General features: G+C 33.7%; 8 protein-coding genes and 1 long non-coding RNA gene across 10 annotated transcripts; 6 read left to right on the top strand and 3 right to left on the bottom strand.

Annotated features, from left to right (window-relative positions):
- Window positions 1–573: 573 nt before the first annotated feature.
- Window positions 574–2748, top strand: ACS7 (1-amino-cyclopropane-1-carboxylate synthase 7). The gene is made up of 3 exons (XM_085706293.1): window positions 574–888; window positions 1003–1274; window positions 1619–2748. The coding sequence occupies exons 1-3, from the start codon at window positions 718–720 to the stop codon at window positions 2481–2483; spliced, it is 1308 nt and encodes a 435-aa protein (XP_085562419.1). The 5' UTR covers window positions 574–717; the 3' UTR covers window positions 2484–2748.
- A 6306-nt stretch (window positions 2749–9054) lies between these two features.
- LOC146934433 (1-aminocyclopropane-1-carboxylate synthase 7-like) lies at window positions 9055–11182 on the top strand. Its single transcript, XM_085706291.1, has 3 exons — window positions 9055–9378; window positions 9497–9768; window positions 10113–11182. Exons 1-3 carry the CDS (start codon window positions 9208–9210, stop codon window positions 10975–10977), a joined length of 1308 nt encoding a protein of 435 aa, XP_085562417.1. The 5' UTR covers window positions 9055–9207; the 3' UTR covers window positions 10978–11182.
- A 7376-nt stretch (window positions 11183–18558) lies between these two features.
- LOC146934432 (Metallopeptidase M24 family protein) lies at window positions 18559–25278 on the top strand. Its single transcript, XM_085706331.1, has 15 exons — window positions 18559–18817; window positions 18897–18957; window positions 19051–19146; window positions 19408–19557; window positions 19983–20114; window positions 20971–21098; window positions 21541–21583; window positions 21972–22055; window positions 22342–22383; window positions 22636–22706; window positions 23461–23514; window positions 23626–23731; window positions 23896–23964; window positions 24417–24560; window positions 24877–25278. The coding sequence occupies exons 1-15, from the start codon at window positions 18636–18638 to the stop codon at window positions 25015–25017; spliced, it is 1503 nt and encodes a 500-aa protein (XP_085562457.1). The 5' UTR covers window positions 18559–18635; the 3' UTR covers window positions 25018–25278.
- A 1429-nt stretch (window positions 25279–26707) lies between these two features.
- On the bottom strand, window positions 26708–31078 carry LOC146934431 (protein NDL1-like). Its single transcript, XM_085706332.1, has 11 exons — window positions 30847–31078; window positions 29673–29772; window positions 29155–29252; window positions 28963–29051; window positions 28805–28865; window positions 28620–28706; window positions 28460–28537; window positions 28322–28378; window positions 28127–28182; window positions 27904–28039; window positions 26708–27266 (listed from the first exon to the last, which is right to left on the bottom strand). Exons 1-11 carry the CDS (start codon window positions 30904–30906, stop codon window positions 27045–27047), a joined length of 1044 nt encoding a protein of 347 aa, XP_085562458.1. The 5' UTR covers window positions 30907–31078; the 3' UTR covers window positions 26708–27044.
- Window positions 31079–49278: 18200 nt separating this feature from the next.
- On the top strand, window positions 49279–52067 carry LOC146934430 (ATP sulfurylase 2-like). 2 transcript variants are annotated; one of them, XM_085706329.1, is made up of 3 exons: window positions 49279–50266; window positions 50790–51047; window positions 51554–52067. In XM_085706329.1, exons 1-3 carry the CDS (start codon window positions 50138–50140, stop codon window positions 51656–51658), a joined length of 492 nt encoding a protein of 163 aa, XP_085562455.1. In that variant the 5' UTR covers window positions 49279–50137; the 3' UTR covers window positions 51659–52067. The 2 variants fall into 2 exon arrangements, with proteins under 2 accessions (XP_085562455.1, XP_085562456.1); XM_085706330.1 differs by having other exon boundaries at window positions 49292–50266; window positions 51471–52067.
- A 566-nt stretch (window positions 52068–52633) lies between these two features.
- LOC146934429 (uncharacterized) lies at window positions 52634–55621 on the bottom strand. The gene is made up of 2 exons (XR_015007761.1): window positions 55116–55621; window positions 52634–53362 (listed from the first exon to the last, which is right to left on the bottom strand). It is a non-coding gene; the product is annotated as an uncharacterized LOC146934429 (long non-coding RNA).
- Window positions 55622–55691: 70 nt separating this feature from the next.
- Window positions 55692–57611, top strand: LOC146934428 (Pyridoxal phosphate phosphatase-related protein). Its single transcript, XM_085706328.1, has 3 exons — window positions 55692–56018; window positions 56106–56310; window positions 57050–57611. The coding sequence occupies exons 1-3, from the start codon at window positions 55753–55755 to the stop codon at window positions 57305–57307; spliced, it is 729 nt and encodes a 242-aa protein (XP_085562454.1). The 5' UTR covers window positions 55692–55752; the 3' UTR covers window positions 57308–57611.
- Window positions 57612–59153: 1542 nt separating this feature from the next.
- LOC146934427 (putative F-box/LRR-repeat/kelch-repeat protein At1g11620) lies at window positions 59154–62123 on the bottom strand. The gene has a single exon (XM_085706327.1). The coding sequence runs from the start codon at window positions 60592–60594 to the stop codon at window positions 59356–59358; it is 1239 nt and encodes a 412-aa protein (XP_085562453.1). The 5' UTR covers window positions 60595–62123; the 3' UTR covers window positions 59154–59355.
- A 3855-nt stretch (window positions 62124–65978) lies between these two features.
- LOC146934426 (inactive protein kinase SELMODRAFT_444075-like) lies at window positions 65979–69934 on the top strand. The gene is made up of 9 exons (XM_085706326.1): window positions 65979–66206; window positions 66425–66579; window positions 66670–66764; window positions 66985–68024; window positions 68125–68285; window positions 68446–68522; window positions 68613–68760; window positions 69096–69245; window positions 69531–69934. The coding sequence occupies exons 1-9, from the start codon at window positions 66026–66028 to the stop codon at window positions 69564–69566; spliced, it is 2043 nt and encodes a 680-aa protein (XP_085562452.1). The 5' UTR covers window positions 65979–66025; the 3' UTR covers window positions 69567–69934.
- The last annotated feature ends 557 nt before the right edge of the window (window positions 69935–70491 follow it).

Raw genomic sequence — 70491 nt, 5'->3', positions numbered from 1 at the left:
AAATCTTGTTCAATCTTTTTAACATATCTTTGTCACCTCATTAAAAATACTTAACTACTCTCCCCAAATCCCCACACGTATTCACATCTTAAATGTGCTAATCATTTGATTCTTATCACAATGGAATTTTTGAAGTTTCTTCTCTAATTAAAGAGATTTGATTAGTCATAGGTTCATAATATGAAAATTCGTTTATTTGGGAGTAGTACTCAACCACTTTAATAAACAACATTATAGACAATAATCACATTTATAACAAATTTGTATATTATAATCAAGAATACATTAAACCGACATTTTAAGTAGCAACTATATTGCAAGAAAAATACACCCCCCTAACAACAACCATATATTTTCCGCGTGATCTGGCAATGTACAGTTGTCACATGCAGTCACGATCAGATAAATCTATATCTGTAAAAACCGGCACAAGATTAAACTCTGATTTCTTATAATAATTAATTAATTTAAGAATATATAAGTATTTGATACGTACTTTTTATTTTTTGTTATGGTATTTTTATGTATACGCTCAAAGTCTATATATAGAGCGGGGTTTTCTTTCACAAACTCATTCAATCAACGGCTCTCTAGCTATCTTCTTTCTCTTCATTCTCTACTTTCTCTTTTCCACATTCCTTCATTCTCTTACTAACAAAAACTTAGTTTGTGCTTCTAGCTTGTACAATTAACTAAAGGCTTAATTAATTAATTAATATGGGTATTGAGATAGAACAACCATGTGTGCAGCTTTCAAACATTGCGATTTCTGACACTCATGGAGAAAACTCACCCTACTTTGCTGGATGGAAAGCATATGATGAAAACCCTTACGATGAGTTAACTAACTCTTCTGGTGTTATACAAATGGGACTGGCCGAAAATCAAGTATGTTTATATATATCTTGAATAAGTCTTTTTATGTCTATATATAATTAGCTCCTAATTAATTAGTTCATTAATGGTTTTGGAACTAACTATATATTAATGTGTATTGTGCAGGTTTCATTTGATTTGGTAGAAAAGTACTTGAAAGAGCACCCTGAGGATTATAATGGTTTCAGAGAGAATGCATTATTTCAAGACTATCATGGACTAAAATCATTCAGAAGTGCAATGGCAAGTTTCATGGAACAAATAAGAGGTGGTAGAGCTAAATTTGATCCAGAAAGAATAGTCATCACCGCAGGAGCAACTGCGGCTAATGAGCTTTTAACCTTCATTCTTGCAAACCCCGGCGATGCCTTGCTTGTTCCTACCCCTTACTATCCAGGGTAAGAATCAAGCACCATACAATCCGGCTATGTTTGGATAAACAACTTAATTAATAAACTATTTTTAAAAATACAAGATAAAATACAATTAAACTATTTTAATATAAGTTATAAATTGTTTTCATCAACTATCCTCAAGAGTTATTCAAAATTAAATAGTTTAAGAACAAGTCATAAATTGTTTCCATAAACACTCTCAAGTAAAATATTTATTGATAAAAACCTTCTAGCTAGCTAGCTTCATTTGTTTTAATTTGTCATTTGAAGCTATAGCATGTAACCATGCTTGCGTAGACTATATATGATGAAATAATCTCATGTATCTTTTGCTTGTACTTTTGTAGGTTTGATAGAGACTTAAGGTGGAGAACTGGTGTAAACATAGTGCCAATTCACTGCAACAGGTCAAACAATTTTCAAATTACACCTCAAGCTTTAGAAGCAGCTTACAAAGAAGCAGAATCAATGAACATGAAAGTGAGTGGAGTACTCATCACAAACCCTTCAAACCCTTTAGGTATAACAGTTCAACACACAGTTCTTGAAGAGATTCTTGACTTTGTGACTAAAAAGAACATCCACCTCATCTCAGACGAAATCTACTCGGGCTCGGTCTTTAATTCATCTGAGTTTGTAAGCATAGCAGAGATTCTGGAAGCTCGTCGATACAAAGATGCAGAGAGAGTTCACATTGTTTATAGTCTCTCTAAAGATCTTGGTCTACCAGGTTTCAGAGTTGGAACAATTTATTCATACAATGATAAGGTTGTAACAACAGCGCGAAGAATGTCGAGTTTTACCTTGATATCTTCACAAACACAACAGTTTTTGGCTAATATGCTATCAAACAAGGAGTTTACAGAGAAATATATTAAGATTAATAGGGAGAGATTAAAGAAGAGATATGAAATGATAATTGAAGGTTTGAAAAGTGTTGGAATTGAGTGTTTGAAAGGGAATGCAGGATTGTTTTGTTGGATGAATTTGAGTCCACTTTTGAAGGAGTCAACTAAGGAAGGTGAATTGGAACTTTGGAATGTTATTTTGAATGAACTGAAATTGAATATATCTCCGGGGTGTTCTTGTCATTGTGATCAACCTGGTTGGTTTAGGGTCTGTTTTGCAAATATGAGTGAACAAACTTTGGATGTTGCATTGGAAAGAATACGTAGCTTCATGGCTAGAAGAATAATGACAAAGAAGATATAAGGAAAGAATAGTGGCATGCTATATTTGACAAATTTCTTTATTATTCATATATTATTGCTATTTTTTTTTAATGGTTAATTATGGCCATTTTGATAAATTCTTTGTCGGTTTTATCAGGAAAGTATATACTGTAAGAAGCTGCAGATTCACCTGAAGTGTATGCATGTCTTAGTTCTTGTTTGCTTGCTTTAATTAAGCAAGTTCTTTGGAAACTCCTTTTGTATCATTGTTAATTTGTTAATTAAAGTGAAATTAAGTTGGTCAATTCTTTGAATTCTATGTAACGTTTTTTGTATAGGAATGAGTAGCGAGTTATTCTCAAAGCTGTTTTTATTGCAAACAACACCATAAAATCGATCAACTTAAGTTAAAATAATTTTCTCACATTTACACTACAAAATATTCCATCCGTCCGTAAATAAATAAATGAGCATTTTTTATTTTGACTTTAAACAGTATTGCAAATTGGTTTGGGTGAGAGCATTTTAAATTTTAATCCCGGTGAGCTTAGCTCAGTTGGTTGGTAGGGATATTGCATATTATATGCAGGGGTCAGAGTTCGAACCCCGGACACCCCACTTCTCCACATTTATATGTGTGAGCTCTAGCCTGAAGGTGAGAAAAACACAAGAAGGGGGGTTGAATTGTGTTTTGAAAAATTCTTCGTTTCTCTAAACAACTGAATACACTGATCAGAAGCTAAGTGAGACAGCTTCTGAAGTGATGATCAGAATCTAAATGCAGCGGAATAAAACAGAGAGAGAGAAGAAGAACGACACAAAGCAATTATACTGGTTCCTTCCACAATCCGGAAGTAGTCCAGTCCCCCTTGCACTTCCAAGGAGATTTCACTATGAGTAATATCTGATTACAAATGCTCAAGCACACAAGCAAGAGACTTCCTTTGCTCAAGCACACAAGCAAGAGACTTCCTTTGCTCAAGAACACAATCAAGAGACTTCCTGCTCAAGCACAATTGCAAGAGACTTCCTAACTAAACAAAATTACACAGAAAATTGTTTAAGGTTGAACACTTGATATACAATCAGAGGTGCTCACAATACAAATCAGATACAGACTCAATGAACTTAAGAATTTCTAAGATATGACTTTGAGACACAGAAATTCTAAGTGAATGCAGAACAATTTCAGCAGAGGTTTGGTACTTGTAAAAATCTTGTGAGTCTTTCGTTCAGTGTTCTTGCATTACCAATTCTCTAGGTCTTCACTCCTTTATATAGAGGTGTGAAAGAGACGTTGTGAAATTGCCAGCACACCAAAGAGTCGTTGTTGAAGCTTGATCTTTCACCAATGATCTTTTGCCTGATTTGGTTGTTGTCCTATGAAGAACCAATTTGAAATCCATTCCTTATCCAAAGGAACATCTATGCAGGCAAAACCGTATTCTGGAGCTGTTTTCTTGTCCTGTAGCGTGGACACAAAACAGAGTAGTGGAGAACGTGGTTGTACAATTCGTACAAAGTACAATGTCAACGCTTTCGTCCAAATTGCAAGCACAAGCCTTCAAACACCTTTGAAATGACCGTTGCAAAATTCCACTAATCCTTTGTTTGTGTTTTCGAATCCAATAGACAGCTTTTGCATTGATAATTCTTCAATTCTTGATTCTTTGCAAATCCAGTTGATATTCAGCTTCTGGTGAAATGGCTTCTGATGAGGCAGCTTCTGATGATGCAGCTTCTGATGATATGACTTCTGCAGCTTCTGATGATGCAGCTTCTGATGATATGACTTCTGGACTTCTTGTCTTCAGGAGCACTATTCTTACTTCAGAAGCGACTTAACTTCAGAAGCACTATCCTTACTTCAGAAGCGACTTAACTTCAGGAGCGCTTTTTCTCTTCAGTAACAAGTTGCCTTCAGGAGCGTCCAAGCTTCAAATTTTTGTTGTTTCCTTAGCTCTTTATTTGCTCATTCAGAACCAATGATGATGTAACTTTATAATTATGGTCCTGTACACTTGAACAAATATTAGCTAGTCCAATTTACAATTTTTAATACCTTGTTATCATCAAAACTCTTTAAGGTTCATTGTTAAACACATTTTGTTCCAACATAGCCACTAGACTACTTGACCAAAAAAAAGAGCATTTTTTAAAAAAATATTGTCATAAAATAACTGACTCATTTCACTTTTCAATGCAATATTAATTATTATTTTTTAATTATAACTCTAATTAAAACTACTTTCATCATTTCCAATTCAATATAATATTCTACTTTGCATTTATGAAGATGGTAACAATATAGATTAAATTTGAAGAATTCATAAACCCCCAAAAATCCTCCTCCAATACAATTTTTTAGTTCCCTCAAATGAGGAGGATTTTGTATTATGTAGAAAAGTTAACCCCCAAGACCATCCCTTCTTATTTTTCTCTATTGCTTCCACTTGCTCATTCCTTTTTTCTCAAACCTTTCATCTCCTTTCCCTTCTAAACTCACAAACAAAGTTTAAAGGTTTTATCTCAACGAGGAAAAAAAGAAGTCATTGGTGGCTTTTTTAAGGGAGAAAAAAGTCATTTGTGCTAGTTTTGTTTGTGCACGCGAATATGTGATGCGATTATTTCATTTGTCGTTGTTGTTGTGGTAAGTTAACTGACACCCAACAGTTTGTTGGACATCTCTTGGGTGACATAATGTCACCGTGACATTAAATTTGGGCCACACAACACACATTGTCATTTGCATCTGGGCCACACAACACATCCATGAGTACATTTGTGTGACCCAGATTTAATGTCACGGTGACATTATGTCACCCAAGTATTTTCCCAGTTTGTTGTTGTATCTAACTTTTTTAGAGATTAAAGCTGCTACATCAACTCTAGTGCAACTCATCTGCTCTAGTGCAAGCTTTATCTTCTTCGGGCCATGGTGATTCGGAATTCTATGCTATTGTTTCTAGTATTATTTATCAGTTATCGTTACATTCCAACTTCGATGTGAAGTTTGTTAGGAGACAAGCGAACATGGTTGCTCATAGCTTAGCTAGGGCGGCATGTTCTTGGGTTAGTCACCGTATTTTTTATTCTTATCCTTCTTGTAGTGAACATTGGTTGATTAATGATAATAGTTAACTTTGTTTGTGTAAAAAAAAAAAAAAAACTGCTACATCAACAATTTTTTTCAACATTATACTCTCTAGTCATATATTTAAGCAACATAAAATGCACACGTATCCCTTAAGAAAATCGGTTAGTTGCATTTGATTGATGAAAACAATAATCATATTTTTAAATGAGATTTTCTTTCTTCAAACGATTAACATCGAGGAAAAAACTTTGTCATTCAACTATGAATTCATTAATTGCTCCAATAAAGCGTTAGCCAGTAGCTTCTGCTATTTTTCTGTTGCGGTTCTTTTAGCGGTTGTTTATATTTATTTAATGGACCATGTTGATTAATGTTCTTATGACACTAGTTAATAAAAAAACAAAAATGATAAATTTTGTATTAAACATATTATGTTTTGCACTTTTAAAAGTTTATTTATGCATGTTCAAGTATTTTTAATATATTTAATTTCATAACTAGTATGTTAGGGACACTAATTAACATTCTTTTTATTTAATTTGTTGATTTTTTGTAAACAGAAGAAATAACAAACAACGATTGAAATACACACACATCCACAAATGGAGAGACCAGAGATCAAACCCTAGTCACGGAATTCGACCTCATAATTTTGATATTTTTACTAGTTAAATTAAGTTTTGTTGATTTTCAAATGGAGGTGGACAAGTGCACGTATACTTCTTGATAGACCCCCTTATCTTCTAGATAAAATAAAGGCTTAATTGCAGTTTTGACCCCCATAAGTATCACGAACTTGCGATTTTCGTCCCATATAAAAAAACAATAACAAATCAGCCCCCTAAGTTTACCCATTTTTGCACTTTTGGTCCCCTGTTCTAATTTTGACTCAGTCAACGCACACGTGACACCTCACTTAAGTTAGTAGGATGTCACGTGTGCAATTTTTATTTAAAAAATAAATATAAATGGCGCACGTGTATTTGTACAATTAAAAAAAATGAAAGAGTGAAGCACGTGAGATTCCTCTTCTTCTCCAATCTCCCCCACCTCCTCTCCCAATTCCCCCACTGCACCACCACCACCTCCCTCCAACAACTGCCACAAACACACAATTGTTGAAATCTTTCTCACGTGTTTTTGATTTTCAATTTTGGGAATAATGTGAAGATTTTGACCATTGATCTCCATATTATCAATGATTAAGATCTACTATTAATCTTGATCATTGATAATACAAAGATCTTCACTTTATTCTCTCAAACAAAGAATTCAATTGAGTGGATCCATTTCTAGTTGGGTAAGGGTGTAAGATATTTGGACATCTAATCAAATGATTATAATTGCGATGATAAATACTTCGTTTTTTAATCAAATAACTTAGTCGTCAGAATTCTTACGTATTTGAAATGAAGAAGTGAAGAATTTGAGGTTTAAACTTCAATTCTACACATTGTAATACATTGTCTTTATCAACCGAATTATACTTATCGTGACCATAAATACTTCGTTTCCATAAAAAAATATTATAATAAAAAACTATATATAAATAGTTGACAAGATTAAGCGTTATCTCTAGAGAAGAAATTAAGAAGAAGATGTAGATAGCAATTGGGAACTTGTGTCTGTCTTCATCTAAAATCTGAATATATTATATTGGTTTGAGATTTTAATAAGATGTGAAAATGACTAGTAGTCTATTGTAGATGAAGGAAGTTTACGAGACTGCTTCATTTGGGCTCTTCTCCGACACACAGTACGTTCGTTATCTATGTTGAAAGTATAGAAAATCAACGAGTACGTGCAATATGGGATCTTTTCATAACAATTATTGTTAACAGCTAAGAGTGTCAACTTAGTTAAAAGTGAAGGGCCAGGATCTTGAAGCTTGATGGTGACCTTATTTGATGGAACAAGATCAACCATGTAAAGGGAAATGTATTTAAAATGAATTTATGTTCCATATGTTGTTTAATTTAATTTGCTGTATTTATATTATTGCCTAGTCTTGTTTGGATATAAAGTAAAATATAAACTGAAATGTTGTGCTCCGTGCGGTAGGACAACTTTTTTCTTCCAAAAATGACATAACAACAATTTTTTACGTTATTTTTTTTATTACTTGATGACTAATTTTATTATAAATAGATGTGAGACAATACTTGCATCATTCATAAGTAGATTTAGTTTATTGGATAGACAATATTTTGTTAGACTTTATTTATCTCTTGACTGAACTTCGGACTATCATGACCATTTTTTTAGAAATCGATGGGTTAACACAAAATTAATTTGCACCGTTTGATCAATAAATAATATCATTAGATTAAACAAGATATGATGTAACCTATTGATAGAATAATTAAAAACACATTTGTCCATGGTACAAGACCATTGTAATTGTACATATTATTATATAAAATTCCTTGTAATGTAATACATTTTGTTCTCTTATATTCGAATGTTTGTTGTCTAGGAATATCTATCCCCATATCAGTGCAATACCAATAACTAAATATTTCCCCCTCAAAATTACCAATTAACAATTTAATTCAGTTCACAAACACTCTAATCAGCAATGCAAGCTCTCGTTGTTGTGGGAGTTTTTTCCTCACGAATGGTGATGATTGATGGAAATGAACTTGAAATGAAATAAGAGTGGATGTTAATTTCAAAAGTCGTTAATTTGTGTTGTTTTGTTAATGGTTTCATCCTATATTTCTTCGATTCTCTCAGTCAAAGGTGAGTGGTTCTAATGTAGGGTACGACGTCAGAAGATCAGTGAAGAACTTATAATAGCTGATTGCACATCAAAAATCTTATTCAATCTTTTCAATACATCTTTGTCACTGGCCACCTCATTAAAAAAGAAACTTAGCTATACTCTCCTTAAATCCCCACACGCATTCACATATTAAATGTACCAATCATATGAATCTTATCGATTGCATAGGAATTTTTGAAGTTTCTTTGGTAATTAAAGAGATTTGGACATTGTTCACAAGTTTTGGCACAACTGATAAAATGTCGAAATTGTTGTATCAAATATTGTGATTGGATTCGAACTTTACTCTTACATTATTGCCATTTCGTTTACTTAAAAAAAAAAAAAAAAAATCAGACATTTGGCTAGTCATAGGATCAATACATGGAAATTCCTTTAATTGGACTATTCTCAACCACTTTTAGTAAACAACATTATGTCTACGAGCAAAATGTAGTAGCCATATAAAATAATCACACTTAATAATTATAACAATTTTGTATATTATTATAGGGAAAATGAATCCATTAAACCGACATTTTAAGGGGCATTCCGCGTGATCTGGCCATGTACAGTTGTCACCAGATAAATCTTTATCTGTAAAAAACCGGTACGTACATGGTAAAAGTGTGAAACTCAGATTTTTTATACGTGATTAACTGATAAGAATGATATTTTTTTGCTATACTATGGTATTTTTATGTGCATGCCTCAAACTCTATATATAGAGCGGGGTTTCATTTCACAAACTCAATTCAATTCAACTCAATCATCTAGCTCTCTAGCTATCTATCTTCTTTCTCTCTTCCATATATTAATTCCTTCTTTCTTCTATTACTAATACAAACTTTCTGCTTCCTGGGTTAAGTAATATTTAAAGGCCTAGTTAATTAATTAATTAATATGGGTATTGAGATAGAACAAACATGTGTGCAGCTTTCAAACATTGCAATTTCTGACACTCATGGAGAAAACTCACCCTACTTTGCTGGATGGAAAGCCTATGATGAAAACCCTTATGATGAATTAACTAACTCTTCAGGAGTTATACAAATGGGACTGGCCGAAAATCAAGTATGATTATATATATCTTGAATAAGTCTTTTTATGTCTATATATAATTAGCTCCTAATTAATTAGTTCATTAATTAATGGTTTTGGAACTAACTATATATTAATGTGTATTGTGCAGGTTTCATTTGATTTGGTAGAAAAGTACTTGAAAGAGCACCCTGAGGATTATAATGGTTTCAGAGAGAATGCATTATTTCAAGACTATCATGGACTTAAATCATTCAGAAGTGCAATGGCAAGTTTCATGGAACAAATAAGAGGTGGTAGAGCTAAATTTGATCCAGAAAGAATAGTCATCACCGCAGGAGCAACTGCGGCTAATGAGCTTTTAACCTTCATTCTTGCAAACCCCGGCGATGCCTTGCTTGTTCCTACCCCTTACTATCCAGGGTAAGAATCAAGCACCATACAATCCGGCTATGTTTGGATAAACAACTTAATTAATAAACTATTTTTAAAAATACAAGATAAAATACAATTAAACTATTTTAATATAAGTTATAAATTGTTTTCATCAACTATCCTCAAGAGTTATGCAAAATTAAATAGTTTAAGAACAAGTCATTAATTGTTTCCATAAACACTCTCAAGTAAAATATTTATTGATAAAAACCTTTTAGCAAGCTAGCTTCATTTGCTTTAATTTATCATTAGAAGTTATAGCATGTAACCATGCTTGCGTAGACTATATATGATGAAATAATCTCATGTATCTTTTGCTTGTACTTTTGTAGGTTTGATAGAGACTTAAGGTGGAGAACTGGTGTAAACATAGTGCCAATTCACTGCAACAGGTCAAACAATTTTCAAATTACACCTCAAGCTTTAGAAGCAGCTTACAAAGAAGCAGAATCAATGAACATGAAAGTGAGTGGAGTACTCATCACAAACCCTTCAAACCCTTTAGGAGTAACTGTTCAACGTTCAGTTCTAGAAGAGATTCTCGACTTTGTGACAAAAAAGAACATCCACCTTATATCAGACGAAATCTACTCAGGATCAGTGTTTAATTCCTCTGAAATTGTAAGCATAGCAGAGATTCTGGAAGCTCGTCGATACAAAGATGCAGAGAGAGTTCACATTGTTTATAGTCTCTCTAAAGATCTTGGTCTACCAGGTTTCAGAGTTGGAACAATTTATTCACACAATGATAAGGTTGTAACAACAGCGCGAAGAATGTCGAGTTTTACCTTGATATCTTCACAAACACAACAGTTTTTGGCTAATATGCTATCAAACAAGGAGTTTACAGAGAAATATATTAAGATTAATAGGGAGAGATTAAAGAAGAGATATGAAATGATAATTGAAGGTTTGAAAAGTGTTGGAATTGAGTGTTTGAAAGGGAATGCAGGATTGTTTTGTTGGATGAATTTGAGTCCACTTTTGAAGGAGTCAACTAAGGAAGGTGAATTGGAACTTTGGAATGTTATTTTGAATGAACTGAAATTGAATATATCTCCGGGGTGTTCTTGTCATTGTGATCAACCTGGTTGGTTTAGGGTCTGTTTTGCAAATATGAGTGAACAAACTTTGGATGTTGCATTGGAAAGAATACGTAACTTCATGGCTAGCCGAACAGGGACAAAGAAGATGTAAGGAAAGAATAGTGGCATGCTAGTATTTGACAAATTTTATTACTATTCATATATTATTATTTTTTTAGATGGTTATGGCCATTTTTATATATTCTTTGTTTAATTTGTTAATTAATATCCGAAAATATGTAAGAAACAGATTCACCTGAAGTGTGTGAGTCTAAGCTCTTGTTTGCTTGCTTTAATTAAAGCAAGTTCCTTGGAAACTCCTTTTGTATCATTTTTTAACTTATTTGAACTAGTAGTAAATTATTCTGAAAATGTTTTTCTATTTTTATGTCAAAAAATCTAGTGGTAAATCTTGCGGAAAGTAGTGTAGAGGAGAGGTATTGCAAATTCAATCTCATGCTTTAGTATATTTAATGTCTCCGCGATGTTTAAAATTGATTAACCTGAGGTTGTCACATATGATTGGATATTCCACTCACATTCGCGGATGATTAAGTAAGAAGTGTATCTCCCTAATCTGATTTTTTGTGTGTTAAAATTAATCTTAATATTTTATAGTGCAAAGTAAGAGCATGTATACATACAGGATAACACCTTAATTAACAAGAGTAGTAACAAAAAAAAAATACAGTATAACACCTTCTATTTGGATACTTAAGTGAACACCACCTTCTATATAAATTTATAGTGACGGTACTTATTTGGTACTACTATCTCTTATGGAAAGTCAAAGAGGTGTGTACACACACGTGTGCGGGATGCTCGCAACAGCCAGCATTAAAAACCAAACCTAGATGTCTTCTAGCTTCATGTTAAGGTTGGAAATTGGAATCATCATTTTATAAAAATAGAAACTCTTGTTATTCAACTTTGACTTGAAAGTGGATGTGCGACACTCAGACTTCGACTAATACCTCAATTTCGTCCTTGAATTATCAGCAATCGATCAAATTCGTCCCTGAATTTATCGAAATATCTATTTAGTCCCTGAATTTACAAAATGTCAATCAAATCAGTCCCTACGTTAAGTTGGTCTGTTAACGGAGGTGACGTGTAACGTTAACCTCTTACAGAGCTTGCCACGTCATATGCCACGCAAGCAGGGACCAAATTGATTGATTTACAGAAAATTTCGAAGGACCAAATTGATGGATTTTCAGAAAATTGGCAACGGCTCTTTCTCCTTGAACTCATAAACGGCTCTCTCTTCCAGTCCAAATTAACGGCTCTTTCTTCCCCAAATATATAAATTTGGAACCCTAATGTTATTATTTGTCACCTAGAGTTCAAAATCCCCCAAAATTCTTCCATGAATTGAGTAGGTGTTCTTCCCCAATTCAAAAAACATAAAACCCTAATTTTTTTGTTGATTAATTTCGAAATTAAAAAATCATTGGTGATTGTTGAAGATTCGGTGTTCAGGAATGATGGGTGGTGGGCGTATGGGCAAAAACAACTACAACAGCCAGTCTTCATCTTCAAGCTCTATGTACAATGATGATGTGAGAGAGCTTCATTGTTGGTGTCCTAGAATTTGTGTTGTAAGAAAAGCAAACACTGTCCAAAACCCAGGAAGGCCTTTCTATGTCTGCCCTCTACATAAGGTTTGTTTAATAATGGTTATGTGATGTGTGAATGGTTTGTTTAAATAGTACTTATTTTGTTTTTTGATTGTATAGGAAGATGATGAAAATTGTAAATTTTTTGTGTGGGTTGATGAAGCTGAAGAACTAGGCTATTTTAAAAACAATGGTGCTGGTCATGGAAGAAATGCAAGGTTGATAGAGAAGCCAAATGATAGGGGCAGAGAAGAGGTTTGGAAGACAAGGTTGATGGGTAAAATTGATTGTGTAGGAAGTGAGCTTAGGTTGATTAAGATTTTTGATAGGAGTATTATGTTTGATTGAGTTGTTTAGAATGCTATTGTATTGTGCCAAGTCCATGTAATGTTGTAATGAAAAGAGGTTATAAATGAATGAATCAAACCCTTATGTCAAAAAAATTCAATCAAAATGGTCCCTGAATTTTATACATATCCATCAAATCGATCCTCAAATTAATAAAAATACCATCAAAGAGGTCCTTGAATTTTCACAACATATATCACTGTGATCCTTGGTACATATATCACTGAGTTTCTTCAGGTTGAGTTTCAGGTTGAGTTTGTTGGGTGACAGTTGCACCAACATTGTCTTCATCATTTCTTTGAGTATCCCAAGCCATTTCCTCCATTCCTTGAGTACCATCAACATTTTCCTCTTGATTATATACTCTGTTTTTAGTAACCAAATCGATCCATATGAAATTATTAAGTTTCTAACAAAAAACCCTAAAATTACTAATAAAAAAAACGCAATCAAACACACAACACGCACAAACAAACATCAACGAAACATGATATGATGTTAAAAGTTGAAAAAATAATGCCTAAAACTAAAACTGATAATCACAGAAACGGAAACAAAAAAGGGAGAAACTAACAACAGTGAATGGAAAACGAAGTTGAATGGCGTTACCTTGACAAACCACGAAATCTGACTTCAAAGCCGTATCTTTTCCACGGTTGATCGCCGGTGATGATGATGATTTTGGAGAAGTGAAGAGGGTGACGGTTTAGGCGGGAAGGTGAAAGGTAAGGGACTGGTTTGATGGTTCTGAGTGAAAATGTGAGGATGAAAGACAATGGTAATTGAGGGGTATAATTGGAAACACAGGAAAAATTATCCTCAAAAGTGAAATCTCGAATTTTCTCCATTTCCATCAATTTCGTCCTTGTACACGTGGCTGCCTTGTTGACACGTGTACAGGACAACACAACATGCAAGGGGACATGTCATCACCACTAACGGTGCTTTTGGACGGAGGGACTGATTTGATGGACGTCTGCAAAATTCAGGGACTAAATAGATATTTCGATAAATTCAGGGACAAATTTGATCGATTGCTGATAATTCAAGGACGAAATTGAGGTATTAGTCCTCAGACTTCCTAATATATTAGTATATATGGATAATAATAACTTTGACTAGATTAACAATAATTCATTTTATAAGATGATTATAATACTTTGCTTTCTTAATATCGCGCGTGGTGTTCAAATTAAAATAAGTGAGTTATGGTCCCCTACAATTGACTTGCGCAGATGGATGATTATATAATAATCTCAACACCAAACTTTAAGCTAAAGCTGACCAATTATATAAGTATAATATATGACATTACATGCAGTGCTGCCGTCTTAGTTAGTTTTATGGAAGAAATTGAGAAGAAAAATATTATGGAAGAAATAAATAAGTAAGAAGAACGAGTTTTATATATTGTCGGTGAAATGATTTTCTTTTAAAAGATTATATTTTTGAAAAAGTGAATGTTTGGCAGTGAAAACTGAAATGACTTACAAGTTTATTTTATAATATGTTACATGTTCAATGAGTATAATTGTGAATGGACAATTGGACATTGATCAAAGGGCAACGAAAACTGAAAATAATGATTTGTGGGATTAAAAAATTGTTCGAGTACCTTTTTATTTATTTATTTTATCTCTCAGAGCCATATTATTATCACTAACTATGTTTTCATACTAAAAAATTCTCCTTTCTTCTATTGCATTGATGTTTTAGAAGTGGCTGTAGGTGTAGTAACATTTCATTTTTGCAAAAAAAAGGAAATTAGACGAGAACTTTTGTACTCTAAAGTTTTGTTGCATACGAAATTCACCATCTAATCATTTATTTTCACGTATCTTTTTTTTTTAATATTTAATTACTTTGAAGTGAATTTAAATTTTAAATTCATTTTACCTGCAAGACTGAATTTAACTGCATAAATATTCAGTTGCACAAAGAAAAATTATACTTGAAAAATAAACTGATTAGTTGCACAAAATATTCATTTATACATGAAAGAGTATTGCGATGGTCTGGTAGGAGGAGACAGTAAGATTTTTTTTAGAAAAATATCCAACCAATTTGATAGTAAAAATTGGCACCGAAGTTTTTTAGTTGGAGGGTCTATTCTGCGAAGAATAAATATTGTTCCAGGGATGAGGTACAGGTGACCGTACCTGATTAACACCTCCCCTCTTCCTCCTTTGGTGGGCTAACATGGGCCCATTCCTAAAGTATTTAGATTTTCGAGGAAGATGCTGAATCTTAGATTTTTTTTTTTTTTTACAGAAACGATTTCATTTAAACGCGAACCAAATCGGGTTGAACATTTGAACTTGATGGGGTTTGTCATAGATAGTAAATAATTGTTCAATCTAGGCTAAAATTGTTGTGTCCGTGCAAGTGTGATCTCACATCGGATATAAAAGTAAAGGTTGAACACCTTATAAATAAGAGGATCCATAAACTTATTGTCTTAAGGTTTAGGGTAATAGTGTGATGTCTCTCTCACTAATGTGGTTGCTCTAGCCTCGATGTGGACGGTCCCCCGAGCTCCCCTCAATAAACCTTTTTAACAAAGTATATGAGTTTGGGATACTCGCAAGCACTTAAGACAATATGAGAGCAAAATGTGAAAGGTATTGAAACGGTAGAGGTTGTGTACCTTGCATTTGCGACGAAATATGTCTTTTATAGGCAAATAATAAAGATGTGGAAGTCGTTGAAAGGTTGATGGTAGACCATTACAAGTGGTGTGCCATCAATATCGAGATTGCGTCTGTTACATGTCGGTGAGGCCTTACAAAATAAATGATCCCAAGATAATCGTTTGTGTGTTGATGAGCCGGAGTGGATCCAATGTTATTGAATTTGGTCCAATAACATGTTAAACTAGGATGCTTTTCAGGCATAGCATGTGGAGAATTTCGAGCCTTAAGACAGTCTATAACATTATATAATTGTTGTTGCACTTGAAAGTTAGCTTAATAGCTCTTAACTATGATTCGTTTTGCGCTTCAAACGATTATGCTTGGAAAGAAATTGTGTCTCTCAATTGTGTGTTTCTTAACTCTTTCAAATAATGTTAAGTATAAACTTAAGTGTTTTTTTTAAGTTACTAAACTAAGAAATGAACAAGTAAAAGAAAAAGATAAAATTTTGAGGAAAAAAAAAGTGTGTTTGGTTGACTCTGTGTACAATAAATTGTACAAGTGTGATATTTAAAGGTAACACTAGTTCTATTGACTAGACTATCATGACATATGGAGTAAAATTTAGCCTTGCTTGCCTACTTTCATTGATAGTGTTTGATTCTTACGTTGCTTCGGGAACACAACACCTCACGTTTGATTTGATTTTTCATCATTCACAATGTTTTCTACTTCTATCCACATGTCCATCCTCTCCTTTGAACGTGTTTTTATGTAAACCATTGCTTCGATTAGTGGCTTTGTAAACATAGAACTAGAATAAAATGATAAGTTGTCAAGTTTCACTAAGCTATGACTGTTTCTAACACCGCTACAACTTTCATGAAGCTATGTGCGTTTAAGAAAGACGTGATTGTCTTGTATTTGACTATTTTTAATTTAACTAAATAATACTAGTTTATGCTATGACCCTAAACTAGTAGATTATACTCCCCCGTCCCGCAATATTTGACCTATTTGGAAAAAGAATTTGTCCCACAATATTTGACCTTCTCAAATTTTTAAGCTTAATTTGACAAGTTTACCCCTTATAAATAATTTTTGTGGTCTCCATGTAAAAGTTTGTAGTAGAACAAAGAAAGTAATCATTACTTAAAAAAGTGAAAGTTTAAAAATAATAATAAGGGCAATTTAGTAAAAATATCATTCTCTTTCTTTCATCTTTACACTTTTCTTAATCTGTGTGAAATGACCAAGTAGGTCAAGTATGGCGGGACGGAGGGAGTACTACACATATTATAATATTATAATATCATATACATCATTTATTCAAATAATATAAAAAATAAACAAGTTTTTATAATAAAGACTGTAAGGAGTACTTAATTTTCGTCAAAATAAATAATACTTATTTTAATATGCAAATACTAAAGACTACGCAACCTAAGCTTAAGCCAACCCAACAACATAAAGTGAATTTTAAAGCGAACCTTATTTTTTTCTCACCCACCATAATTAGATTTGTTGATATTTATTGATATTTAAAAAAAATAGTAAATAATTATATTTACAACATATTTTACTTATTCTCTGACTTAATTAGGATAGAATATTATGTATGTAGAATATTCATTCTGTAATTATTGTTTAGTCTCTAACTTCTATATAATAGACGACATTCCGTAATGCTATTTAGTCACACGATATTTCAACATATGTCTCTCTATTCTCTCTTATTCAACAAGATTATTTGAGGTATCCTCGCTACTTAGATATTTAGGGTCTCTAATAACACAAAAACTCAAATCTACGATAAGATATATAATATTTTTTTATCAAGGTTGAATTATCCCTCAAATAAATGACTTAAGGAATCAAATCTAGCATTCTTTTTCTTGAGGAATGTCATTATATCAACTCTCTTGACACAATCCCTCCGGTCCCTGTTACAAAACAATGACAAAGGGCCTGTTTGGTTTGGCTTTTCAGAAGCAATTCTAGCCAAAAAGCAATTATAAGCAGTTCTAGCCAAAAAACATGTTTGGTTTGACTTTTCAGAATTGCTTTTCAGAAGCAATTCTAGCCAAAAAGCAATTATAAGCAATTCTCCATGAATCTACAAATCCTAGCTTCTAGCTTTTCTAGAATCAATTATAAACAGTAAATTGTATATTTTATTATTACAACCTATTATTTTCCTTTATTGTCCTTTATCAATTCTCCTTCTTTATCAATTCTCCTTTAGCTATGTCTATTTTAGTAATTATACATTCAAAAGCAATTTTGATCAAAATCATCCAAACAACATTCAGTTTGTTTAATCAATTCTACATAATTGTATCCAAACATAAATCAATTCTCTCAGAATCAATTCTATCAGAATCAATTATATTCAAAGCTGAACCAAACACACACAAAGTCACAGGGTAGTTATGAAACTGTTCTGCTTGCCACACCCAAGAATCTTTTGTAAGCATTACCATATGTCGTACATCATGATTCTTTCCTAAAAAACTATGAAAGTAATAATCATTAATGTCTTTCCAGATCCTAGAGCATGAGCTAGATTACAGGCTAAGAAGTTGTAAGACAATGTATTTGAAGTCGGGCACATTACCAGAGCATGATCCTATTGAATGTTTGAGGTGTTGTGTTACCATCTTTAAATGCATCAAAACTGCAAATACACTCGAAAATCATATGCAGCTTGACAATAGATAATATCAATATTGCGAAGAGCTTGTTATTTGAACAATGATTTGTATGACAATTTATTTGACAATTATTAGATTTATAAAGAAGATGTATTGACACAAAAAAAAAACAAAACAAAACAATAGAGAGAAAATGTAAAAATATAATGTGAGTATAAGAAATAAAATTGTTTCAAAAATTGTTAAAAGAGTCTTGTTAACGAGTGTCTCAGACACTCTTTAAACATATTCTAAATTAAATAATTATTTGTTAAAAATGATAAATTTTTCAATTTCTAATGTACTGATTAGACTAACTTTCATAAAAAATTTATCATTTAAGATCATTAATTAATGTCTGGACACTAATTAAAAATAGAACTCGAGATTAAGAGGTGTTAAGTAAACAAAAAATAGAACTTCATTTACATCTAACCAAAGTGAGGGAGTTATGAGTTGAAGCAATCGCAATTCGCAATGGCTTCATCACTATCACCTCCCAAAGTGAATTTTGAAGTTCATGTCAAAAACCGTGACAAGCTTCTCAAATCCATTCGCCAACATCTCTCTCAATCTTCTCGTCCTCTTCACGGCTTCGTCCTCCTTCAAGGTGGCGATGAACAAACTCGTTACGACACCGATCATCTTGAACTCTTCAGGTACCCTTCAAATCTCAATCATCAATAATTCTTCTCATTTCTATTTTTTCAATTTTATTAACACCAACGCTAATTGCAGGCAAGAGAGTTACTTCGCTTATTTGTTTGGAGTTCAAGAACCTGGTTTTTATGGAGCTATTGTTCGTTATCTTATTCTTATACTTTCAATTTCAAGTTGTTGAAATTAGGAAAATTGATTTATCTATGTGTTATTGTTTTTGTTGTTTGTTAAGGATGTTGGAACTGGGGATTCTATTCTATTTGCTCCTAGGTTGCCTGATGAGTATGCTGTTTGGATGGGAAAAATCAAATCACTTTCCCATTTTAAGGTAATTCACTCAATGGTCATTCTTTTTTATGCATTCACATATCATGATTCATCAATTAAGCATACTTGGCTCGACACTCACATCTGTAATAATTTGAGAAAATGAAATGATTGAATTTGAATGTATACATATGTGCCGGTGTCCGATACTGATACATGTCTGTCTGGTTGAGTGTTCAATGTGAAGTGTGGGTGCTATATATTGTATGTTTGATGGTGCATTCACATGTATGCTGTATGCAAATGCATCCACTTTTTGCAGGAACACTACATGGTTACCACTGCCTGTTTTACAGATGAGATTGCAACTGTTTTGCAACAAAATTACCAGGGTTCAGGGAAACCCCTACTCTTTCTTTTGCACGGCCTTAACACAGATAGCAATAATTTCGCTAAGCCTGCAGAGTTTCAGGTTCTTAATTCTTACCATTTCTATAATTACTATTTTTCTATTCATTAAAGCATTAGGTAACCATTGTGAATTATCAGCTCATGTGTATTACTTCGGGCAATGTTATCAAATATCAACTATAACAGTACTATAGCACATTGGTATTTTAACTAACCGCTATTTTCCCTATACGCAATTTAGTACAAATTGTTGTCAAATAGTGACTATGGCAGCACTATTACACTATAGTACTGTAGCGTAGCGTAGCGGAGTTTGAACAAACGACTATTTTCCACGATTTTGACCCAAAACTGTAGTTGCATTAAATCTCAGCAATGCCAATCCTATTGTGTTACTTATTTGTGATAAAATGGGATTCCTTACTAGCATCTTTCTTAGGAAATTAGTGGTGTATGATTATGATTTGAATTTGAATAATTTAATAGGGCATCGACAAGTTTGATAAGGATCTGACAACTTTGCATCCTATATTAACTGAATGTCGTGTCATCAAGTCAGAGCTGGAAATTGATCTTATTCAGTTTGCCAATGATATAAGCTCTGAAGCTCATATTGAGGTAACTAGTCTTATTAACATGCCAGAGTTTTGACTGTTTCTTTTTCTTTACCAACATTCATGTAAAATGTTCTTTGGAGGTATATAGGGGATGTCGGAATGGTACTAAAGGAAATCAACTTTATGTATTTTGATCTTGCAGTACTGATAGTTTAATTTTTATTATCTTCAGTCATGTTGGTTTATCTTTATAATATGAGGCTGATGTATAAAACTAAGCAAAATAGTTTAATTTTCCTCTGATAATGAGACTATGGAAAATTGTTAAATAGACATGGACGTACAAATATAAAACATAATAGACAGAATGAGTTCTGATAGGGATATGGAAGAGTATTCGTTTTTATTGGTTCTTGTAATAAATATCATCCCCGACCCTATACATAAGATCCCCTTGTTAAAAGCACAAGAATTAAGTTAAATTTGTCAATAATAAACATTTTCTTTCCGAAATTATCCTTCAATTATTAAGAGAGAGAAATGATTGATATTTTAATTCTCTTCATTTAAATAGGCGTATTTTTGTGAGAAGTTAATTAATGCACCTTGGTATTTGGAGAGGGCCTTATATATTTGGATGGTCTTATATTTAGGGGAAGAGGACGTAAACCAAAATAAGTATATGATTTTCCTTTAGTTTGTTACCTTCCATTTTCCACAGAAATTTTTAGGATTTAATTAGTCAAGTTAAGAACATCTGAGGATGGCGGAGTTATCACAGGTACACTGTTTGTAGGTAATTTAGAAAGATCTATGATATCAATGACCAAGTGTGAAACTGTGAATGACCTTATCCATAAGTTTTGTGAAAGTGCTTTCATGATAGTGACTGTATATTATACGCTACAATGAAACAGGTTATGAGAAAAGCTAAAGTGGGCATGAAGGAGTATCAGCTTGAAAGCATTTTTCTTCACCACACCTACATGTATGGTGGATGTCGGCATTGCTCCTATACATGTATTTGTGCTACTGGTGACAATAGGTATACACTTACACTCCTAACAATGTCACCATATTTTTCAGTTATTGTGATTTTTAGATACTTATGGTTGACTAAAACTTTGCTCAATGGTCTTTTGTATGAATTGAGTATGGCTTCTTGGCTCTATCTATGCTAAAAAATGAATAGCTAAAAAAACTCTGATACTTTTCTTCCCATTCAGACTTGTTTTGGCACTAGCAACTTATTATTAACATTGTTAAAATGTTTAAAGGTAAATTTGTTCTGCCACCACTTGATATATTTATATATAGTTAGTTAGTTAGTATCTTTCTTTTTAAATAGTAGCAACCTTCACCCCAGAGTGCTGTTTGGAATTTTATACAACCGCTATATGATGTAAAAGATTTTCTAGTCTTTTAATTTTAAATGGAAGCAATCTCCATCACAAAATGGACTGGCTAACACACATGTATTAATGCAGTGCCGTTCTACATTACGGGCATGCAGGAGCTCCTAATGACAAGGTATGAAACAAAGTTTTTTTCACCCTCTGAATTTGAAGGTCATTGTCATTGAAACCAATACCATATGGTTGATTGACTATCATAATGTTGTGGAATCCAATCCCATGCCTAGTCCTTGGTAATTTTTTTCATCAGTGGGAAGAAAATATGTTTAGGAATATGGAGAGGAAAAAAAATAAAAAATGAGCAACTCTTGAAAACAGGAAGAAAAAAAAAAGTATGCTATTTGGTGACTTTGGATATGGCCAATCGACTTATTCAGTGTTGAAATAGGACTTTATTACCTTTAGAAAGAGACAAAAAAGATGAACTTGTAGTCTAAATTGGATGATCATTGTTTATCTGGCTTTAGAGATACGTACAATTTTAAAACATCATTCTTTTGTAGACGTTGGAAGATGGAGACATGGCATTGCTTGATATGGGAGCTGAACACCACTTCTATGGATCTGACATAACATGTTCTTACCCCGTGAGTCCTTCCATTTACATTAAAAAATTAATTTTGGCTTCTATACATAATTTATCTGTTGCACACCTGTTACCCTTTTGAGCTATGTGATCAAATCATCAGGCATCTACATGGTTCCTTTGTTTGTTCATTTATTTATCATATTACTCTAATAATTATTACCTGTATGCTTATCCATATGTTGTGCGTCGCCCATGGGGTATTAGTAGTATACAGCTTGTCACTTTATCTACTAACTGGAATAATCTTTTTAGGCTCGACTTTAACTTTATTTTTGTTGGTGCAGATAAATGGAAAGTTTACTAGTGACCAATCCCTTATATATAATGTAAGTGCTTTATATTAACACCTCTTCCGTCAAAGGAAAACAATTTGTAAGCTTTTTACTTAATACAAGCTGCACCAGTATAAACAACTGCAGTGCAAATTCTCACAAACACAGATAACAATTTCATATGGAGGCTCAACCAATTTTAGAATTCATTTGCTTATTAGGATGGCCCAGTCAATGTACCTTTCTTATAGCTCAATTTCTTGTTTTTATAGTATTTCTTTATTTTTTACTTTCCATGTTCTGCAGGCTGTCCTTGATGCTCATGACGCTGTTATCTCTTCAATGAAACCTGGAGTAAGCTGGGTTGATATGCACATGTATGATTGAGTACCATTATTTCTTTTAGGTTGCTAAAATGTTATCTTTCATGCTTGGTTGAAATTACAACAGTGGGGAACAAATATAATTTCTGACTACGTCAGTACTTAACTCCAGAGAAGTTTTTTGAATCCTGACTATATAACTTAGTAAACCCACTTAGGTTGGCCTGGTGGTATTTGCTTGGGACCTGGGAGTGTGTTTTCCTCAGGGTCTCAGGTTCGATTCCCTCCGGTGCCAATTTGGGTGGGCTAATTTAGCTTCTTAAAAAGAAGACTAGATAACTTAGTGGTTGGACCAGAAAATAACAGAATTGTCGCCTTAGTGATTTGGCCTTGTCCAGTCGCAAGTCTTGCTTTAGCTGTCACAGCTTGATTGAGAGTTTACTGCCTTGAAAGAGGGAACCTGAGAGTAAATATAGCCATCAATAGGGAGCATTAGATATGTTTAAAGTCAATAACATCGCTAATATTCTAGTTGAATAATTTTTTCATGGTAATGTGTGCATTTGTTATTTTTGATATTTTACTTATGCCACATCAATAAAAACAACTTGCCACATCACCACTTTTGGATCCAAAAAATTTAGCGAGGAGCCAAAAACTGGATTTGAAAATGGGGGACCAATTCCGTGAAAAGTGAAAATAGGGGGACCAAATCTGCGATTTAGTGAAAGAAAATGTTGAAGCTTATACTTTACTCGTGTCTAGATATTTGGCATTGTTTCTACTCATTTCCTCTCCAACATTGCAGACTATCACATAAAGTGATTCTGGAGTCACTAAAGAAGGGACACATTGTTGCGGGGTAACTTAAGTTATATGTTTTTGTTTAATTTTATCACTTCCAGTGGTCAACTTGCCTGTTGATAGAAATTGTACGATCTTTTGGTAAATTGCATGTTTGTTGGTTGTGTAGCAATGTTGATGACATGATGACTTCAAACTTGGGTCCTATTTTTATGCCGCATGGTCTGGGGCATTTACTTGGTATAGACACACATGACCCTGGAGGCTACCCAAAGGTATTTGTGAATTTTTGGTGCAAATGTTTTAAACTACTCCCTCCATGTATGTTTAAGATTAAAATTTCTGGTGCTAGTGCGGATTTTGTCCATACATTTCAAAACTCCGTAATGTTCAAATTCTTTTTCATATGATGTCTTGGAAATGTTGGTTCGGTTTGTAGGGCCTGGAACGAAGAAAGGAACCTGGATTAAAAGCCTTGCGTACGGCCCGAGTGCTCCAGGAAGGAATGGTTAGTTACGGTTTTTTCCATTAACAAAAATGTTTTCTAGGTGGTAACTTGAATGAAGCAAGTCAACTTGTTTACTAGTTTGTATTTTGGTCTGTGATATATACCAGTTAAAAATGGCACAATTTGATGCACCTAAAACTTGATTTATTGTTTAATAAATTTTTCCTGATATTGAAATTGAACCATCTATTGCAAAGAATTTTGTTCACAAAATCTTCTATGGAGTGATATTTATCGATATTTTATGCACGGTATCACTGAAAGTTAAAATCAACATATTGACTACTATAATCTTTGAACCCTTGTTGCCTTTGATGAGTTTGTCTTTCCTTCAATCTCAACTAGTTAATACTTTCTTCTTTCAAAAAAAAAAACTAGTTAATACTTTCTTTTGTGATATGGAAGCAGAAGTATGAACTTGATGACAGTGTAACTTGTTTTTATGCGTATAGGTTATCACTGTGGAGCCTGGATGCTACTTTATTGATGCTTTATTACTTCCAGCCATGAATAATCCAGAAACTTGCAAGTTCTTTAACCAGGAAGTGATTAGCAGATTTACTGGTTTTGGTGGAGTGCGGATTGAGAGTGATGTGGTATTCCACTTGCTGAACTTTATTGAGGATAAACTAGTTTGTAGTTTATCATTTCCATCTTCTCATTGTGTCACTTAAGTTGAAATTAATGTTTTTTCTGTCATATAACATTTGCCATAGCATACATATTATAGTATAGTCCCTATAAATTTGTTGAAGAAAAGTATCTTAAAATGTTGTATATATATTTTCTTTGAACAACATAAATTATGATTTGCTATTCTGCATATGAGCATATTTGTTTACTTGTTCCTTTATGTAGTATGAGTTTTTCTGTTTATTTATTTATTTACTTATTTCTTTATGATGTACTCAGCTTGTTACTGCCGCTGGTTGCTACAATATGACCAAGTGTCCCAGGGAAATACATGAGATTGAGGCAGTGATGGCAGGGGGACCATGGCCGGTCAAGAAGACATCTACTAGTGTTGAAAATGGATTGGTAAGCAAAGCCTGACTTCAAGCATGAAGACGTGAACAGCTGTCATTTTCGTGTTTTTTTTTAGTTATGTGAGAAAATAAATCCCCTTGTATCCCTCACTTTTCAATGTTTCCTTTGTAGCTTCAATAAAGAAAAAGCTTAATGTAATAAGAGGACAATGTGATCTGACGGACACTGAAATTTAAGTGGTTCATTTGATCATTTCATTTCGATCAAGTAAAATGTATTAATGAAAAAGATAGAATAGTAGTTTGTTTATTAAATTACTTTTATCAAGTATTGATGTATTTACCATTATTATAAATAAAACGTGAAATATATTAAGTTTGAAGTGACACAAGTTTTACTAATTGAAAATTTGAAATAGTCATTCATTTCAATTTTTTTATTTTTTTTTACAAATGACTGGTACGAAGAGAGTACTATGTATACGTCATTATAGATTGATGATGCGGATATAAAGATGTTTGGCCATTGTGCATTGCATTGTCCCTAACTCCAACGAATTAATCTAGTGGAGCATGAGAGATTCTTTCGTAAATGCTCAGACTCAGAGTCCAAATGTTTTTCATGGCTTGGACTTTTCCCTTTACCGGAATAGGAATCATGCAAAAGTAACGTTTGATTGCCTCCTGTCAATCCTGTCTTTAGTACAGCACAGCGACAATCATGCAAAAGTAGTGTGATACGAAGCACTACACTTGTTGGTGTGAACCCTCTGGTCTATGGGGAAGTACCCCTAATGATAATAATATAATTTTGGTTGAGAGGGAAGTGAAGTATGATCAAGAATTGTTTTATTTAAAAATCAAACTCAGGTTCTTTTGAATGATTCATGCTTTGGTGGAGCTCATTAACGACCTAAGCACAATAACTTGGTTGAAGCACCATACATTAGTAGACATTGATAATAATTTTAAAAAATAAAAGTGGATTTTTTGAATAAGAAAAAGTGATTGATTGTAACTAGGTTTAGTTTAAATGTACACATACACAAATTTGTTTTCTACTATTACATCAATAAGTGTGTTAAAAAAAAGTCATCACATTTGACCTAATGGTAAGATTTATTGATCCAATTATGAAAACAGATTTGTGCATAGTACAGGACTTATCTCATTTATTCACATTAGAGCTTAACTATATTGTTTAAACGGGAATGATTTATAAGACTAGTGAGTGAAAGTGTAAACCATTGCCTCATCGGTTTAATTTTGTATCTGAAGATAGGCAAAATAACTCGGTACCTAGTACCATTTTGGTGATAAGAATTAAGACCAAGCGTTCAAGGGTGAAGATTTTGGAGCGTGAGATGAACACAATTGTGACTTGGAATTCCCCTGAAAATAGTAGCGTAGGTTTAAAGAGAAATATCAACAAGAAATTTAGTGTGGGATTTGGCAGAAATAAATTTTCATTGTTAGTTTGGCAATTTTTATGCCTAGACTTGTGTTAAACGTTGGCATAAAAGAAAATATTAAATCTGTTGAGTATGATTCCCCATCAAATCAAATCTGAGTTTGCTTCAATCAGCAGTAACTGAAGATTGAAATGCATGATCCTGCTGGATTAAACCAAACCAATATATAATAATTTTAGATAGAAGCAAGTAAGCAACATCCACATGTTATAAGTAAATAGATTCCCATAAGTTATGGGGGGAATCGTGTGTATCCTAAAAAAAATCTTATTAAGGGGTCAATGATTGCTGGTCACCATAAATATTATGAATATGAATATAGCTAGAGTCCAATTGGATTTACAGATAAATACAGCTCAATGATTCCTTTATTCAAGACCGCACTAAAAATGAATCAAAGTAACTCAGCTCAACTCAACTCCTCTCCTCCCCTCCCTACATTATTAATATATATCTCACGTACTCTCTTCACATTCCCTTTTATCTACACCCCCTCCAAACTCTACCATACCTCTTTTCTTTCTCTATCTCTGTCTTAAAAACAATTAAAAAATTTGAAGAAAAAAATAAAAAAGTGGTTTCAATTACAAAAGTCAAAAGTATTTTCTCTTCTGACAAGATATCAAACTTCCAGCGAAACACGCGTCTTTATGGGCTTTAGCTTCAACCCCATGCTTTCCGGAGAAAGAAGCTCCGGGGAGATGCAAGATGGGCTAAGTGGGCTCCTTGGGCTGTGACTGAACTTGCATGGCCTATACAACCCATACCCCATCAGAAAATACTCCATAGGTATCAGCATCGCATGCGGTTGTTCCTCTGTCACCATTGATCCACAAGCCTGGACCTGCAAACAACATTACCAAGTTATTATATGTTCATCGTCGTCCGGTCAACTAACTATAGAAATCATGCAGATCCGAATTCCCTGCTATAAGATAAACATTCATTTACACAATAATCAATCTCCGCCGCTAATTTGAGATCGGACAGCTCAAATTACACAATAATAAGATTAGTTGTAACCAATTGCTATCATTGATTTAGAGATAGAAAACTGTGGGCAAAGCAACTATTTAATTGAACCTCGCAAGTTTTATAGACATGCTTTTGTGTTTCGTAGATACAACAACAACAACAACCAAGCCTTATCCCACTAAGTGGGGTCGGCTACATGGATCAAATGATGCCATAGTGTTCTATCATAAACCATATTTGGATCCAACTCATTGACCTCTAAATCCTTTCTAATGGTTTCTCTAATAGTTTTCCTAGGTCTTCCTCTACCTCTTTTAACCTGACTCTCCTCCATTTGATCTACTCTTCTTACAACGGCATCTATGGGTCTTCTCTCTATATATGTGTTTTGTAGATACATATATACATATATTCTGCATTCTTAAACACATACACTCATGCTACATACCACAACCACGGCACTAAATCTCCTATCAAATTTCGAAGTCATGTGGGGATATACATACCTCAACCAAGGCACTAAATCTTCTATCAAGTTTCGAAGTCATGTGGATAGCCTCAGAATGGAATGGGGAACTGTCCCCAACAAAAATAAGCGTACGGCAGTTTAATTTTTCTAATCCTTCTGTAATATCAGGCCTCCTGCAAGTTAGCAAGACAATAATTTAGCTTAGCACTAACTTGATTTACTGATTAAAATTTGGTCAGGCAGATATGTAGAAGACTTACTGATCAATTGCTTGAAGAAACCGCAAGACATTTGTTTTCTTTCTCTCATCCAGCAGCTGAAAAAGAAACACAATAAAGAAACAATGCAAAGCAATGTGAGTACACCAAACAAGGGAAGGATGAAAGAGAAACAAAAAATAACGTTCAAGTGATAGAGTACTACAGGGAAAAAAATTAAACTAGCTTAGCACTAACCTTTCGGCAAGCTTGAACTATCTCTGACTCTGGAACTTCAACATTACCGCGAACTTCCTGATAAAGTTGAGCAAGGAAATTCAACTTATGAAATAAAAGAGGGAATACGACAGAGCTACAATCCTCACGGTACAATACCTTGCTGAAGTACCGCTGAAGTAAACACTCTTTTAGCAAACCACACATGCCGTAGAAATGTAACAAATTTGACATCACCTACAAATTATTAATCGTTTCAGGTCATGTCATTGTATCAAAGAATTCATAAAAGGACAATCTGCAAGGATTTGAAAGGAACCTTGTTATAAAACCATTCAGTCCAAGAAGGTGATTTGCATAAGGGAGATACAAGTATTAATCCAACAACGCGATTCCTATATTTCATCTGTAAAAACATGCCAGAAAAGGAACAAATCAACAAAAAGTTGACTACTGCACTTATTTCCTAATATTTTCTTTCCATCAAGTTAAAAGGGTACATACTGCAAAAAGAGTAAGGATATAAGCACCAGCCGTTACTCCCATACACATCACAGCACCAAGCCTGGACAGGATATAATTCATGCGGTTAATAAATATAGCATTTTTTTTTAATCTGCTCTCAAAATTATAAGCAAAATAATTATATTTCAATTTATTACCTAAAATAGTTGAGAACCTCCACTATTTGATCTGCCAAGTCTTCAGCGGAAGGGGCATGATTATCAGAACAAATCGCAGCAGCTCCTAACTGCAAGAACTCTTGTTGAAGTTCCAGAGGAGAAACTATGTAAATAATAATATTCGGTTCTAAATACAATAACCAATACATTCAAATCAGTTGACTTACAAACCTCGTGTCCAGGAGGACTGATATGATATATGCAAAAGTTATGAAGCAGCAAAGAAGCAGCCTCTGGGCAGAAAAATAATCCTTGGAAACATGACATATCTGCCATAATCCATGCAAGTAAATATTAACTCATATTTCCAGAGTAAATTAAAAGGACAATGTTCAAGTATACATGTACAAGCAGAATTGAAATGTTGACATTTTCAGCAAGAATAAGTAGATGAAAATAAGAATTCATTGACTCGTTTGAGCTTATCCACTGAAATAAACTATCGTGAGACTATTTGGTAGAGCTTATGGAAACAGCTTTTAACAAGTCCATAAATTGTTTACAGCTGATTTTATTAAGCTCTTCAGGATAACTTATGAAAATAGCTTATAGCTTGTATGAAAACAGTTTAATTTCATTTATATCTTTTGTTATAAAAATAGCTTGTACATGAGTACTTATATTATAAATAGATAGTACATAAGTGCTTAATTAAGCTATTTTTCCAAACAGGGTCGTAATGCACTTACAATTTAGCGCTAAATCTGGATAAGTGATCAGAGCTGGTTTGTCCTGATCCCCGTAGACTATGACAGATACGGAACCACAGCCAGTTTGAATATGATGCTCCTGAAATGGTAAATCCATAATCATGATCAACATAGCATAAGCAGGGGAAAAACTACACAAAATAAAAGCACGAAAAAAAACCTTCATCAAAAGCAAAGAATATTCTTCATTATGAATGTAGTCCATTTGGATAAGGTTAAAATTCCTAAATGGAACTTTTCCAAGCTATTTGTTTTCTAAATGTGCCCTTGCCCTTTTATTGGACAACCAAACTAGCAAGCAAAAGCACATTAATGTATCACTATCAAACAATACAGTGAAACAAGTTATTCCAGATTCTAATAATTGAAGACAAGTTGAAGACAGCTACAAAGAGGACAGTATCTTAGGCTTTTTAAAGGAAAAGAATGACTTTGAACTCATTCAATGAAACCAACAAAAGTATTTACATACATCACCCCAAATAAACATAAAGTAAAAGGAAAACAATAAAAACTTCCTACATCACCCAAATTGCATCAGATACCACAAAGAACAAAAGCAAAAAGACCAAATCCAAATCTGACAATTTCCATGAGAAAAAGAACCACCAAATGTAAAATTCACAAATGCAGAAATATGTGACAAATAAGGATCAAGAAGATCCACTATATCCCAAATTCATAACATGAGAAAATAAGACAGAAACATTCAAAGAAAGAAAACAAAAAGGATTACAGAAAAAGGCTAATTAACCTCATTAATTTTTCACAAGAGTCAACACAGCCAAGTAAAAAACGTTTCTTGTTCTCTTCTATTCTCTAACTAACCCATTGACTTTAAACAATTGATAACACCACATTCATAAATAAGATAATCCAAAAAACATAAAATGCAGCACACAAATAAAAAAAAAAAAAAAAAACACATCTTCTCAACACAAATATGACAAAAAAAAAACAAGAAAATTCCAAATCATTAATCACTTAAAAACCTAATTATTGAAAGAAGAAAAAAGAAACATAAACCCCGTTCAAAAAAACATACAAAATCAACCTTTAAACCCAAAAAAAAAAAAAACCCATTATTCTTCAAAATAACAAAACCCATTATTCTGGAAAAACAAAAACCCAAACCCATTAAAAAAAATTATACCTTTCCACCAAGAAAGATCTTTTCCATATCAACTGAAACGGAATCATTTGATTCTGCCATGGATGTCGCTCTTGATGATGAAGCCCCTTTCTGAAGAACTTCAAAGAAAGAAGGCTCCACCCACCCAACAATTTTCTCTCTCTTCTTTTATGGGCGTGCGTGTGTGTTGTTGTTTATGTGTCAGGTTCGATTTTGAAGAAAAATAGTATAAACCACTTTTCTTTCTCTTCTTCTTCTTGTATGGTTTTAATGGCTTATATACGAAGCCAATGTCACAATTCGATTCTTTCTTTCTCTCTCTTTTGTCGTAATTTTTTGAAACTTCGTTTTTTTTAACCTACGGTTAACAACCACCGACAACGTACGTATCAACTGAATTTTTTCATGCGACCTCGATCCTTTTTTATTTAGGTTTTTTTTTACCGTAACCTAGTTGTTGTAAATCTATAAGATGTTTCTGGAAAATTGGGCCGGACCGAAACGGTTTAACCGGTTAATTGAGTAACTTTTTGAGAATAATAGATACTACAATTTTAGAAGGTTGAGATTTTATTTTAAATATGAGAAATGATATTTTAACCGGTTTTATTTTAATTATTACTTAAAATAAATAGAACACGGATAAATAAAAGTGATCGAAATTTGCGGAGTGCGTCTGTTTTTTTCCCTCTGACTCCAACGAAAATTTGACTGGCCCCATCATTTTTCACTTTGACTCGTCACTCTATTGTGCGTGTACACCTGTCTTTGCCCACTTTTTTTTTTTTTTTTCTTTTGCTTTTTCTTTTAACTATTAATTTGTTTTGTAGTTTTTGTAAGGAATTCCCCCATGTTTTATACATTGGACGTGTGTGACTTAGAAGGAGCTTAGAAGTTAAAAAATGGTAGGTTGCTTGCCTTTCATTTGACTCCAATCATTAATCATGTTTTCCTAATCATGTTAATGTTACAACACATTATACTTGACATTACTTTTGGCTTTTCCATTTTATGCATTATTCATATGCCAATATTCTTTTCCAGTCTCACCAAACCTTACTTAATACTATTACCATATGGTTTCAAAGAAGACGTGACGATATATTTGGAATTTTTGGCTGTACAGAATGTGTTGTTTGTGTGTATAATATATTCCTTGTGTTGGCATCTTTTTTTAGAACAGTCTCACTGTAAATTATATGCAACAGTCATCTCTAAAGTGGAAAATACAAAATCATTATAAATTGTTTTGCTCGTTGAACGATATATATGGATCGTGATGATATGATAATAATAAACAAAATCAATCGTTCCATGGATTGGAGATGAAATGCTCAAGCATATATGATCACATTAAGCATATTCAGTCCAAATTAAAGATCCTATATATATGACTCTTTTGGTGGCTACCATAAAAAATAATACTATATAATATAGGGTTAATTATGTTTCTAGTCCCTATAAAATAGCGACCTTGTAAGTTTAGTCCCTACTTAATTTTAATAGCATTTTTAGTCCCTATAAAAAAAAAATTTACTTATAATTTTAGTCCCTGCTAAAACAAAGTTTGATTAATTATCCTTAAACTCTTAAATTTTTGAACGATTTTTTTGAGACAAGATTAGAACACTATGAAAGGTTCGTTTACTAAAATTAAGAATTTTCTGACATGAAATGAATTAAATATGAATTTTTTAAAACGACAAAAGTTAAAGATAAAAAGTAATAAAATCTGGATGTAGAAATCAAATTTTGCGATAATTTTTTGCGGACGAACTTTTAGTAATGTTCTAAACATGTCTGCAAAAAAATTGTTCAAAAATTTAAGAGTTTAAGCATAAATTAAACAAATTTGAATTGAGTAGGGACTAATACTCAGTGCAGAAAAACAAAATTAGGGACTAAAAATGCTATTAAAATTAAGTAGGGACTAAACTTACAAGGTCGCTATTTTATAGGGACTAGAAACATAATTAACCCTATAATATATTATTATTTCTCGATCAACTGTTTGATGAGGAAACATTATGTGATAATCACATTTTTTTTTCTAGTTAAAATTTTATCGTGTGATGATGGTTGGGTTAGAAAATTAATGTTTTGATAATTTCGTTCATAAAATATAAAAAATTTAATTTGTCAAAAAGAAAATTAATTCTAATTAATAATATTAATAAATTATTATTTTAATCATGTATGGCTTATCAGAAGAGCCGTTTTGTCAGTACATATTATTCTTAGAAAAAAAAATCTACTAAAATAAATTATTTAAAAGATGAAAATTATTTTTGTTAACAAACCATACAAGATTTTTTTTAAAGAAAATCAGACATAATTTTGTTGCAAAGATTTTTTTAGTGGCAGTTGTTTTTTTTTAGGGAGGGGAGTTTTGTACAAAGATTGTGTATAATATTAGGTGTACATATTTTTTCCCATTGATTAAAATTTACATATACTTACATTATGTTGGCTAACTTATGCAAAGAATTTCTTCAAAGTATAAAATTAAGAATTTTTTGTACCAAAAAAAAGAAATAAAATTGACATTTTCTAAGTTCTAGCTAAAGAGAATTACTTCCGCACTCGTCAGAATTTGCGGCCTACCACATTACCGGCAAGCAATCTCATCAATCTTAGTGTCTCTCAACTTTTCAATCCAACAACCAACACTTGGAATCGCGACTTTATTGCTTCTATAATGAACACACAAGACGCATCTGATATTTGTAAGTTGCCTTTGCATTCTCGAACTCACTCCGATACCATAATATGGAATGCATCACCTAATGGATCATACACGGTTAAATCTGCGTATAAGATGTGCGTGAGTATTTCAGACCAGCGATCAAATTATCGTGTCTCAGGGGATTGGAAGTTGGTATGGTCATTGTGTGTCCCGCCAAAAATCAAACATTTTTGCTGGAGATTGCTTCGCGGTTGTTTACCTACAAGGTCTAATTTGCAAAGTCGTGGAGTCCATTGCCAGTCAACTTGTGTGGTCTACAATCGCGACCTGGAAGATGAAATGCACATGTTTATGCATTGTAAATTTGCTACAGATTGCTGGAAAGCATCGAATCTTTGGGGTAAGATAGCATCGTATATGACGTCAAACGGTAGTTTTTCCTCTATTATGTTTGTCATCCTTAGATCGCTTGAAGTGGAAAATCGTGCTGAATATGTAGCTATATTATGGAGTATTTGGCGTGCGCGTGATGCTTGCTTATGGGAACAAAAACCAGTCAATGCACACGCAGCTTGTGTTTTAGCATTGGATATTGTTCGAGATTTCATGTGGTGCAACCGTCCCAATGATACTATGCAGTCAGCTACTCCATGATGGACTAAACCGCAGGCAGATTGGATAAAGTGTAATGTTGATTGTGCCCTTTTCGAAGCCGAAGGAAAATTTGGTGTTGGTATCTGTTTTCGAGACAGCCTTGGACATCTTATCCAAGCTCACTCAATGGTTTTTCCCTCTATTTCAACCGCAACTGAGGGTGAAGCTACTGCTCTACAACAAGCTCTCCAAATTGCTCTCGATCTTGGTCTCAATTGCATTGTTTTTGAAACTGATTGTCAGCTTGTTGTGAATGTTGTTCTCAGTAATAGCCCATATGTTAATGAGCTAGGAAGTTTACTCTCTAACTGTAGGACATTGCTTTTTTCTAATGCTACTTATGTTTTAGCTTATGTTAGGAGACAAGCTAATAGAGTCGCTCATATTCTTGCTCGAGCGTCTATATTACATGCTAGTCCCAGTATTTTTAATCATCCTCCCTATTGTATTGACTCTATTATTTTAGATGAAATAAAATGAGCTATATTTCCTTAAAAAAAAAACTAAAGAGAATTACTAATCCGTTTCGATATATAGTATATTCTAAAAATACTGTAACAAAAAAGTCTTTTAGTCAATTTTAAGTTTGATGGTTTTTGTCAATCAGTGTGTGACTAATCACAGAAGAGTCAATTGCTTTTAAAGGTGGACATTTGGCAGTGACATCCTCACCAACACTATTTTACATTATCTGCCCATGATTATTATAAGTAAGTATATGGTCATATGACAGTTTAGTACTATCGAATTCTTCTTATTCTTGGGTAAAATTGATGTCATGGATTTAAGCTCCTTACCTTTTTGCGCCTTATGCACTTTAAAGTGATTGAAATCGACCTGGAACACACGAGAGCATCGCACAAGACATGCGTGGTCTTACTAATCTTTATCTGTTAATTAAAAATTGAATAAACAAGTCATTGAACTTTTAAAATCAACTAAAAGTTTTTAAACTATATTTTCATCTATTAATTTGATCCATACCAATTGACTAAATTGATTGATGAAAATATATTTTATGGATCTTTTGGTTGATTTTAATAGTTTAAGAACAAAATTTGTGAGAAATTGATAGGTTAAAACCAAATTAATTGTTTACTCATTAAAAATGATATATTTATCTATTAAAAATAAATTTGAGACTTACATATCCTCTCAAGTCTCCTCAAATAATTTTACTGGTGTGGCATGACAACAAGCACTCTCAATGAGGCCCAAAGATGTGTTTTGCGTCTTCCTTCCATGTTGAGTCTATGTTTGATGTGAGATCGCCGAGGTTATGTCTTCCGTGAATTTTTCTTTTGCAGGCCCTAGTTTCCAAAAAAAATTGCCCAATGTGCCCTACATTGAAAATAAATATCCAACATGCCCTACTTTCACTTTTGCCCTTACATAGCTCCATCTGAGATGGCACCATGTTCCTTCATGATGGCTCCATCTCAGATGGTGCCATCCTACTTGCTTTTTTTTTTCGATTTTAATTTTTTTTGGCTTATTAATTAATACCTCCTTTAGGATAGCTCCATCTCAGTTGACACCATCCTACTATGTTCTTTTAATTTTTTTTTTGTTTTGTTTAGCTTTATGCTGAAAATTTATTAAATGAATTTATTAAATAGAAAAAAATATAAAATAAAAAAGGTTCCAAAAAAATATGGATTGTGTCGAGGTGAGGGTCATTATCACAAAAATTGCCCTAATTTTAATCTTTCACGTCAGTAGTACTTTCGTTGTATTTTTTTTCTTCTAATATATCAATCCAGTTCATCACCAGAGTTATTGGCCCGCATATGTAGGATTTGAACTTTTCCTGAATTTGTCTACACGAAGACCGAAAAGGGTCGTCCAAATACCACTCGCATTAGGACTGAAATGAATGAAGTTGAAAAGGTTCCAAGAAAATGTGGATTGTGTCGAGACGAGGGTCGTTATCGTAAAAATTGCCCTAATTTTAATCTTGCACGCCAGTAGTACTTTTGTTGTTTTTTTATTTTTTTCTAATATATAAATCTATATTATTATGTTAATTTATATTTTTTTCTATTTAATAAATTTTTAGTATAAAAATAAACAAAAATAAATAAATTAAAAGAACCTAGTAGGATGGTGCCAACTGAGATGGATCTATCCTAAAGGAGGTATTAATTAATAAGCCAAAAAAAAATCGAAAAAAAAGCAAGTAGGATGGCGCCATCTGAGATGGAGCCATCATAAAGGAACATGGTGCCATCTCAGATGGAGCTATGTAAGGGCAAAAGTGAAAGTAGGGCATGTTGGATATTTATTTTCAATGCAGGGCACATTGGACAATTTTTTTGGAAACTAGGGCCTGCAAAAGAAAAATTCGTCTTCCGTAGAGTCCATAACAATTGCCTTCAGTCATCAGTCTTGTAGTGTAGGAGTGTTGACTTTGAGCATTTGTGAATCCATGGGAAGTATGTCAATATAAGGATGTCACAAAGATAAGGTGCAAAAGACACTTTTTCATGACCTCGCGGAGAGGTGCAACTTTTGGTCGAGGATACTTTTACGCATGCTCGTTCCAATGATAGAATGTAGAGCCTTGCAAGGTACAATCACCTTGTAGTCTCGCAAAAAGGCAAATGTGCTGTCAGTGATAGTTTTTCTTTGTCAAATGTAAATGTTATATTTGCAAAAATGGTGTTCTTCGTCGCGTAACAGAGAGGGTTTTAGAAGGTTACGTGTTACGAGAGGCACATAGAGGACTTTAATTGAATGTAGTAGGAAGGTGTCAAAAATGCATATGGTAGCTTTTGTCATTTGTATTTTGTAGCAAATGATTTACTAGGATGGATGGCATGTGGGAGCAAGGGGTTGGTGTGACGACAATCTGCCTAGCTGTCAAATCACGCATTAATGTTGATTTGATATCCGCCATGAGGAGAAGATTAATGAGAGATGACCTCTAGTTTCCAGGTACCATGTGACCCAAATGGGATTTATGGTACTTGGGTGTCTAGTCCTTTGAAGTGTTTTAGACATTATGTTGTGAGACAACTTAAGGATCGTTGGATCAATCACAATGATTGAATTTCATCTTTTAATGCTTTGAAGCTTTTGATCACCTGGGTCTCATTGCCTTATATTCGCTTATTCGGACAACGCTTCAAAATCATTGAATTCAGTTCACGACTCTTCGTTGTCAACCTTTGATAGCTTCGTGTATATAAGGCTTTGAGGGAGAATTTGAAACACTTTTATTGTACACTTCTCCTTCAATCTTCTTGTTTATGAGTTTTGTGCAACTCTCGAGTTCAAGCTTTTGTCTTTTGTGAAGAATTCTTAGTAGTTCGAGCACTTTTCTTACCTTTTCTTGCATATTGACCGTGTGGGATACATTTTGACAAATCATCCATTGTACTTTGACTTTAAACATGTTGGTTGAGTACTTCTTAATTTTTGTTTGTTTAATGTGTTGCTATTTTATTGCATTTACGATGGTGAAGTAGGTTAAGTCGATGTTGTTATGTTGAACCTCTGTTGTTTCTCGACGAATTTTTTGAAGTGTGAAACCTTGTTAGTATGTTAGGTTTCTCTTGTGGGTGGGGTTGAATCCACAACCTCATTGTCCTCCACTCCCTGTTCCCTATATGGGTGGTGGTGGAGGTGAGGGAGGGTGAAGTGCTTGAGAGAAGGGAGAGGGATCACGTGAAGATGAAAGAGAGATTGATGTTGAGGTGAAATTATCAAAATGTCTTTGATGCCACGTAGGAGTGTAAATTGGGAGTTGAAGACAAAGGGTGTCCATGAATAATTATTCATAAAAATATGGGACCAAAATTATAATTAAGCTCTTGCTAACCACTCATTAAGGAATCTTTAATTATAAATTTTGTTTTGAAAATGTAAATCTTTATTTTTGATTAAGTAACAATTACATACCATTTTTATAAAAACTCGTCTATTTTTTCCCAAAAAAAAAAAGTTACCTATTTTAATTGATTAACCAATGCCCAGTGGTACTCAGTTATCATTCTCCTTGTGATTAAGCTTAAACTTTATTTTAAAACCAGTACTTGACATTTTTCAATCCACCTTCATAATTCATTCAATACAGTATGATGTGAAATATATTATATTATTTTCTAGTTTCACTCAATTTCTGCATAATAAAGTAATATAATATATTTCACATCATCGAAAATGAACTCAAATGTGGTGTAAGGGGGCGGAAATCTGAAAAATATAAAATAGGCGGGGTAAAATTTCGAGTTTTAAAATAGGGGGTTCAATCCAAATTAAGCCAAAATAGGAGAGTACAACTGCATTTCAGCCAAAAAAATATAGCATATTAAAGCGTGATAAACACAAACTGTGTTGATCATGATTAGTCAAGATCAATAGCCAAAAGCTTTTAAGCAATGGCTATTTGATAAAGGGAGAACAAAATATGAATGTTTTATCTTGGTTTTCGGGTGTCAAACATTGATTACGTTTGAACCTTTTAAACCGGTGATATCTTATTTTTTCTTGGGAAGGGAAAAAGTAAGCAAAACCCTTGAGAATCGAGGTCCGGGAGTTGTTTTCGCTACGGGAAGGTGTTAGGCACCCATAACGACTATAGTATCCTATAGGAACCGTCTTTAATTTCTACGCGCGCGCTTTATTTTTAAATGCTATTTTGAAAGATGATATTAGGCCTAAAGGTATTCTAAGTGAAGAATTGGAGGGAGAAGAATGTTTTTGGATTTTTATTTTAGTTGAATTGAAGGAATTTTGTTCCTTGCCTACGTACCCGTTTAAGGGATCAAATCCACCGTAGTTCTCTTCCAAAAATGTTTTTGTTTTTGTTGGTTGATTTTAAGTTTGAAAATGAATTTTGAAGAATGGAGATATTGAGGCCTCAAGGGCATGAGATTATGAAAAGAGTGAGGTGGAATTAGTCATTTGCAAAGTGTGGTCTAAGTATGGTTATTTTTCATTGAAATTTGATTAAGAAAATGGAAAAGGAAAATTCAATGGGATTTTGATCCCAAGGTTTATTGTAAAAATGATTTGAGTGAAGTTTGTTCAAGTTTTTTGGGAAAATTGATTTTTCTAAGTATAAAGCCTAAACATTCATCTAAACATACAATTCTAAACATACATCTAAACATGCATATTTGATGACAGTCCGTCATTCCACATTTTTAGAGTCTTTTTATGATATTTTTATAGCATTTAGAGAGTCAATTACTTGTAATTCATGGTGAAATCAGATTAAAACAGGAACAAGAGCCCAAAGGAAGAAATTGAGAAAAAGAGGAAAAAATGTGAAGAATCGTGCCACGTTTGCTCTAATCGTGGCACGTTGCAAGGATGTAGAGTTCACTGATGCGTTCTGGAAATTTCGTGGCACGATGAACCACGAAACGTGCCACGATGGTTTAATTAAGTTGCTGCCACGTATGAATTAATGACACATGAACAAGTGTTTTGCTTGAATTAGGTGGTGTGAATATAAAGTTTAGCAAGTAAATGGGCTTGGAGCAAAAAGAAAAGAAACATGATATGCTTAGCTTGTGGAGAAAGAAAGGAAACAAGCTTTTGGAGCAAGAAAACGTGACAACTAGGTTACATAAACCTATATAAAAAGCATCACACTTTGGCATGATTATTCATTCACAAATTTTGGGAAGAGCCGCACAGTGGATCACGTTTTGGAGGAAGAAGAGAGTTCACGCTTCACGAGACAGGAGAAGGAGAGAAGCACATGGGAATTGGAATACAACAGCAGTATTGATTAAAAAGAGCAAAGCCGGCAACGATGCAATTCGATCGGTTTATTTCTTTTACTTTGTTGTTTGTTCCTTTAATCATGTTTAGCTAATTTCCTTTGATTAAGCCAAGATGAATTTATTGTATCTGTGAATCCATGTAGCTTTTGACTCTATTGTTATCAATATAATTCAGTTTTTATTCATAATTATTCTTGCTTAATGCTTTTCTTAATATCGTATGTATGACTATTAACACTAGCTTCTATCGATTGTTTGAATTGAATTTAGGTTTCAATTGACTACTAACCCTAGCTATTGAACCGGACATAGTAATTGTGATTAACTCAACACTAGGAACCTAGAGATAGGAAATTGAGGGTTATGACATATAAATTAACGTTCTGACTTTGCTTCCACAGTTATTCAATCTAGTTAAGAGATTAATAGGGTTATAACTTAGGAAAGGGTTTTGAGTCAAGAGATTGATCAAAGCTAATAAGTTAATTTGTCGTAAAGGCTGAATTTACATTGAGAACTTAGAGAATTTAGCTACCACAGAGACCAATAGAGGATTCGAAAGCTTAATCATCTGTTTTTCATATAATCTTCCAACCAGTTTATTTACTTGCCATTTATTATTTTTATGCAATCAACTCAACTGCCTAGGGCAACCCTATAAATTTAATACATCCTTAATTTTAACGTCTTTGCCGAGTAGAAATTGAAACAGTCCCTGTGGATACGAACTTATAAATTTTATTACTTCGATATATTTTTGGTACACTTGCCAAATATTTATCAAGTTTTTGGCGCCGTTGCCGGGGACTGTTGAATCATTTCAACTTGGTAATTTCGTTATTATTTAGGATTTCTGTCATTTATATTTTTTGTTTATATATAAAAAAAATTATTATTTATGCTCTTCACTTCTATTTCTTTGTGCTTTGCTACTGAAGAGTTTATCCAAGTTTTGCAGCTATGATAGACAGGGTACTCCTCTATGACACAATAGAGATTGCTAAGTTGCAGTATGAAAAATATATGTTATCTTTTAAGATCAGAATTTTGGACAACAAAATCTCGAGTTGTGGTCATTATGAGGCGAATCAACCAAGTAGTAATTGTATAGGGAAGAAAGAGGTGATCAACATCGATTACAATACTCAACTGCAAAATATTTTAGATGATTTCTTGGTGTCCAATCAAGTTTCATTTGAGAAGTTTGATGTTCAGTGTGGTGATCTTGTTGAGAAAGCACATGAGTCTCAGAGGAAGTTGGTTCAGATGGAGACTAAGTGTCACAAGGTTGTGGTGGAAGAAAATCCAAAAGTGAGGAGTGCTGACATTTTCCCGAAGTCTGAACAAACAGAGGTTAAGGAAATCGCTCGTGTGCAAATGGATGCATATCCTTCTCTAAGGTGGGAGAGCTTAAATTCCAAAGGTTTAACTGTGAGCGCATGGGAGCATCTACTTCTTTGTTACAAATTCATGGAATTCCTACCAAACAAGAGGAAGAAGAAGGATGATGTGTTCTTTCTAACATATTTGCCACCCTAACAGTGGTTGAAGCGTCAAGCTCAATGACGTAAAAGAAAGCGCTTGGTGGGAGGCAACCCATCCTTTTTATTATGTCTTTATTTTCAGTATTTTATTTCTATTGTTGAGTCAGACAATTGTCGGTGTGTTTGAATAACTCAGTTGTACCCCATGTTATGTATTGAATTTGCACTTGTTTATTATTGATGAATTTGTTTGTTTTATTGACTTTTTCCAGTTTAGTAACAAATGCTTGTTCAAGTGGTATTCCAAAAGTTCAAAAGGAGGAGTGACTTGTGTTTCAAAGGCGAAGTGTACGGCAGTTAACGATAGGTAGTCACAACTCCCAAATATCATAACTGTAAGGTTCATGGCCAAATTTTATTTTTTTCAATTTACTTATATAGAGTGTTCCATGCTTTTACATTTCTAGAACTTGCATTGTTTCTCTACTGTCGATTGATCTTTGTCATTAGCACACTGAGGCAAAAGTGCTTGGTCCTGTGAGCCTTTTTGAAGCCTACCCTGTTTATATTTGAATAATTATCCTTTCTTTAGCCAAATTGAGCCGGTAGGTTTAGATCTTTTTGTTCGGTAACAAACTGCATTACAAGCTTAGAGACTTTTAGGACTTGTCCCATATTGTTTTTCTGAGTTAGGCATTGTAGAATGTTGCTAAATATTAAGTTTAGGGTTGCTATTGGAATTTGCAACCAACTAAGTTGGGGGTGGAGGTACTAGAGAACAAAGAAAGAACATTATCATGAAAAAAACATTAAAAATTGGTGTATATACACTCAAAAATGGTGTATCAAAAAAAAAAAAAAAAAAAAAAAAAAATAGAATGAAAAAGGGACAACACATTGAAAATCAGAGTAACTTTAAACTCGATTGTCCCAATAGTTACAAGTATTCTCTAGTACCTTTGCAATAATTGTTGTTCCATAAGGTGAATGAATGATGGATTGAATTCTGTGCTTAACTTCCGTAGGAATGCCTAACTCAAATTTTGTGTAGCCTACTTATCCAAATATTATCCCACCTTCACCTAAGCCCCGTTATAACCCTTAAAGACCTCAAAGTGTGCATTGACATTGATTCTGATTGACGTTTAGAAACTTTTCAAGCTTATGGTAATATGTAGATTGCATGTCGACTGTGTGTGAACCCTTTTCATATTGTTGCGTGGAGTTGTGAATTGGTGGTTGCTAACAAGTCAAACTAGCTCATCTTTAGCTAGTAAGGTGTTGAACTTTTGGGTACTATTGCTTGATCAGGTAATTGTTATTTTACTGTCGATTGTCAATATTGCAAGTAGATTCCTTGAGGACAAGGAATGGTTCAAGTTGGGGGTTGTGATGACAGTCCGTCATTCCACATTTTTAGAGTCTTTTTATGATATTTTTATAGCATTTAGAGAGTCAATTACTTGTAATTCATGGTGAAATCAGATTAAAACAGGAACAAGAGCCCAAAGGAAGAAATTGAGAAAAAGAGGAAAAAATGTGAAGAATCGTGCCACGTTTGCTCTAATCGTGGCACGTTGCAAGGATGTAGAGTTCACTGATGCGTTCTGGAAATTTCGTGGCACGATGAACCACGAAACGTGCCACGATGGTTTAATTAAGTTGCTGCCACGTATGAATTAATGACACATGAACAAGTGTTTTGCTTGAATTAGGTGGTGTGAATATAAAGTTTAGCAAGTAAATGGGCTTGGAGCAAAAAGAAAAGAAACATGACATGCTTAGCTTGTGGAGAAAGAAAGGAAACAAGCTTTTGGAGCAAGAAAACGTGACAACTAGGTTACATAAACCTATATAAAAAGCATCACACTTTGGCATGATTATTCATTCACAAATTTTGGGAAGAGCCGCACAGTGGATCACGTTTTGGAGGAAGAAGAGAGTTCACGCTTCACGAGACAGGAGAAGGAGAGAAGCACATGGGAATTGGAATACAACAGCAGTATTGATTAAAAAGAGCAAAGCCGGCAACGATGCAATTCGATCGGTTTATTTCTTTTACTTTGTTGTTTGTTCCTTTAATCATGTTTAGCTAATTTCCTTTGATTAAGCCAAGATGAATTTATTGTATCTGTGAATCCATGTAGCTTTTGACTCTATTGTTATCAATATAATTCAGTTTTTATTCATAATTATTCTTGCTTAATGCTTTTCTTAATATCGTATGTATGACTATTAACACTAGCTTCTATCGATTGTTTGAATTGAATTTAGGTTTCAATTGACTACTAACCCTAGCTATTGAACCGGACATAGTAATTGTGATTAACTCAACACTAGGAACCTAGAGATAGGAAATTGAGGGTTATGACATATAAATTAACGTTCTGACTTTGCTTCCACAGTTATTCAATCTAGTTAAGAGATTAATAGGGTTATAACTTAGGAAAGGGTTTTGAGTCAAGAGATTGATCAAAGCTAATAAGTTAATTTGTCGTAAAGGCTGAATTTACATTGAGAACTTAGAGAATTTAGCTACCACAGAGACCAATAGAGGATTCGAAAGCTTAATCATCTGTTTTTCATATAATCTTCCAACCAGTTTATTTACTTGCCATTTATTATTTTTATGCAATCAACTCAACTGCCTAGGGCAACCCTATAAATTTAATACATCCTTAATTTTAACGTCTTTGCCGAGTAGAAATTGAAACAGTCCCTGTGGATACGAACTTATAAATTTTATTACTTCGATATATTTTTGGTACACTTGCCAAATATTTATCAATATTCTAGCTATATACCTAAAGTGGTGTGTGTGCATGTGTCGGTGCTTGTGTCGGTGTACATTATTAGAGTCCATTGTCCTTATTACATCATGCCCTAGTTTACATTCTATGGTCTTGCAAGAAACTTAAATTGCATAAAAGTAAAGTACAAAAGAAAATTCTAAGTGTTACATCCTAAGCCTTGGTGAAACTTAAAGTGCAAGAAATAAGATGGATATGGAATGACATGAGAATGCTTATAGGAAGTATGAGACATGAAACAAGAAAATGTTAGTAGCATAGGGTAAAATAAAGCAAGCAAAATATCATGATAAAAGCATGGGAAACTTCACAAAAAATAAAACTAAACAAGTGTAAAACTATATCAAAATTCACCCATAAAATGCAAGAATCATGCAACCTATAATTCTCATATTCCAATGTGACTTTGTAAGATTTAGGATGAGGTTTTAATACAAGAATTAAGGCAACATGATGGTCTAAACATTTATAAAGTAAATCTAGATATTTCTTGCATTTATTTATTCACAAAGGTAACTTGTAAAGCAAGTAAACAATTAAAAATCACACACATGCAGCAAAACAGTAACAAAGTATTCACAAAACCAATCAACACATATCATCAACATATCAAGAATTTGAAATAGAATTTAGACCATTTTCCATGAGAATTTTCACATAAAATCAAGAAATAATGCAAGCAAATACAAGGATATCTTTTACCAACATTTTCAGTGAACAAATTGCTCATGAACTTCACAAGAATCATCAAGAATATACACAAGAATTTGTAGAAATTTCTAAGTAATTTTGAGCATATACAGAGGTGCAGAGAGTAACAAAGGTGTAGAAAATAGCAAAAATAAAGGAAAAAACGAAGTCTGCAAAGGATACAAGGCCCAAACCCAAACCCATGGGTGGATCTGGATCATCCAAGAGCCTTAGAGGCGTTGGATTGATCCAGGTTTTCCAAAACCTAGATCTAACGGTTGAAATGAAAAGGAACCGAACCAGAAACAAACCGGACCGGTTCAACGCCTTTATATAAGGTATGAGACCGGTCCAGTCTCATTTCCAACACACCTCTCTCTCTCTTCTATCGTTCTCTCCTCTCTCTAGCCTCACCGGTTGTCTTCTCCGGCGGACTTGACCACCGCCGGCGACGGAAACCTAATCCTCTCAGATCTACATGGATCTAAACCCTAAACTGTGCTATCTCTTGCGCTGGTTATGGATTTAAACTCAGTTCTGCAAAACGAACGGTGAAACCTTGTAGATCTAGGTTTAAAGCTACGGTCTCAATACTTCAAAAATTTTGGAACATCTGGAAACGAAACCCTAATCTGCACTTATTTTCTATGCTGATTTCGAATATATGCTTGGATTTACAAAATAAACGGTGGATCTTTGTGGATTCATGCTTTAGGGTTTCGGTTTCAGTTTCTTTTTGAATCTTTTTCAATCTTTTCAAACGAACAAGTCTCAGGACTTGTTGATCTACTTGATTCATCGTTTATTTTGTTCGTAAGCCTTCGATGAAGAAAAAGAAGAAGAAACGAGGAGGTTTATGAGTTTACCTGTTTGAAACTGGAGATTCGAACCGAAAAAAAAGATGTGAGAAAGATGTTTAAGCTTCTTCTTTGTCTCTGATGCGTTCTTGAATCAACTTCGAAAATAAATCGAAGTTTTGCGTCTTCTCACCCTTCGTCTTTTCGAATTTTTCTGGTATTTGATTCCCTCGTTTCTACTTTGATCCTCTTATTCTTCTCTTCCACAAAACCCTTCGTGATCGCAAGGAATTCGTCTCCGATGAGTTCTTGCTTGAATTGCGAAGGTGAAGGTTCAGTGATGACAAGTTTCTGAGAACCTTCTATGAATTCGCATCAATTTTTGTGCTATGAATGTTGAATTAGGTTTATTTGTGGTGGAATTGATTCGAATCTATGATGAATCGAAGTTGAATTGAGTTCTGGAAATTTTTTAGGGTTTCATTGTGTTCTTGGTGATTTTTGGAAACGGTTACAGTTTTGATCTTCGAAATTGGAGAGAGAATGATGAAATGTGTTTGTGGTGATTTGGCACGTAATGATTGATCCTCTGTGTAATTGGTGATGTGGCCTTTATATAGGTGACATGTGTAATGACTGGACCAATATCTTACTGACACCTGTCTTGGACCTTGTTTGGCTCGACCTTGGGCCAGTTTGGGCCTGAGGACCTTTTTTGCAAATTTGAAGACCTTGGGGACCAATCTGCAATAAAAAGGACTGGACTAATATGCAATTTTAAGACTTAAGTGGACTGTAATTTGACCAAAAAGACTCAAGAAGTTTTGACCTAAAAAAAACGAATCAAAAAAGACCTAAAAGAAAATAAAATGACTCAAGGGACTAAAGTGTAATTTTTGGGACCTTAGGACTAAAATAGAAAATAAAAAAAGTTAATAAAATTGAATAAAAAACGTAATTTGGAATAAACGTAAAGTGAAACGCCTAAAATTGACAAAACGGACTAAAATGAACCAATGGCCTAAATGAGGTACTTTAAAGTAACCTCTCTCTGCCGAAATTTCGCGTGAAATGACCAAAATGCCCCTGGGGCTAAAACGACTAAAAATGACTTAGATGCAAGTTTTAAAATGGATTTTTAAACAGGAAATGAAGCAAGAACTTATTTAAACCAGTTGAAAAGACTCAGAGACAATTTTTTTATAATTTAAACAGAGTTTTGACTTTTGAAAAGACTAAAATGCCCCTAGGGGCAAAACTGACTCAAAATGACTTCTAATGCAATTTTTGAAATGGATTTTGACATAGAATTGAAATAAGGACTTATTCAAACTACTTGAAAGGACTCAAACAAAATTTTGAAAGACTGAGAGAAATTTGCCATAGGAAATGACTAAAATACCCTTGCATGTGAATTTTGCAAACAATATTGAAATAAAATGCAGAGAAAGATGCAATTAATCAGAGACATATCAAATGACTTGAAATGCAAGAAAGGAAGAATTGATTAGTATTTTTAGGTCCAAAATTAGGGTATAACAATGAATACGAGTCTGTATAATTTATTCACAACCTTGAGAGATTAGAAAATCAATGTCAAACGAAGAACATCTTATGACATCTAGTTTACAGAGTATAGATTGTAAAAAGTTGTTCATAAAAGATAAATCATTGGAAAAAGCCATGAGCATGAATTTAGGAAGCGATTGTATATCATCTCTTAATCAAACCATTAGATCACGTGCACATCAATCAAGTTGTCTTAGCACATTTGCATTTATATGTGATTAAATGTAATATCTTCTCAGCAGGAGAGTTAATATGAAATCTCTCTCTCTCTCTCTCTCTCTCTCTCTCTCTGAAATAATATTACCCATATACAAACTCAATATTGTTTTAACCAGTCCAGTAGTAGCAACAACCTTTTATTTAAAAAGGGTCAGAAGAGAAGACAAGGTAGGTTCAAACCAAAGTCAAGAACTTTGCAGTATACTCAACGACTTTTTTGAAGCCTGAAACCTTGTTAGTATGTTAGGTTTCTGTTGTGGGTGGGGTTGAATCCACAACCTCGTTATCCTCCACTCCCTATATAGGCGGTGGTGGTGGAGGTGAGGGAGGGTGAAGCGTTTGAGAGAAGGGAGAGGGATCACACGAAGATGAAAGAGAGATTGATGTTGAGGTGAAATTACCAAAATGTCTCTGATGGCACGTAGGAGTGTAAATTGGGGGTTGAAAAATAAAGGGTAACCATGAATAATTATTCATAAAAATATGGGACCAAAATTATAATTAAGCTCTTGCTAACCACTCGTTAAGGAATCTTTAATTATAAATTTTATTTTGAAAATGTAAATCTTTATTTTTTATTAAGTAGTAACAATTACACAACATTTTTACAAAAACTTATCTATTTTTTTCCCTAAAAAAAAAAAAAAAAACTTATCTATTTTAATTGATTAACCAATGCCTAGTGGTACTGGGCAAAAGTTATGGTGCATAAGTCATAACTTATGCACCATGCATAAGTTAATCACAACCATCAGATAATTGGACACTTGTAATGATCCTATGGTTCTCACCTCAGACCCCACAATCAGTCCCCACAATCTTCTCCTACCCCTCATACGACTCAACCTTGCTCGCGCGCCACCATAACCTCCGTAACTCCGACGTCCTTTTCCGGTTGATTCACCATAACCTCTGTAACTCCTAGCTCACAAATTTCTCACAGAGAGAGAGAGAGCTTCACAAAGATTACATTTCTCATTGTAATCTCGTGAATTCGTTTTTCTCTTCTCCTTCTTCATCGATTCTATACAATTCAGTTTCGTAATACCAGAGTTCGAATCAGTATAGTGAAGAAAATGGTTTGTCACGTGAATCTCGTCTTCTTCGCTGTGTTCTTCGTAACTTTCATTTCTCAGAGCTTCGCATTCACTGATCCACTTGATGGTAACCCTTTCATCTTTTCTTGAATATTCAATTGAAAAATCGATTATTGTGTTAATTAGAACTGTTTTTTGTTATCTTCGAATCAAATTAGTTTAATTTAATTACATTTGTGAACCGCAATTTAGAATGATGGTTTGCGTTATCTTTGAATTGAATTCACTTTCAAGATAACATTGAAGAAAATTATGTTATGATATTAAGATTCTACATGATATTGTGTAGGCAAGAAAACCTGTGCATTTGAATTGATTCTTCTGGTATATGCATATTCTGTTATGAGTAGGGTTTAAAATCACGGTCACGGTTGTCACATTGTATTGAATTCGTAGTCTTTGATAATGCCGATAATCACGTTCAAATGGTTTCAGAGTAAAACTTGAAAAAACCATTTACACAGCATATTGGTTTTGGCATATTAATTCAAATATCAGATTTGTTCTTAGTATCAATTTAGTTATTGAAATTTAGTGATTTGGTTGTAGCAATTAGCTTCAAGTTTGCTTCAGTTGTAGGTTCAATTTATGATATCTAATGGTTGTTTGTTCTTAACAGTGTTTGTTGCTGTTTTCAATGAATTTGATATCAACTTCATCTGAGAGTGGACAACTGAGTGTTGAAACTTCATCACCGATTCATGGTGAGAGTGGACAATTGAGTGTTGAAAGTACTTCAATGATTCATGCTGACAGTTCTCAATGTTACTCCCCATTGAAATCAGGGTGGGACACCATGATTTTGCCTAACTTATCGTCAATCCAAACATACACTGAGTTGACGATATAGTGAGAGTTTCAATAAACTACAACGACTCATCATATATTATATGATTTATTTTTTCACACATCTCACTTGCTTGTTTACATGCCTACAATTTTCAATCTTATATGTTGTTATAACTTGAACTCATGAAATCATTGTGTTTTAAATTAGATTTTGCAATGTTTTAGAAATCGAACCGGACATCAAACTGACAAGACCTCCGAGTCATAGTTCAATTTCTTTAAACTACTCAAACTGGGATGAAACCGTAGTTGAACCTCCCAAATAACTGAACCGGAGACAATCTCAGTTCATGGTTTAATTGGTTGAACCATCTTGTTCATTTTTTAACATGCTGGATTATTGAATTACAATGGCTATGGCTATTTAAGTAAACTCCTGTCATGGTGTCTTTGAGTTTTCACTTTTCATTAACCAATGACCATTAATTTCACTTCTTTGCAGCATTGAAATCTACAAGCATAACAAAGAAGAAAGAATAGCTAGAACCTGGGGAACAACTGCTCCAGGATTGCCTTACGTTGAGGAGGTCATTGCTCCAGCTGGAAATTGGCTTATTGGAGGAGATTTGGAAGTGCTAAAACCTATCAAATACAATGATGGTCTTGATAACTACAGGCTCTCTCCCAAACAACTTTGTGAAGAATTCGATAGGCATAAAGCTGATGCAGTTTTTGCCTTTCAGTTAAGAAATCCGGTCTATAATGGTCATGCCTTGTTAATGAACGATACTCGTCAACGTCTATTAGACATGGGTTACAAAAATCCAATTTTATTGCTTCATCCTCTTGGAGGTTTCACAAAGGTTGACGATGTTCCGTTAGATGTCAGGATGGAGCAACATAGCAAGGTAATTTCCATCATTTTTTGCTCATATAGCATCGAGTAAGAATCAATTTTGTTTAATACATGTGCTATAGAGTAGCGGTTTTTGAACACATCGCTATTGCTCTGAGATTCTCTATTTAATTCAAAATGTTGTCAAATAGCAGCTTTAGCGGCGCTGTAGAATTGTTGCATAGCAGAATTTGAATAAACGTGCTATTTTCCGCAATCCACGATTGACAGCACTGGTTAAAATAATGTGCATGTGCCTATAATAATCAATGTTTAAAAAATTGACCTTGGAAGTGGTTGAACTGCAATTCAATTTCAGTTATCCGTTCATTTGTAATTCTTTTATCCAGTGAGTTTCGACATGTTGAATCGTGACCAAGAACTGTCTACTGATTATTCGAGAAGTTAGATTGCGGTTTCGACCTGGTATAAAGCAGTTTAACCATGACCTATAGATCTTTCTTGTTTGTTGTACAGTTAATTTTTTAAAGCATTGGTTTTATATCTAATTGTGAAATTCTTTTTCTTGTTCATAGGTCCTAGAAGATGGAGTTCTTGATCCAGAGACAACCATTGTTTCTATATTTCCATCGCCTATGCGTTATGCAGGGCCAACTGAAGTACAATGGCATGCAAAGTCACGGATAAATGCAGGCGCCAACTTCTATATTGTTGGTCGCGATCCCGCTGGTATGGGTCATCCAACTGAGAAACAGGACTTGTATCCTGATCATGGAAAAAAGGTGCGTAGCATGGCTCCTGGTCTCGAGAAGCTTAACATTTTGCCATTCAGGGTAAGTAGTATTGCTTTTGCACATGAAGCTTAACATATGTTCTTTCAATGATACTTTCTTTAGTAAAAACCGTATAAATAGATCCAAGTCAAACAACACTTCAACGAATCAGATTTTTTTTAGAAAGCAATCCGAACCAAATCACATGCTATTATAATCTTCGGATCAGATGAATTGCTGCCTCAAAATCGATAAAAGCTGAACTGTGAACACCCCTTCACAATGTTGTCCATTTTTTTGTACAAAATTTCATTGAATACATCATATATCTTATTGTTGGGGATGACAAATGGCATAATTTCCTTGTTCTTTAGTATACAAAGTTACTTTTTTTAAGTTCAATATGCTTGCTACCTAAAATTTTGCTGATAAGTTGGCAGTTTTATTTTAATGACTTACCTTGTTTGCCATTTTATATTACAGGTGGCAGCTTATGACACTAAGGTAAACAAGATGGCATTTTTCGACCCTAGCCGTGCTAAAGCTTTCTACACGTTTTTATGCAGATCCTGAGGCATCTGAAGTTTTTCTACACGGTGTTCTTGAAACTGGGAAAACAGCAGAGGAGTTGCTTCTTTCTAAAGGTGTACGTAAAGACCCATCTTCCGTGACACCGTCTAAGTCTTCAAAAGTAGCTGCTGTCGGTGAACCATCTGCTGGTGTGAAGTCCTCTGCACCAAAGTTCAAAGAAAGACCAAATCCAATTAAGTCAAAGAAGCGACTTAAAAGTGATTATGAAAAAACTAGAGAAAGGCAGAAATTCCTTATAAATCGGAAGAAACAAAAGAGAGATGATGAAGCTTTAAAAAAAAAAGTGGTCACTGATTGATTGTTTTTATGTTATAAGTTTGTATTAGATTTTATTGTTATGTATTGATGATTATAGGTTGTTACAAAACCATTAGACAATTAGTTTGGTTTCGTGTAGAACACTATCAAAACCATTAAACCACACTTATGGTTTCAGTAATAGTTTTTATTTAAAATCATTTGTCAATAATAATTTTCACTATTATTTTATTTTATTTAGCATTTGACAATTATTTTTCTTTCACATACAAGTCTATTAAAACCATTAAAGCGCAATTATATTTAGACAAAGTCAGAAATTCGTTTTACAACGTAAGAAATAAAAGAGAGATGACGAGGCTTTACAAAAAAGTGGTTACTTATTGATTAATTCACATTAGGTTATAAGTGTGTACTATTAAGTGGTTACTTAATAATGATTTAAATGTTTATCACAATTTTTTTATTACAAAACCATTAGACAATTATTTTGGTTTCACGTTGAAAACTATCAAAACCATTAAACCATACGTATGGTTTCAGTAATAATTTCAGTGCATAACATCTTAATCATTATTTAAAATCATGTACCAATAATAATTTCATTTAAAACCATTACACAATTATATTGGTTTCACATAGTCCACTATCAAAACCATTAAACCATACTTATGGTTTTAGTATTCCATACCCCTAAGTTTAATAAAATTAAATTAAATTGAACATTCTTGGACAAAAAATAAAATAAAATGAACATTATACTATGAAACATATAAAAAGAAACGACTCCGGATATATAGTGTCACTTTCATCATAAACTTGATACAAATTCAGAAATTCATCAACATCTTTATACGAACTCCAAAAGAAACATTAAAACTCCATAAAATTGATACAAATCTAGAAATTCATCAACATCTTTATACAAACTCCAAAAACAACATTAAAACTCCAAAAAAAACATTAAAATCAATCACTACAGTTTAAGAGCACAAAATTCTCAATCAGGTAAAGATCCCTAGAACCGCTACACCAGAAACATTCGACCCCGGAAAATGAAACCGTTGCAACAGAATTGGAAACACAGTGAAAACTCGCTCCCAACACACCGTCTGCAAAACAGAATCACACTGACAAACCTCAATGCACAGTTGCAGATATGCAACATTCCTCCAAAGCCACTGTCATTCAAAAGCTCAATTATCTCCTCTTTTCTTCTTTTGCCATGTACTGAATGCATAAGCTCATATACCTTAGGTATACTCATCTTGTGCCTTAGTCTTTTCTTTGCATTTTCATCATCCGATTTTCCTTCATCAGAATCTTGTGCTTCATTCTGTTGTTTCTTTTTTTTCATTCTTCTTTATGTACTGTTTCTTTTCTTTTCCCTTAGCCTCGTATGATTCCCGCTCCTTATTTTTATCACCACCGGATGATGAAGCAGTGACATTCCTTTGCTCCTCCTCCAATTGTGTCAGTCCAATACTGAATGATGGCAATGGTCCTATGTCCCTGGTTTTTTTCACCTGCATGATCACAGAAAACCATTAAGTACATCTAATGGTTTTGGATTACAACTCACAAAAACCATTTCCACAAAAAAATGGTTTTGGTATAATTTTAATGATGTACGGTGATGATGATGAAATATTTGACACATGCAGGTGATTTTCTACAAATGTGGTACATTCTTCAAGCATAATATTTTGTAGTAATGTAACATGATCAACATTAAGCAAATTTCACACTATTCTACTAAACTATAGGTTTACAATTTTTTCATAAATACATCAAAAAAACTATAGGTTTACTAAACTATTCTACTAAACTATAGCATGAAACTAATGCTTCCTATTTCTAGATGTAAAATTTAACAAATATTAATTATCCATAGTTTCATTACTGAAATATTATGTGCCCTTCATATTAATATTGTCAGCTCAAACAGTTCAAAATTTCACTTAAATATTGTCAAACAGGCTTGCTATAATTGCTCCAAGATTAATCTATGTTCATGAAAGACAAAAGTTTCATTTACATCTTCAACTCCCTTTAGGTCCTTCAAATTACTTCCAATGGATTTTCATGTCACACCTTCAAAGTGACTCGAACAAACTATAATAATATGAACAAGATTGCACCGACTTAGACCAACAGCATACTTAAACATCACCACTGGCATACAAAAATAGCAATAACTGAGAGATCCCAATAATCATGAATAATGTCGCCAAAAGCATAATAACCCAACAACAAAAATTAATCAGAATATAAATAGAAACAACACTAAGTAGACAAAATTCATCCCAAGTCATGCACATAAAGTAATGTTTTTGTCTCGCGCACAAACACATATGATGCAGTTTTATATTGAGTCCATCAATTTAAGTTTTATGGAATGCAGAGATAAAAGAGAACTACAAGAACCATCGATCATAGATTTTGACCAACAATATCAGCTCAGCTGGGAAACACGGACCAATAAAACCAAACAAAATAAGTTCTAAAACAAAACACATTGTCATCTTGAAAAAGAACTCGAAAAGGATAAATCTCATATGCATTCATATGGCCACGAAGAGAAGACTGTCCAGTACCAGCTATGGATACTGACACGGAGGGTAATTTGCAACCTTTGTTCTGAACAGCACCACTGCAAGTTTCTCTAACTAGATCCCAGCCACCAACAGTTAACGTTTTGTGATTCCATATTGATTTACAACCCAGGAATACATGAATTATTCCTTAATCTATTACAAAATTGAATTCAGTGTTTGCATATAGAAAATTTTGGCATGTAAACTCAAAACAAAAAGATTTTCTAATACATGCTAATGTCCATTCAACACTACTTAAAGCTGCTAATACGTTTCATCATTTGTGTATTCAATACTACTCAAATCAAAGCAAAAAAGACACAATAGTAACTCAATAACTTTCTCCATGTACCAATCAAAGCAAAAGCAAAAAAGACTATCAAAACCATTAAATCATACTTATGGTTTCACTAACAATTTCCATGTACCAATAATAATTTCATTGAAGACAGCAACAAACACTATTAAGAACAAAAAAACCATTACATATCATAAATTGAAACTACAACTGAAGCTAAATTGATCCTTATTAATTGCTACAACTGAAGCTAAATTGATCATAATATCAACAATTGAATCCCTAAACTTGAATCACTAAATTGATCCTAAGAACAGAAAACCATTAACAAATCCGAAATTTGAATCAAAACCTAAATACAACAAAAATTATATACATGATTACCTCTTCAAAATGCAGTACGAATGTTGCCGGAGAAATCACGTCGGAGCGCGAGCAAGGGTGAAATTCAAGCAACCTCGCCGGTGAAATCACGTCGCAATCACGCTGTGACCGAGCCGGATAAACTACGTCGGAGCGGCGAGCAAGGGACAGCAAGTCAGAGCGCGTTTGGAAGTTTGGCAGCACGTCGGAGCACGTCGCAATTGGAGGTGGTGAACAACGGTGATGGAAGTTTGTTTCCGGTGGTTAGACGATGAATGACGGTGGTGAACGACGGTTGTTTCCGATGGTTAGATGATGATGATGATGAATGAATGAACACAGGTGAATGAACGACGTCGCAATTGCAACACATTATTTCCGGTGGTTTTGTTTGTTTCCGGGTTGGGTTTTCTTTGGGGGGGTGTGTAGGAAGCAATTGAGTTGGTTAATGGGCTGGACTTATGCAAGACTTATGTATGGTGCATAAGGATTGCTTATGCACCATAACCACACCCGTGGTACTGTACTTAGTTATCATTCTCCTTGTGATTAAGCTTAAACTTTATTTTAAAACTAGTACTTGACATTATTCAATCCACCTTCATAGTTCATTCAATACAGTATCGGGTGAGCTGTAGATTATTGGCACGTTGCAAAAATGGTGGTGATGGTGGTAGTGGTTTTGGACTTTGATCGAACCATTATCGACGACGACAGTGACAGATGGGTGATAAACGAAACGGGTCTCACCGATCTTTTCAACCAACTCCGCGCCACCATGCCATCATGGACCTCTCTCATGGACAGGATGATGGAAGAGCTTCACTCCAAAGGGATTACCACCGACAAAATTGCTAACTGCCTTAAAACTGCTTTCCTCAGTCCAAACATCGTCTCCGCCATCAAATCTGCACACTCTCTTGGGTACTACTGCTCTTTCTCAACCTTCTCTTCTCTGCTATGAGAGTTTGACGTTTAACTTAACAAATTTTTTTTATATTCATTTTGCAGATGTGATTTAAGGATAATTAGTGATGCCAATTTGTTTTATATTCAGACTATTCTTGAACACCATAATATTTTAGGGTGTTTTTCCCAAATTAATACAAACCCAACATTTGTTGATGAAAAGGGTCGCCTTTGTATCACTCCATTTCATGATTCAACAACATTGCCTCCTCATGATTGTCAACTCTGCCCTTCCAATATGTGCAAGGTACACTTCACTCTCTCTTCTTCAATTCAACTACTTAGTTTGAAATGAACTTAGTTTTGTACTACAACTGATCTGTTAAGTCTGAGCTGCTTGAGCCAAAACAACTGTGTTTTTTTTTTTTTTTTTTTTTATGTAAAACTGTTTGTGTGATACTGATAACCAGGATTTTAAATAGCAATTGCATTAACAGTTGCAGTTGCAGCCTTGTCGCGATTCTTGATACTGCCTCGAATAGCGATCAAATGCCGCCTTGATTGCAGTTTCCTTGTAGTTTCAACAACATAAAAAATTGTTATGCCGTGGCCCAGATCTTGGTCATAAACCTTTATTTATTTAAAACCCTGATTATAGCTTCTAATCAAACCAAGTTTTGGAGTTGAAATCAATTTTGATTGAAAATAACCAAAAATCTTGATTTTTACTATAGATTATCTTTGAGGCTAGACATAATTAGTTGCAACATTATGTTGTGTGAATCTGAGCACTCAATTAATCTTGCATATTTGTTTCAATAAGATAATAATCTTGCATATTTCATATTTGAGTATTCAAGCTGAAGCATTTGTACTAAGTTAGTTGATAAAATGGTCCAGGAAGTATCAAAATTTCCACCCCATCATACAGTTGGTGAAATTCCTGCTTATGTATACAATATACCACTTGCAAATTGAAATCTGCTGTCATGTGATCCATCCTTCCAACTTCAATTTCATTGACTTATTCTTCTATTCCATCTTAGGGTTTGGTAATAGACCGAATCCGAGGTTCTTTACCTGAAAGCGAAACAAGATTCATCTACGTTGGAGATGGAGCAGGTGATTATTGCCCTACTTTAAAGCTTGAGGGAGGTGATTTTGTGATGCCTAGGAAGAATTATCCCCTCTGGAACAGGATCTGCAGTGATCCAAAACTAGTTCATGCAAAAGTTCATGATTGGAGCAATGGAGAGGAGTTGGAGAGCATACTACTAAACCTCGTCAACAAATTGGCCACATAGCTCAAAAGGTACACGGCTACACGTGTTACATTCCACTTCATTCAATAGGTAGCAATGTTAGCACCTTAAATTTGAATGGTTGCTCTGATAGGTAGCATTCTCAAAGACAATCACTGTTTCTATTTCCTCTCCAACATATAGCAATAATTGGATGTATCAATGTTAGTAAAAATCCATCTAACATGTATTGTTTTTCCTTTATAACTGGTTGGTGTGATTTGTAAACATCATCAGAAGGCAGAACTTTAATACCTAAATGCTCCAGTTCTAATAGAGAATGAAAAACACTATTTTGGTTTCAAAACATTTCTCCGTTGTGATTTCAAGAAAGGAAAATGTTGAACAGTAGGAAAGTGTTTCTTTACTAATTATGTTATAGTGGGAAGATGATTTTTTTCCCCATTAGTTTTCATTTTTCAAGAGAATAACTGATAACTATATTTATCCTAATTATTATCAGTTAGAAAATAACTTTCTATATTTAGTCGCATTAGAAAATTAGAAAATAACATTCATAAGAACACTGGTTAAAAATGATTGTCAATTTATTTTTCAAGAAAAGCCATCCGTAAAACTACATTTATCAAATTATAGTGATCCTTGAAATTTGGTTTGGAAAATTCTATTATTTCATATATTCTAATTATCCTAGTTGATACTCCACTTTATTAAGCGCAAATCCTCACCTTATCCTCTAAAATTTGCACACACACTATCACTTTGGTCCGTGATTATATTGAAATTTAAATTAAATCTCTGAAGTGGATGTCGTGTCCGCTATCACGCTTGTCCAAAAAGTGAGGTCCGCAACTTAAGTCTCTGATTACGACAATTTGCCATGTTATGTGTCACGTAGCATGTCAACTATTCTCACATATGTGCCCCACATGAATATGAACAAAATTGACAATGTCGAAACAAACAACTTAAGCTGGTAAAAGTTAATTTCTGCCATAGAACCTTGAAACCACATTTACCCTTCTTATTCCCCAAATCTTGATTTGTTTTGGCTTGACTACAAGCCCACCAGGCTGAGGAAGAATCTCTCTGTCATGTTCAAGTTAAGGGGGGCAATAGGTTCTAGTACATAATGATTAAAGGGTAACGGTGCCACTTTTATCTGAATTAACCATTCAACTGCTCTGAGTTTTCCTTTGCATCCTTCAATTCTTACACAAAAATGAGATGCTTGGAATTACCTATACAATCTTCTTTATTGCGATCAACACAATTAGAGAAAGCTTATATTAAGAAAGTGCTTATAATAAGAAAGCTTATTTGTATGATGCTAACTTTTCCCAGTAATCGGTGCTTGCTTCATGCTGCAAAGCCGGCCTGGCATCCCTGACAGACACTTCTTTTCTGTAACTGAGTTTGTGTAATTGTTGATTTTTTGTTTATTCTACGTCTTCTTTGTCTTCAATCACTTTTCTGCTACTTGAAAAGATGATTCTTTTGCTTGTTTACTTACTATAGACCAAAATTGTAGTTAATAATTTCCACACAACTCTCTAATAATTTCCACATACATGTTCCTTTTCTGTTTGCTGTGTTTCTACTATTCAGTTTGTGTTAGGAACCTTTCAAACATTTGCACAATAAAAATTAGAGCGAGGGGATTTAAACTTGTCCCTTGTATCCAATACAACATAATAGATCATTTCTTCTAGAATTTTAACATTTTATTCAAAACATAGAGGTTTTGTTTCTTTAGCATGTTTAAAAACCTTAATTAGAGACTGAACGAACACTTTCTTGAAAGTGTTTGAATTTCATTGATATTCATAAAATGGTTATGACTTTTTTTTATCCCTCGAACAATCTTTGTTGATTTGATCTCCACAGGTTTGTTTCAAAAGGACGATTCTCCTATCAAATCTAAGCTACTTTGAGTGAAAAAACATCATCATAGATTAAATAAAACTCAACAATAAAGAACAATTGTATTATTCAAGACATAAAACGTGTTTTTCCTCCCAAAAAACTAATCACCTAATAATCTAAGAAATTAAAAACAGATGAAGCATACATCCAGTAAATAATCTTATTCAGTTGATAGTGATGACTCTGGACTCTGGAGGCAGCTCCAAATTTGCTATCTCTAATTGAAAAGGACTTAAATTAGTTTTCTCATAACCAGGAACAACCTCAAATTTCTCATCCCGTAAGTTGCAAACAAAAACTCCATCAGCATAAGAATGTAAATAGACAATATCCCCATCATAGGGATGAAACCCTCCAACCCTCTTATGATAATTAGCACAAAACTTCTGTGGTAATTTTGTGGATAGATCAATCCTATGCACCAAATCCCAACGATTCTTTTTTTTGGAAAAGAAATCCCAATGAGTCTTTCCAACAAGTTCCCAAACTCTCAAATCATTTTGATCGATATCAGCTATCCTCAAATTACTACCAGAGATCCCAAGAAACCCAAAACTTGTTATATTCGTTGAATCAACTTGTAATGGATAATCAAGGGTATATCGGGTTGTTGTATCAGGATCAAACACAAAAATATTTGTCTTGCCCATGAAATACAACCGTCCACAATAGGAACAACTTAGAAGCCGGTGAGGACAAAAAGTGAAGCCACCCGGAATGTACATAAAAATGCGTTCCCAGTGCCCTTTCTTTGAGGAGAAAACATCAACTTTGATCTCAAACATCCTTTCCATTGATTTGGTGATCACAACTTCGATGATCACAACTTGAAAGTTGCGTTGATCTGAACAACGATTGGTCACTATCTGCTTCGGTTTGCAAACGAACCCTACGGCGTATCTATTTCTCCTCCGCTCCCAGAGATCAGGTATATGGATACACTCTTTAACGAGTGGATCATATATGTAATAGCCGGTAGCACATGTGTCCCGATTCTTAGAACACAAGAATAAACCGTTGGAATAACTGCATATGCTACCAGGACCTTTGATGATCATATACAGAGGGAAAGGAATAGGAATCTCTAGAGGCTGATTTTGTTGAGATTGTTCCGAAAAAGCTAACATAAGTTCATGAGGTGTGACAAATATCAAGATTGATTTGAGAAGAGAGTATTGATGAGATGTGAATTGTTTTATGAAATTAGGACTTGAAATTAAAGCCAACCAACCTTTTGAAACACATTTGCATGCAACGGTGGAACTCAATGGCACACGAATGAAAATTTGGTGTAACAAATCATCTGATAAATATGTTATGTCACACCTTGAAGACAACTTAGCAAGTGAGATATCATGAGCCATATGAACAACACACAAAAACAATACAGACAGAAAATACATGAACACACACAGCAGTTAAAAATTGAGAGAACAAAGGAGAACCAATTGGCGGCGTCAGTTGCCTGGTTTTTTGTAAAACCCTCGGTCTCACAATATTAGTCATTCAAGGTTTGTGTATGATTATTAAGAAAATGATTAACTTTGTTGATTTTAATGATAAAATTAATAACATTTACTAAAACACCCTTATTAATTGTAGTTAGTGGAGTAGTTAAGTTGGATGAAATTAAATAAATAAGGGTATAATAGGGGAAAAAAATAATAAATGCTGCATTGGTATTGTAAAGTGACAATTATTTTGAGAAAAAGAAAAAAATGCTAAAGAGACAATAATTGTGAGACGGAGGGAGTATTACCCTAGGACTAGGATATTTTAAAAACAATAGTTTTTCTTAAATAGGCATATAAAAATTTAATGAATAAATAATATTTAATATTGTAGGATATTTTTGACAAGAATATTTAATGCTTGAAACAGGATATTGATTTTGTTTTTATGAAAAAAATAGTTTTTTTTAATTAATTTATGTAAATAGTTTTTTTTTTTTACAAATAATTCATGTAAATAGTTATTAAAATTTCATTTAAGTATATATTTTTTATTTTGTTATTAACGTAAATTTTTTTTATTTTTTTATTTTGTTATCACCGTCCAAAAAAAGAAGCTACCACTGCGAGCTTTTTGACATATTTTGGTAAAACGATAAAGCTACATTAGTCCAAAAAAGTTTTTTTTTTGAGGGATAGTCCAAAAAAGTTATCAATGTGTTTTATGTTTACTTTAGTGAAATTGCATTTCTACGAATCTCCTCCTGATTGATAGTATATTTAAGTTGCACACACTATTACTTTTGTCCGTGATTATATTGAAAGTAAAAAAGAATCTATGAAAGTGAATGCTGTCTATCACATTAGTCCAATGCGTTAATTTACTATGATGATTTGGCATGTTAAGTACTTAGGTGCAATATCGATAGGGACTAAATTGAAAGTGTTGAAACAAACAACTTGAGTTAGGAAAATTCAACTTTGTCCCTTGAAACCACATTTCCCTTCTTCGTGCTATCAGCACACTAGACTGATGAAGAATCTTGTGTCTATCATGTGATAAGGGGGCAATAGTTTCTAGGACACCGGGGAATGAGTAAAGAGTAACGATGCAATCTTTATCTGAATAAACCAGTGAACTGTTTTGACTTTTCCTTTGCAGCCTTCACTTCTTACACAAAAGTGAGATGCTAAGAGTTACCCATACATTCTTCTTTGTTGTCATCGGCACAATTTGAGAAGCTGATATTGAGAAAGTTGTTTATACTGTATAAGAATCAAATTCTATGCTACTTTTATGATTACATATGCTTATAGAAGCACTTGAGAAGATGATTCTTTTTCTTGTTTACTTGCTATTCAAGTCATTCATCACTATATGTTGAAGGTGCTTTGCAAAGTATGTGTTAGCTTCTTCAACAAAGATGTGTGATATAAGCATAATTATAAAAAAGGCACTTTGAACAGATTATAAACAAAAAAAAAAATTGCGAGGACTAAAAATGAAACTTTTAAAGGGACTCAAAAAGAAACTTTTTTTTTTATTAAATATCTATTTATAGCATCTCAATATAATATTAAATCTGAAACGATTGATATAAAATGCCAATTCACATTAATTTTAATTCTCATTTTATGCCAAGGCACATTTTTTTACATATTACGCAAAAGTGTTACCGTAGACAAACATTGCCTATCTACATCGTTCATCGTGGTCTACCCCTCCGGTCACATTATCGTGCAGTGGAATTTCAACCATAGAGAAAAAATAGATGCATACAATCGGTAGATAATTTATAATTTGTTCATAATTAATATAATAAATTACTACTCCCTCCGTCCCTATATGTAACCACCCTTTCCCTCTAATAAAAGGGTGTTTACATATAGGGACGGAGAAGGGTGTTTACATATAGGGACGGAGGGAGTAGTTAATAAGTTCAATTAATTAATGGCTCAATCACTTATCCATGTTTTCTTTTGAATCACAGCTACTACTCCCTCCGGTCTCAAATGTAAGCAACTTTTCACTTTTTAGATTCATTCAATAAATGATGTACGTGGTCTATAATATGGACCACATACAACATTTATTAAATGAACCTAAAAAGTGAAAAGTTGATTACATTTGAGACCGGAGGGAGTAATTCATTGACAACTATTAGTATAACTTTTTTTTTCCTAACTACCACTAGTATAATCTAAACAGCTACAAAAGAAACCATATTTTAAATAATCAAATGATTGAATTTGGAATTCTATTTTTTGCTATCATTATATTAGTACGAAGTTTTCATCCATCGAAAATCCGTGAGACATACAAGATGGGTTCTCGAAACCTCTAACCATGTGCTTAAGGACTCAAGTCTCATACCACTTGAACCAATTCATTGTTGGTTGAAATTCTAATTCTAATCTAAATATCATTATATTTTAGATGTTTTAATTGGAAGAATTGCTTGATACTACCTTAGTCCCTAATTATAGGGCCCTTTTGAAAAAATAACGGGAATTAAGATAGTGGATATTTGTATTAAATATGTTTGTAATTACTAATGTTTTTACAATTTTATCCTTTAAGAGAGAGAGTTGGTTTATGTTTTCAACATGTTATTTATTGCTGAGGGAAGAAAAAGATGTATAATAAATAGGGGCATGTATGTAAAGAAATAATTAATGTAGTTGGAAATAGCAAAGGGGTCTTATAAAAAGGGACAAAAAAATTTCTCAAAAGGGTATTATAATTAGGGACGGAGGTAGTAACTTATGTGGCATTAATGAACTCAAAATAATTTAATGAACTCATCATAAAGCTTGACACGTGAGAACTGAGAAAACATAAACTCGTTTGAAAGAAAGTTTGTGCCGATCTGGTCTCACTAGTGGGTTTGTGTTGGCTTGGCAGGAGTATTAGTATTTTTAGTAGTAGTAATGCAATGGTTCATTAAATGTGCACATGTAACTGTTCAAGCAATATAAAATATGACTTCAAACTTTCACTTTCAGCCACCAAATTCATATTCTTGTGTTGGCTCATTACATCAACCAAAACAATTAGAATTGGTTAGCACGTACTAGTCAATTCAATTGAGTTTTTTTGGCCATTCTATTTGTATGCACTACGGAAAGGTTTCCACCGTTTGATAATTAATCCAATTTTGGTACCTTCTTTCTAGTCTAGACATGTAATGAAAGCTATACATTTTTAATGCATTTCACTTTCTTATGCCAAATGTTGAATGGGGATTGATGTGAGCTGCAATTTCGTGCCGAATATAATTACAGATACTATATAGTACTTTCAAATTAAATAAACTATCTTAATAGTTGTTGGAACTTCTATATAGAAGTATATAGTACATTCAAATTAAATAATCTTCATAGTTATTGGAGCTTCTATATAGTACATTCAAATTAAACAATCTTAATTTTAATTGTTGGAGCTTTCTAAGAGGCTTAGTCCTTAGTTACTTGCAATAGAAAGGTACCAGCCCACTAGTTATAAAATTCACATGTTATGTCATCAATGCCACGGTATTTGAGGGTTGTGAGAGTGATTTTCAAGTTAAACCAAAGTTTTTTTGAAGAAGTTAAACCAAAGTTGTCACTTGCTTATAATACTTGCTATGAGTACTTTTAATATCCATTTCCCTATGTTCAAGCGATGCATTTGATACTCCTTCGATCTCTATTAATTTTTTTTAGCAATGATATTTGTACATCCATTTAATAACAACTTTAGTAACAACCTTATTTTTCTCTTTTTTTATTGGTAAGAAACAATGGAGATAGAAAAAGAAAGAAAGAGGATAATAACATCATGTGAGTATGAAAGAGAAAGTTGTTCAAAAATTGTCACAAAATAGTTGTACATATATCATTTTTTTTAATATATAGAATCAAGTTTGGTTGACTTAGGTTCCGAGACTCACTAGTGTTTCAGAGCATATCTTAAAATTCAAAAAACATTTACACAGAGAGGTAGTTAGATCAACATCAGAAGTTAAACACACATCTTACAGAAGAATCTGAGTAAACTTCTTATAAACTAAATCAACATTCATTAATTAGATGATATTGAAAAAAGTATTAAATGTATTTTTAGTAAGATATTACAAATGTGACACATAATATAATAGGATATGGATGGAGTGTGTGTATATATTGCACATCTCAAAATATTTTCTTAACTTTTGGTAACCAAAAAAGGCTTAAAATTTTGTGTTAAAAAAAGACATAGAACTACCAACATTTTATTGCATAAATGATACGTTTAATTTTCTAAATCATTTAGTATATGATTGCTTATGCGTTTTGTAAATCACATTTTCCTTAAAACCACGGCAACTCACCACGTTAATGCAAAAGCTTCAAATGCAAGCTTATAGAAATCACAGTAGTTTTGCTTTTGAAATCCCGCAAACGTGCATTTGTGGTTGCAAACTCTAAACCAAACAAACACATAGTTCAAAATTCGATCTTAGATTGATGTATATAATGCTACTCCCTCCGTTTCAAAATGAATGTCGCTTTAGCCAATTGCACACAAATTAAGGAATGGAATAAAGTAGTCAAATGTCATGGCAATTTTACCAAATTATCCTAATCAACTATTGGTTTGTTTTTCATTAAAGAAAAAATAATACTTTGGAAGTAGTGTAACATAGTATTAATTGAAGGGTACAATTGAAAAGAAAAAGTTATTATTGCATTGAAAACCGAAAGTGACATTCATTTTGAAACAATTTTTTTTGGCTAAAGCGACACTCATTTTGAAACGGAGGGAGTATAATGTGAGAATGATAGTACTTTATTAAAGGAAAAAAAAAAAGCTTAGTGCAACTTTTGTTTGTTCCTAAGATCAGATGTTGCTCTAAATTCAGAGCTTATAATAATGAATAATGTGACCCTTTTCATTTAATTTTGGGATTAGCAAACGGATTTGTCTCTACACACTCACATTCACATAACTTGTTTCACATGACCCTTTAATTAACTCATATAATTATTAAAGGAGGTTATAAATCTTTTTGTATTCTGTTTTGCAATCATTATAACAAAAACTGTTAGAAGAAAATAGCAATAGACAGCTTGGCTTACCTGAATCAAAATTCTGTTTCATCTTCCATTCTAATGTCACTTTCTTTTCTTCTTCTAATGTTCCTGTCACACTGATACAATTTTTTTTTTGTTTGCTTTAACGGCAACAAACATTGTTTGATTAAAGTGCCTTGAAGTTTGTGTCCACTGTCCATTTCTTTTTGTTTTTTTCTTACTTTTTGTACTTTTTTTTTTGAAACATTTCTTTTTCTTCTGGGTAGTTGATTTAACAATTCAGATGGGTTCTAGCAATTGATTTTTCTTGTCAAGTGTCAAACTTGAGATGAATAAACAAAAGGGTCATCATTATGTAGAAGAAATGAGTTCTTCCTCTAAGGTTGTTATAGTTGCAGTGAAAGCTTCAAAAGATATTTCAAGAACTGCTTTGGTTTGGGCTTTGACTCATGTTGTTCAACCAGGGGATTGCATTAAGCTTTTGGTCATCATTCCTCAACTTTCTTCAAGTATTGTCATTACTCTTTCTTTCATTTCAATTTTTCTCTACAATTTCATATGCTTTTGCAGCTTTTGTATCTTTTATGTGTCATGCTTTAATATTGATTACTTTGTGGAAAAAGAAAATTTGAATTAAGAAGTTGCATACAGAAAATGAGACACGAGACTAGAGTTTCTTGAGATCTGAACAATCTTGAAGTCTTTTTCAAATCTGTGTATTTTACAGGGAAGAAGGTATGGGGTATTTCAAGATTTACTACTGATTGTGCAACGAGTCACTGGACATCGCGATTAGGAACTGTTTCAGATCAGAAAGAAGTTATTACAAATTCATGTTCTCAATTAGTGCTTCAACTTCATGATTTTTATGATCCTGAGAAGGTTGGAACTAACATAACTCATTTATAATTTCCACATTTGTGTTTATATGCTATTCAGCCTTTGTAAGTAAACTTTCAAACATTTGAACAGATAAAGATTAGAGTGAAGATTCTTTCTGGTTCTTCGTGCGGTGCAGTGGCTGCTGAAGCCAAGAGAGTGCAGTCAAGTTGGGTTATATTGGACAGGTAATAACATTACTTTGTATTTTTCACATTCTTTTATAGAGACTGTGTTATTGTTTAAGGCATCTGTTAATTGACACTAATGACCATTTTACAACTGCCTCAGAAGGGATTTGAACTTTGTCCTTTACATGCAATACAATGTAATATGTTGTTTCTACTATATAATTTTCCAAATTATTTATGAGTTCGAAAACAATCATTCGTTCGTCCACAATTGCAGAAAATTGAAAGGTGAAAAGAAATACTGCATGGACGAGCTGCATTGCAATATTGTAATTATGAAGCATTCTCATCCGAAGATTCTACGATTGAATTTGAATAGTTCACCTAAGAAGGAAGGAAGAGATTGTGCATTGTCGTTGGAACCAAATGCATACACAAGTAACTTAAAAGACAATTTTGAACATTCAGATATAATTAGAGGTCCAGCAGTCACTCCTGCTAGTAGTCCAGAGCAAGGGTCACCACCATTGACTGTAACTGATATTGGAACAGCTTCAATATCAAGCTCAGATCCTGGAACATCGCCATTTTTCCACTCTGACAACTATGAAAGACGAAGGAGATGTTTTCCCTTTGTTGTTCACGAGGGACTGTCGAACCTTGAGGATATTGAGTCTGACTCAGAGAGTGAAAAGCTAAGTTCATCGTCAAAAAGTTCATCTTTTCAGCCATGGATTTCAAATGTAATTTGTGTAGATGGTGAGTTCTCAAAACATGAGGACAATATGCAAAGATCTAGTGATAATTCTTTGGTTTCTACCTATGAAGCTTTGCTTCAGAAATTGACATTCTTGGACCAAGATCCTATCTTTGGAGTGTCTACTGGTAAAATTGATGTGAACTTGAGCAAAAGTGTCAGAGAAGCAATTTCACTAGCCAGAAATGCACCTCATGGACCTCCTCCATTGTGCTCTATTTGTCAACACAAAGGACCTGCATTTGGGAATCCTCCAAGGTGGTTTACATTTGCAGAACTACAACTCGCCACAGTCGGGTTTTCTCAAGCAAACTTCTTAGCTGAAGGTGGCTTTGGTTCGGTACACCGTGGTGTTCTACAGGATGGGCAAGTTGTTGCTGTCAAGCAATATAAATTAGCCAGTACTCAAGGAGACAAAGAATTTTGCTCAGAAGTAGAGGTCTTAAGCTGCGCACAACACCGCAATGTTGTGATGCTAATTGGGTTCTGTGTTGAAGATGGAAGAAGATTGCTAGTTTATGAGTATATCTGCAATGGATCGCTTGATTCTCATCTCTATGGTAAATCCCCTTGAATCTTAAATAAGTTAAAACTACATTCATATAAGCTAATGGCAATTTGCAGGATAATAATTTTTTTAGAGGTCATTTGGATTTGCAGGACGGATGCAGAATGTGCTGGATTGGTCTGCACGTCAAAAAATTGCTGTTGGAGCAGCTCGTGGTTTGAGATATCTTCATGAAGAATGTAGAGTTGGTTGCATTGTACACCGTGATTTGCGGCCTAACAATATCCTCCTAACTCATGATTTTGAAGCATTAGTAAGTCTTATTTACTTAAGTACATTATTGCCTTCATATTCTTTTTGCGGCCCTTGGTGATAAATGATTGTTTATCTATAAAGCCAGACATGCATATTATGCTTTTAGACATGTTTCATTAATATATATGTCTCAACTAACTTTCAATTATGGATATTAGGTGGGAGATTTTGGACTTGCTAGGTGGCAGCCAGATGGAGACATGGGTGTGGAAACCAGGGTGATAGGAACATTTGGGTAGTGCTAGATGAAAGCCAATTTCTTTTTCATCTTTTTTTTTCATTGTTAGTTTTAAAATGTGATGGTAGAAATCTTTTGTTTCTTTAGGTATTTGGCACCAGAATATGCTCAAAGTGGTCAAATTACTGAAAAAGCTGATGTGTACTCATTTGGGATTGTATTACTAGAGCTTGTGACAGGTCGGAAAGCTGTGGATATTGGCCGGCCGAGGGGCCAACAATGCCTCAGTGAATGGGTATGATTTATACAATGAGTTTAATTGCTATCAAATTGTTGTATATCTGAAACAAAAGTCTCTGACACTCTCTTTTCAACATTCTTTCTATAAGTCCGTGTGGATCTGACTAAATCATGTGGGGTCCCATTTCCAAAGTTCATGGCCCATGTGATTTTTCATTCAATCATGAATAGTGTTGGAAAGAGAGTTGTTAGTATCATGTTTGAATGTATTGACTTATAATCACCTCTTTGACAATAAGAGTGTGCTATGATGCTTTTCTCACGAAACAAAGCATTGATCCATTTAAAACTATTTATTCATCATTGTCGGTGGTTCAAATATTTGTGTAGGCACGGCCATTGCTTGAAGAAAATGCCATTGATAAACTAGTAGATCCGAGCATACGAAATTGCTATGATGATCAAGAGGTTTATCGCATGATGCAATGTTCTTCTATGTGTATTCGAAGGGATCCTCATTTAAGGCCTCGAGTGTCTCAGGTTGGAGACTAAATCAATTTACATGTTTATAATTTATTTATTTATTACTCATCAAGTTCAAGCATAGTTGTCGATTGAACCAATTGAACTATGTCCCGAAAGTCATATGCCGATTCGATCTCCAAACAGATTCTGACAATTTATTTCAAGGATTATTAGGAGTTTGTCTATGAAGGACCATAACTCATGCAGACCATTCCATACAAACTAATCTTTCAAACATTGGTGTTTAATTAATTAGTAGTGCCTCCATCTCCATCCCTCATTTTTTGTGTTTTGTCACAGGTACTCAAGATGCTGGAAGGTGACATTGTCATGTGATTGCTGATCACTTCTCCATTTCCGAAGTATATCAGAAAACAAAAGGACAATCAAATTCAGAGGCTTGTGCAGAGGAAAACATGGAGGGGGGGAGGTTAAGGCTCTTCTTTTTATAGGTGGAGAGTGTGCAAGTTTAAAGCTTCTTGCATATTATACTTTTTACTCTTAAGTTTTTGGTTTAGTGATCATGTAAATAATAGCATCTACCTATCTGTCTGTGATTTTGTGGAGGGGAGAGGAACTGATAGTATAGTAAAGCTAACGAAATTGGAACTCCGATATATTATTATTTAGCTTTGTACAGAACAATATTCCAGTTTTGGTTTATCCTGCCCAGTTTAATGAAAATTCCTCAAACAATTACGTTACATTCTATCATATTAAAATCAACAAGTGATTATGGAACCAACAGTTGCAAGAGTAGGTTTTGAATTTAGTTATTCACAAAATAGTCCTCGTGATAGAATAACCGTACCAATGAAAATAAGAGTTGAACAATATAAACGGCAGCAACTACATATAAACTTAGAATCTAGCTGGTAATAAATGTAGTCATCCATGCTAAAGTGACAGCGGAAATCAAGTATTAACGACTTCATAATGTTCTATCAACTTTAGTTTTAGTAAAACTATTCAAATATTGATTGGATCTTTCTATTCAAAGGAAACTTACGTCTTAATAACCCCATACAAATTCATTAAAATTATTTATAAGTGGCTTTGATAGATGATAAACCCCTACCTAGATCTAAAGTAGTTCGAGCCACCATGAAGTTTGAAGGCAGATTTGTGATGAATTTACAACAACATTCTAGTGGTGGCTTCGATGGAAGACATTTCAACAACAAATGGATGACGTCTCATTGTCATTGTCATTTTAGATGTAAAGACAGTTTCTTAATACTCCTAAGGTCTGTTTGGTTTA

The sequence above is a fragment of the Medicago sativa genome, chromosome 4 (assembly GCF_051527215.1).
Source record: "Medicago sativa cultivar Bolivia chromosome 4, Bolivia_mono, whole genome shotgun sequence".
Lineage (NCBI taxonomy): Eukaryota > Viridiplantae > Streptophyta > Magnoliopsida > Fabales > Fabaceae > Medicago > Medicago sativa.
The sequence above is the reverse complement of the archived record's forward strand: the minus strand, read 5'-3'. Positions and strand labels throughout refer to the sequence as shown.

Coding starts and splice junctions, on each gene's coding strand:
- LOC146934432 (XM_085706331.1), top strand. CDS start 18,636: ATGGCTTCATCACTATCACCTCCCAAAGTGAATTTTGAAGTTCATGTC. Junction 22,056..22,341: donor ACATAACATGTTCTTACCCC/GTGAGTCCTTCC, acceptor TTGTTGGTGCAG/ATAAATGGAAAGTTTACTAG. Junction 24,561..24,876: donor TGCGGATTGAGAGTGATGTG/GTATTCCACTTG, acceptor TGATGTACTCAG/CTTGTTACTGCCGCTGGTTG.
- LOC146934426 (XM_085706326.1), top strand. CDS start 66,026: ATGAATAAACAAAAGGGTCATCATTATGTAGAAGAAATGAGTTCTTCC. Junction 68,025..68,124: donor GCTTGATTCTCATCTCTATG/GTAAATCCCCTT, acceptor TTGGATTTGCAG/GACGGATGCAGAATGTGCTG. Junction 68,761..69,095: donor AACAATGCCTCAGTGAATGG/GTATGATTTATA, acceptor ATATTTGTGTAG/GCACGGCCATTGCTTGAAGA.
- ACS7 (XM_085706293.1), top strand. CDS start 718: ATGGGTATTGAGATAGAACAACCATGTGTGCAGCTTTCAAACATTGCG. Junction 889..1,002: donor TGGGACTGGCCGAAAATCAA/GTATGTTTATAT, acceptor TGTATTGTGCAG/GTTTCATTTGATTTGGTAGA. Junction 1,275..1,618: donor CCTACCCCTTACTATCCAGG/GTAAGAATCAAG, acceptor GTACTTTTGTAG/GTTTGATAGAGACTTAAGGT.
- LOC146934430 (XM_085706329.1), top strand. CDS start 50,138: ATGAACGATACTCGTCAACGTCTATTAGACATGGGTTACAAAAATCCA. Junction 50,267..50,789: donor GGATGGAGCAACATAGCAAG/GTAATTTCCATC, acceptor TCTTGTTCATAG/GTCCTAGAAGATGGAGTTCT. Junction 51,048..51,553: donor TTAACATTTTGCCATTCAGG/GTAAGTAGTATT, acceptor GTTTTTATGCAG/ATCCTGAGGCATCTGAAGTT.
- LOC146934431 (XM_085706332.1), bottom strand. CDS start 30,906: ATGGCAGAATCAAATGATTCCGTTTCAGTTGATATGGAAAAGATCTTT. Junction 29,773..30,846: donor AGATCTTTCTTGGTGGAAAG/GTATAATTTTTT, acceptor TTACCATTTCAG/GAGCATCATATTCAAACTGG. Junction 28,379..28,459: donor TTCAGCGGTACTTCAGCAAG/GTATTGTACCGT, acceptor CAACTTTATCAG/GAAGTTCGCGGTAATGTTGA.
- LOC146934428 (XM_085706328.1), top strand. CDS start 55,753: ATGGTGGTGATGGTGGTAGTGGTTTTGGACTTTGATCGAACCATTATC. Junction 56,019..56,105: donor AAATCTGCACACTCTCTTGG/GTACTACTGCTC, acceptor TTCATTTTGCAG/ATGTGATTTAAGGATAATTA. Junction 56,311..57,049: donor GCCCTTCCAATATGTGCAAG/GTACACTTCACT, acceptor ATTCCATCTTAG/GGTTTGGTAATAGACCGAAT.
- LOC146934427 (XM_085706327.1), bottom strand. CDS start 60,594: ATGTATTTTCTGTCTGTATTGTTTTTGTGTGTTGTTCATATGGCTCAT.
- LOC146934433 (XM_085706291.1), top strand. CDS start 9,208: ATGGGTATTGAGATAGAACAAACATGTGTGCAGCTTTCAAACATTGCA. Junction 9,379..9,496: donor TGGGACTGGCCGAAAATCAA/GTATGATTATAT, acceptor TGTATTGTGCAG/GTTTCATTTGATTTGGTAGA. Junction 9,769..10,112: donor CCTACCCCTTACTATCCAGG/GTAAGAATCAAG, acceptor GTACTTTTGTAG/GTTTGATAGAGACTTAAGGT.